The sequence below is a fragment of the Lactuca virosa genome, chromosome 4, assembly GCF_052849685.1.
Source record: "Lactuca virosa cultivar CGN04683 chromosome 4, Lactuca_virosa_CGN04683_v6, whole genome shotgun sequence".
Taxonomy (NCBI): Eukaryota; Viridiplantae; Streptophyta; class Magnoliopsida; order Asterales; family Asteraceae; genus Lactuca; species Lactuca virosa.
In genome coordinates this window covers 158,630,675-158,702,763 of record NC_136429.1, presented here as the reverse complement: position 1 = coordinate 158,702,763, position 72,089 = coordinate 158,630,675, and the positions used below count along the sequence as shown (strand labels likewise).

The 72,089-nt window shown below is 38.5% G+C and overlaps 1 protein-coding gene, 1 long non-coding RNA gene and 1 other non-coding gene across 6 annotated transcripts; 2 read left to right on the top strand and 1 right to left on the bottom strand.

Moving 5' to 3' along the window:
* Window positions 1–25,565: 25,565 nt before the first annotated feature.
* Window positions 25,566–26,009, bottom strand: LOC145105290 (uncharacterized). The gene has a single exon (XM_079042416.1). It carries the CDS (start codon window positions 26,007–26,009, stop codon window positions 25,566–25,568), a length of 444 nt encoding a protein of 147 aa, XP_078898542.1.
* Window positions 26,010–26,969: 960 nt separating this feature from the next.
* On the top strand, window positions 26,970–27,076 carry LOC145110111 (small nucleolar RNA R71). The gene has a single exon (XR_013709492.1). It is a non-coding gene; the product is annotated as a small nucleolar RNA R71 (small nucleolar RNA).
* A 5,922-nt stretch (window positions 27,077–32,998) lies between these two features.
* LOC145107623 (uncharacterized) lies at window positions 32,999–38,038 on the top strand. Of its 4 annotated transcripts, none has more exons than XR_013707913.1 (3): window positions 33,034–35,112; window positions 35,422–35,481; window positions 37,776–38,038. It is a non-coding gene; the product is annotated as an uncharacterized LOC145107623 (long non-coding RNA). The 4 variants fall into 4 exon arrangements; XR_013707911.1 differs by having other exon boundaries at window positions 33,034–35,143; XR_013707912.1 differs by having other exon boundaries at window positions 33,035–35,081.
* The last annotated feature ends 34,051 nt before the right edge of the window (window positions 38,039–72,089 follow it).

Below are 72,089 nucleotides of genomic sequence, written 5' to 3'. Positions count from 1 at the left end.
TCATGATGTTGTGTGAACCATTTGAGGTGTCACACTTGGGGCACTAGGCTCTCAAGCTTCATGGAGTCAAGCAACAACAACAAGGTATGTATTCTATCTATTTTAGTATCCTAGTATCAATGTTTTGGTATGCTAGTTAGGATAATACCTTGGATAATCATATTTGCATGTATAATAGAGAAAACATAGATCCAAGGTATTTAGGGTTGCATGTACACTTAGGAGTGTTAGAATGCTCAAAACCCATCAGAAGGTTCATGAAACACTCTATGATATATGAAGTGGGATTCATTCCTCGCTTGCACATATGGAAGTATACAATTATGTGGCTTACGCTCGTTGTGAAGCGTTCAACGATCTAGAACTTAGAATAGAGATGTGTTATCTCGTTGGAGAACCCATCAAGCATTTTGGATAATTGTTCAACATTCCTTATGAGAACAAAGTATAGGTTACTCGAAGGGTGGTCTTCCAAGAGAGGGAGTTAATATTCAAAAGGGCTAGTAGGAGCCATATTGATCTTGATAAGATTCAAGAGTCAACCAATGAAGAACCTAAAGTTGGACCTAACATTCAGTTTGAGATTGAAAGAGCTATTGAGGAAATTGACATACCTCATTCTCTTTGTTATAGATCTGATAGAGGACGTCATTCACCTAGTTATATAAGGATTTATATTACTGAAGTATATGAGTCACTAGTAGATAAAATCAGAGTATACCAGCTGTCGGAAGCTATGGTAGGCACTAAAGGGTACAACATGAAAGGAGGGCATAGAGAGCGAGATTCAGTCCATGTATGTTAAAACTTGGTAGATCAAGCACTTGGCTTTAACCATTAGGTGTAAGTAGATCTTCAAGAAGTTCCTTATGGAATGAAATAAGCATCTCCCAAGTGGAATCTTTACTTCGATGAAAAAGTTCAAAGAGTTTGAATTTTGAGAAATGAAAATGAGCCATACATATGTCAGAGCTAGTTGGAGTAATTGGAATCTTTGTTTCAATGAGAAAGTTCAAGGAGTTTGAGTTTCTAGAAACATAGATAACCCATATATATGTCAATACTAGTGGGAGAACTGTTATCACCCTTGTGTTGTACATTTATAATGCACGATTCATAGGAAACTATGTTCTTACTTAGCAAGTGTAAAAACTTGGCTTGATATGATAATTGTTTCGCTATGATATTCATGGGAAATACAAAACACGTGCATAATAAGGATATATAGAGATAGATCAAAGTGATTTTTTGGATTAAGCAGAAGTACATGGAATCTTGAGGAAACTCGACATGCAGAACTCAAAAAGGAGTTTGTGCTTAATAAATATGGCATGACATTGAGCAATGCTAATGTACTAGTTCTACTATTGAGCTAAAGAAAATGAGTCGTGTCACACATGCTTCTTTTATGGGATCAATCATATATGCCACGAAATGTACCAGATCTGATGACTCGTATGCCTTGAGTATGACAAGTTGGATTAGATCAATTTGGCAAGAATCAACGAGTCAAGATCAAGAAAACTCCTAAGTTTCCTAGGAGGATAGAGTAAATGATATTGTTAGTATGGAAAAGATCATTGTAAAGGTTACATTGATGCTAAGTTACACACTGATAAAGAAGATTATGTTCACAGTCGAAATTCGAGCTTTTCTGAATGGTGGAGTTTTAGCTTGGAAAAGTACCAGGAAATACACCATAGTGGATTTAACAACGAACTTACAATATATTGTAGTTGGTCAAATTGCAAAGAAGACAGTGTGAATGAAAGAGATTCATTTGTGACATCTTTGTTGAAGTTCAATCATTGATGGTCCTTCTGAAGGTTCTTGTAACTATAAGGGTGAACTTACCTCAAGTATGGATCCCAAGTCAAACAAGCTCACAAGATACATACTCAATAAGTACCATTACATTTGATAGTTGTTCGAATGTAAAGACATCATTGTCAATAATTCAAATCGAAAGATAATACCCACTTCCCGGGTATTAATTTACTCAAACGTTCATAGTAGGTCATACTCTTGGAAGTAAGTAGTGATTCAAGATTGTCGTGAGTATTAGTGGATTGTCCATAATGATTAGGCATAGCATATAGATTGCCCTAACACTCATGAGTACTTAATAGAAATTTAAGTATTGGACCAACCCGCACTTATAGATTACTTCATGGATACAGTCACGAGTAATTCTAAGACGATAATATCTTTTATTCTTCAAACCTAGATACATGTGGAATTTTGCGTTATGATTTTGTTATGCATTCGTCTACTCCAATGCTATCTCAAACCTAGTAATTGAATAATATGACTTTTAGAGAGAGATATTGATTTATTAGTTTATTATGTGATTAATAAATTAATTAGAAATCAAAATAAATAATTTATTAATATATTATGAGAATAATATATTAATTAAAAATAGTGATATTTAATCAGAAATTAATCAAAATTAATTTTGGGATTAATTGGAATAATTAACAGTGGAATAGTGACTTGTGTTGACTGCTTGGGCAATAGTGTATTTCAAATTGATTCGTCTAATGGTTTAGACAAGGCATGCTTGTGGCATTGTCGTCTTGGGCACATTAACAAGAAACGCATCTCCCACCTCCAAAAGGAAGGAGTGTTGGAATCATTTGACCTAAGGCCAGATGATGAAGGTGAATCTTGTCTTTTGGGCAAGATGACAAAATCACCTTTCACTGGATCTTGTGAAAGAGGTGAAGGTTTGTTGGACCTCATGCATAAAAATGTGTGTGGACCATTCAGATCCACCAGAAGAGATGCTAATCGGTTTTATGTAACGTTTACAGATGATTGTAGCAAGTATGGTTAAATCTACTTGATAAAACATAAATCAGAAACCTTTGAAAATTTCAAAGAGTTTAAACATGAAGTCGAGATTCAATTAGGCGGGAAGATAAAGATGCTCCGATCGGATAGAGAAGGAGAGTATATTAGTATCGAGTTCCACGACTACCTCAAGGAATGTGGAATTGTTTCACAATCGAACCTTTTTAGACATGGTTCGTTCCATGATGAGTTGATCCACTCTTCCCATCTCATTCTTGGGGTATGCCTTAAAGACAGCCACCCATATCCTCAATCTTGTCCCTACTAATAAGGTTGCCAAAACACCTCACGGGATGTGGACAGGGAAAGTTCCCTCGTTAGCACATATCAAAGTTTGGTTTTGTGAAGATTTCATTAGACGTGAGACTCATGACAAGCTAGAAGCTAGAAGTGAGAAGTGTATTTTCATTGGTTACCCACAAAAGTCTTTTGGATACTTGTTCTACAAACCTAGTGAAAACATGGTCTTTGTAGCACGAAGAGGAGTCTTTCGTGAGAGAGAGCTCATGTGCAAAGAGGACAGTGGGAGCACAACTAATCTTGAAGAGATTCAAGAGTCAACCAATGAAGGAACCTTAGAAGACACTAGCACTCAACAAGAGGAAGAAATTCCAGTTGACCCACTTGACAATTCATTACCTCTTTGTCGTTCCAGTAGAGTTAGCATGCCACCAACGTTCTATGGTTTCCATATAACAGTAGATGGTGATACGCTTATCAGTGATCAAACACTGGTAAATTTAGATGAGCCTACTAACTATAAGGAAGCAATGGCAGGCCCTGAGTCTTCAAAGTGGAAAGAGGCAATGGACAATGAGATCAAGTCCATGTATGACAACCAAGTTTGGAATTTGGTTAATCAAGAACCTAGTCGATAGACATTTGGTTGTAAATGGATCTTCAAGAAGAAGACCAACATGGATGGAAATGAGCACACATTCAAGGCAATATTGGTTGCGAAGGGCTTTACTCAAACCCTAGGGATTGATTATGATGAGACCTTCTCACCAGTGGCCAACATAAAATCTATTAGGACAATACTCGACATAGCTACCTTTCATGATTATGAAAACTTGACAGATGGATGTTTAAACCGCTTTCCTTAATGGGAAGTTGGCTGAAGATGTTTACATAATCAGCCATAGGGTTTTGTTGATGCTAGGCGTGTTCACGGTCCGGTTTGAAACCGTGAAACCGGCCAAATTGGTCATCGGTTTGGATTGACGGTTTGTATTTTTCTTTATGGTTTGGCTTGTGGCTTCAAACTTTTCAAATCGTAATGAACGGTTTGGCTTGCGGTTTTAAAATTTTCAAACAGTATAAAAACCGGATCGGACCGTATGGTTTATATATATACAAATTATTTTTTATATGTAATTATATTTACTTTTAATATATATTAAATTTTATATAAATATAATAAATGTTTTGGACACGTACTCATTTAATTATCAGGCCAGCCCAATTCTTTTTTTTTTGAAGTGAGAACTGTGAAGGTAAAGCCCAATAAATTCTCGTAAGTCAGTCGCAACTTGCACCTTGCAACGTAAGACAAAAAAAATGTAACCTGTCACAACCCCGAAACCAGACGGCGGAAACGTCCGAGGGCTTGCGTGACTTAACTTGAATATCATCACAATGAATATACATGAATCATAACATAAACATCACCATGCATCAATACATTACAACTGATATTGTTCACATCCAGTACATTGTTTTAAATATTACACATTCATAACATAAATTGTTTGAGAGTTTTCAAAACATAACATCCTAACGTACTTGATATTACCCTTCAGCTTACCTGTTACCTGAGAATACAAGTTATTTTGAAAAACGTCAACATATGAAATGTTGGTGAGTTCATAAGCAGGGTTGTGATAAAAATGATTTGTGTAGTTTGTAAAACCCAGAAAATCCGATATTTTCTGAAAAGACAATAGTTTACCAAAGTGTGAAGATCCATAAGTTGATGCATGAATGATTTCAAAACGTGTATAAAAAGGGAGTTTTGTATTATAGTTATAGAAAAATACAAGCGAGTGATGTTGATTTCCTCGAAAAACCCGATGTTTTCCGAATACATAAAATACAGTTGTTTCTCAAATTGCTATACCGCCACAACGAATGATTTTGATTACTCTTCCTTGATTACTCGGATGGTATTGGATTAATTAATTTTTGTGAGTCGTTATAACCATGCATAATAATGACTAGTTCGTCTTTCTTGGCAACCTATCGTGCGCCGGGATTGATCTTAAGATTTTGTCACCCTAGACTGGCCGAGTCTAACTGTAGCGAACAGCTGAGGTGTGGGGGAGTCACCCCCGTATAGATCTATACACAAACTCTCGCTCTCCTTCCAGGAGACTTTGATTATAACTACAGACTACGAACGACCCTTAGAGGTGTCGCCCGTTATTACTCACTTAATCCAAACAATATTGATTACTATTGATTAACGACCTGAATTTGTTTACTTTGATTACGCATAAGCCTAACAAACGAGGAGAAGAGGAATACAAAGCCCTGCTACTTTCGTGAGTTATTTTAGGCTGTTGGGTATACGAAGGACACGTTGGTCCATTTCGCATTTGATTACTTGGACCTTACTAGCAATGTTAATGGGCCACTAAGGCCCAATAGCACTTAAAAGCCATTGAGGGTCCCTTTAATATGAAATTGGGTCATAGAAGGCCCAATAACATTTATTATTATTATCCATTGGGCCCAAAAATCATGTTAATGGATCACAAAGGCCCAACAACATGTTTGGAACTTTCAAGCCCAAAATTTTGAATGTTTACTTGTTTTAGGTATTGCATATTTGTTGGAAGGTTTGATTGAACGATTGATAATTTCGGATCGGCACGAGGCCGTTCGGTTGTTTTTAACGATTTTTGGAATTATACATATATTCACCTTCATGAGTTGTAGTTTTGTATTTTTTTTTTACTCAAACATCTTAATAGTAAAAGAATTGATTCAAAATATTGGTTTGACCTTTTCAGCCCTTCTTTAATAAAAATGACAATTTTAGTCCCTTATATAAAAAAAGACATTTTAGCCCTTAAACCATTTTTTTTGACACATTTGACCCATAGACTTGTTGAAGTGATATTTTTTTTTTGGCTCAAAACTTATTCTTTGGCAGTTTCAGCCCTTCCAGCAAAGTGTTTTTCGGTTAAAGTCCAAACTTTTTGCAACTTTTACAATTTTAGCCCAAAATCCAAAAACTTTACATTTTTTATCCTTTTTGGAAAAGAAAGCATTTTAACCCTTGAAATAGTTTTGTTTAACTTCTTATCCCCTGTTTTGAAGAATTTACCATTTCAGCCCCTTGAAAATCATGTTTTTCGCAACTTTGGGCATAATGGGCCGAAAAGCCCAAAAATTGGCCCATTAAGCTAATATTTACATTTCAAGTCCTTTGAAGAGCATAATATTCATAAAAACATATATATTAACTGTTTTGACTCTTTTGACCCTTAAGAAAACCGTGAATGGTAATATTAAACCCAACTTTTGTTTATTTGACAATTTAAGTCCAAAAATTGGTTTTATGTTACAATATGTTTATCATAATCTTGGAGGGTAATTTTCTTGACTTGTTTAGTGTAATATATCTTAGTTCATGTTTGTTTTCCTTCTTATGCCATAGATTTCGTGATTTCTTCCCTCTTGTTACATATTTACCACATAAACACTTATAATCACACATACATGCATAAAATCATACATAGCATACACATACACATAGATCTACACATTTTACTTGTATTCTCCCCCATAAAACTTATGAAAACCGAAAAAAGAGGGGTATGAACTCACCTTGAGTTTGTGGGTTCGGTTTTGAAGAAGAATGGAAGAAGTTTGATGCTATTCTCGGCCTAGCAAGCTTCTTGGAGGATCTTTGGCTTAGATGTGTTCTAAGATGCAAGATCACGAGTTTGAATAGATTAGGAGGAGATTTTTGATGAAATTAAGTAGTTAGATCATGGATTTAAGCATCAACTTACCTTAGATGATGACTCTTAGGGAGAATCCTACTTGAAAGCTCTTAAATCTCGAAATTTTTGAAGAAGAAGTAAGAGTGTTCTTTGAGAGTGTTTGAGTGAATTGTGTGTGTGTGTGTGTCTTTCCCTTTGTGTTCTCGGCCGAAGAAGAAAAGAGAGAGGAGAAGAGAGAGTGTGAAGTGATAGGTGCTTGGGAGTATGAGATGTTGCATGGATATCCTTTGTGTAATTGTGAGGTGGCATGTAGGAAAGTCAACTCTTTTTCCCCCCATTTGTGTAGTTGGGCCGAGAGAAGGAGAAGGAAGAAAAGAAATTGGGCCTTCTTGTGCTTAAGTCCATATTTTGGCTCAATTGGATGATTTTTGGTCCAATTGGTCTTTGGAGAGGGTTCATGGCCCAAAATAAGTCAAGAATGAGTTTTTATGGCCTTTTTAAGTTAATTAGATTTGTTATGGCCCATTAGGGTATTTTATTTCATTCTAGGCCCATTATGGCCCAAAATGTTAAAATAAATGAGAGTGGGTCCAATTAGAGTCCATATAGAAGTTCTAAGCCCAAAATACTCAAATTGGAAGCTTATTGGTCCATTAGGCCCAATAAGAAAATCCTAATCCAAAATGGACATAACCGGGATTTCTAGGGTTTCCAATTCTTTGTTGACTATTTGCAGTGCTTGTATAAAGTGTTTGATGGAAGTTTGTTGTTATTGAAAAGCATCATACATGCTTTCACATTTTTGGTTCACAAATGTTATCATTGTTGTTGTTACAAAACATCAAAATTCCTAGTTGTGACATCATCCCCCCGTTAGAGGGAATTTCGTCCCGAAATTCTTTTGAAAGCTAGATTTGAGAATGCGAGAATAAGTGTGGGTACTTCTGCTTCATTTGTTCTTCACGTTCCCATGTAAATTCTGGTCCGCGTCTCGCGTTCCATCGAACATTCACAATCGGAATGCGACTTTGCTTAGTACGCTTCACCTCCCTGTCCATGATTTCGACTGGTTCTTCGATGAACAGGAGATTCTCGTTGATTTCAATTTCTTCAAGTGGAATGACGAGGGTTTCGTCGGATAAACACTTTTTCAAATTGGAAACATGGAACACGGGGTGTACACTGCTGAGTTCAGCGGGTAACTGCAGTCTATAAGCCACTGGACCTATTCGGGCAAGAATCTCGAAGGGTCCAATGTATCGAGGGTTTAGTTTTCCCCGTTTCCCAAAATGAATCACCCCTTTCCAAGGAGAGACCTTTAATAACACCCTATCCCCAACTCTAAATTCCAAGGGCTTTCTCCGCTTATCGGCGTAGCTCTTTTGTCTGTCTCGTGATGATTGCAGTCGGGCCCTGATCTGAATTATCTTCTCGGTCGTTTCGCGTATGATTTCTGGTCCCATTAAGGCATTTTCTGGTGTTTGTCCTTTTGCTAGCTGAGTGTCACCTACCTCAGCTCAACACAACGGTGATCTATATTTACGCCCGTACAATGCCTCGAAAGGAGCAACTTTGATGATTGAGTGATAACTGTTATTGTACGAGAATTCGATCAAAGGCAAGTGGATATCCCACGACTTTCCAAAGTCTATCACACATGCGCGAAGCATATCTTCTAGCGTTTGGATGGTTCGCTCGCTTTGACCATCCGTTTGTGGGTGGTAGGCAGTGCTTATGTCAAGTTGTGTTCCCATAGCTTTCTGAAGTGATTGCCAAAAGCGTGAAGTAAACCTACTATCTCTATCTGAGATGATAGATATTGGCACTCCATGGAGTCTCACGATTTCCTTGATATAGATCCTTGTCAGACGTTCCATCTTGTATGATTCTTTTATTGGCAGGAAATGAGCGGATTTTGTTAATCTGTCAACTACTACCCATATGGTATCCAAACCATCAGTCGACTTGGGTAGTTTGGTCACAAAGTCCATAGTAATCCTTTCCCATTTCCACTCGGGAATTACTGGTTGCTGTAATAATCCCGAGGGCTTCTGATATTCCACCTTTACTTTAGCACATGTGAGGCATTTGCTAACGTAAGTGGCAATCTCTGCCTTCATGTTAGGCCACCAATAATGTTGCTTGATATCCAAGTACATTTTATCTGAACCCGGATGGATGGAGTATCGCGTATTGTGGGCTTCATTCATGACCACTTCTCTGAATCCCCCAAGTTTAGGGACCCAAATGCGGTTCATGAAATAATATGCTCCGTCCTCCTTCACTTCGAGATTCTTTTCCATTCCACGTAACGCTTCGCTCGTTCTGTTTTCTGCCTTCATGGCATCCGACCGGGCTGCTCTGATTTGCGAGGTCAGGTGGGATTGGATGGTTATTGATAGAGTCTTCAAACGACGATTTGAGTAATCCTTCCGACTCAAGGCATCAGCTACTACGTTAGCTTTACCTGGGTGGTACTTGATTTCGCACTCGTAATCGTTCAGCAATTCAACCCATCTTCGTTGCCTCATGTTTAACTCCTTTTGATTTAAGATGTGCTGGAGACTCTTGTGGTCGGTGAAAATGGTGCACTTGGTACCATAAAGGTAGTGCCTGCAAATTTTCAGGGCGAAGACCACAGCTCCTAATTCCAGGTCATGGGTGGTATAATTCACTTCATGTGTCTTTAGTTGTTGGGACGCATAAGCTATCACCTTTCCACGCTGCATGAGTACACAGCCCAAACCCTGATTCGACGCATCACAGTAAACTACAAAGTCTTCTGTTCCTTCCGGTAGTGATAGCACCGGCGCACTGCAGAGTGCTTGCTTCAGAGTTCGGAATGCAGCTTCTTGTTTATCTGTCCATTCAAAAGGTACGCCCTTTTGTGTAAGCGAGGTAAGTGGCTTGGCTGTTTTGGAAAAGTTCTGAATGAATCTCCTGTAGTAGCCTGCGAGGCCTAAAAATTGGCGAATTTCTGTGGGTGTTGTTGGGATCGCCCATCCTTCAATGGCTTTGACCTTAGAAGGATCCACATGTATCCCTTCTTGACTAACAACATGACCTAAAAAGTTCACACTACGGAGCCAAAACTCACACTTAGAGAGTTTTGCGTATAACTTTTCGGTTCGCAGGGTTTCCAGGAATTGTCGGAGATGTCGGCCGTGTTCTTCTTCGCTTCGAGAATAGACGAGGATATCATTGATGAAAACGATGACAAAGTTGTCAAGGAATGGTCGGCAGATTCGATTCATTAGGTCCATGAATGCGGCAGGGGCATTCGTTAGACCGAAGGGCATTACGACAAATTCATAATGTCCATAACGAGTTCGGAAGGCGGTTTTGGGGATATCCTCCTCCCGGACTTTGAGTTTGTGGTATCCAGATCGCAGATCTATCTTAGAGAAGTAACTTGCTCCTTGGAGCTAGTCGAATAGATCGTCGATTCGCGGAAGTGGATAACGGTTTTTGATAGTGAGTTTGTTAAGTTCCCTATAGTCAATACACATCCTAAAGGTACCGTCTTTCTTCTTAACAAAGAGAACCGGAGCTCCCCAAGGTGAGAAGCTGGGTCGGATGAATCCTTTGTCCAAAAGCTCGCTGAGTTGACTGGACAACTCTTGCATCTCCACAGGAGCCAATCTGTAGGGCGATTTGGCGATGGGAGTAGCTCCTGGCACTAGATCGATTCAGAACTCGACTTGTCTTTCTGGGGGTATCCCTGGAAGATCCTCCGGAAAGACATCCGGGAAATCGCAAGCCACAGGGATGTTTCGAATATTGATCTCTTCTTTGGACTTATCCACTATATGAGCTAGAAACGTCAAGTCCTTCTTTCGTAGATACTTCTGTGCCTTAATGCACGAGATAAGACGAAGGTTCGTGCTGGGTTTGTCTCCGTATATAATTAGGGTTTCGTGATTTGGGAGGCGAAGGCGAATGGCCTTCTCGTGACACATAATTTCAGCATGGTGGGGGCTTAACCAATCCATGCCGATAATCACATCAAAACTCCTAATGGAAACAGGCATTAAGTTTATTTGAAATACGTGATGATTTAAGGTCAAGGTACATCCGATGTAGATTTCCCCAGTGGATTCTGTTTTCCCATTAGCCATTTCCACCCGTAAAGGTTTCATTAAGCTTCTGGGGTTGTTGTTTTAACAAGTGTTTGAATTTATTACTCACAAAACTTCGTTCTGCCCCAGTATCAAATAGGATGCATGCATAAGTGTGGTTTAGGAGAAACGTACCGGTAACAACAGCGGGATCCTGAACCGCTTCTCCCTGACCCATAGCTAGCACCCTTCCTGTTCCTCCGTTCCCAGGGTTGTTGATGTTGGGGCAGTTTCGACGGATATGCCCAGTCTTTCCATATCCATAGCAGGTGGGGCTTGATCCTGCATTATTGCCGCTGTTGTTGGTGTTGTTGTTGTTACGGTTGTTGTTGTTGTTGTTGTTTCCTTGTTGTTGGCTCTAGGGAGGATAGGTCCTGCAATACCTTGCCGTGTGACCCTTCCGATTGCAACTGGTACAATGCATCTCCCTGCATTCACCATTATGATGGAGGCTGCACTTGTTGCACTTCGGGATATTCCCAGAATACTGCCTAGGGGCACTTGGATTAGCTGAAGCTGGAGCATGTGGTGTGCAGGGTACTTGGGTGGTTGCAGCATTGACTGTCACTGTTTGTTGTTTCTTTGACGACTCTGAGCCTTGTCGCCCTTTTCTCTTGTTGTTCTTTCCATTCTTGTTGTCGCTCTCCTTCTTGCCTTCAGTTTCCACTGGCTTCTCACCCTTCTTGTTGTTGTGGTCGTACAGTTTCTTAGCCAACCTCTTGGCACTGTCGAATGTTTCAGGATTTGCAGTTATTACATTTCCTTGGATTGGGGAGGTTAATACCCAGATGAATCATTCGATTTTATTTCCCTCTGAAGTGATCATGCTAGGGCACAACAGTGACAGTTCGCTAAACCTTGATACGTATGCATCTATATCAGAATTTCGGACGGTGAGATTCCACAGCTCTTGCTCCATTTTCTGAATTTTGCCTCGCGGGCAGTAGTCAGCCATCAACATTTTTTTCAATTCCGCCCACGGCATAGAGTTGGCTACGGGGAGAGTCATGGCCTCTACATGTCCATTCCACCAAGTGAGAGCTTGGTCAACGAATGTGCATGCGGCGAACTTCACTTTCACCTCTTCGGGGCATTCACATATCTCAAATACTGATTCCACCTTTTCCATCCATCTCTTTAGGGTTATCATTCCACCCGTGCCATTAAAGGTTTGTGGCTTGGCGTTGGTGAAGTCCTTGTAGGAGCATGTCTTGGTAGGTCCTTGATTTATTCCGTTGTTCGAACTTCCAGCCCCTTGTCCATTGACTCCACCATTGTTCCCTTGGTGGATTTGCGCCATGGCCGCAGTAACCGCAGCATATACAACTGCTTGGAATGCAGCTGAGTTGACTTCGGGTGTGGTTGGTCCAGGGTTTCCACGGGTTGGTCGTTGGGGCATCTTTCTGTCATGGAACGGAAAGATGTTGAGTGCCTATGATTTTTGTGAGATTGTGGTCCTATAAACTAGGTGTATTGCATGAACTTAAGTAGTTTCACAAATTATCATACAATCATGGATACATAACACATAGCAGATCACAACATCACAATAGAACACATAAAATTTTTCCATTAATATTATCCGCACTTTGTTACATGAAAATTTGCTCGAAAGAGCATACACATGTGGTGCAAGTTCGGCAGCATAACGACTCTATGAGTAGTATAATCACTTAAACATAGAGTCGATGGTACATAGCATAGATCATATAAGCATAATACTAAGGATAGATATGACTAGTCCTAACACTCTAAGGAGCGCTCGACGGCGGTAGTGAGGTCATATACCGAAGTGTTGTGCCAACAACTGGGCCATCTCAGTCATTTCTCCAATGACTTCATCTCTTTCCTGTCCAGCTTGCACCGCTCGTGCTTCCATGGCGAATAGCTGTTGCCGCAGAGCAGCAATCTCAGCTTCCAGAGAGCGATTCTCCCTCGCGGGATTCCCTGGTGGGGCGGGGTGGTCCTGCTGCATCTCGCTGGTAGGTGATGTGGCAGAATCCTTGCCTGAGTCTTGCTCTTCATCCATGTCATCGTCGGTACCATCAAACTCGTAGTCTGTGTCCGTGTACTCTTCGGGACCCACGCCGTGTGCCCCTCCCTGATCTCCCTCAGGCTCATCCTCGATCATCCCGTGGGCCACTAAGACCTGATGAAACTGAATGCCCTGGTGTTCTCCTTCCATGGTGACTGAGAGGAGGTGTATGAGTAAACTATTATTACTACTAATATGTTTTAGTTATTATGCAATTTGAGTTGATGTTCTTTTCTTGGTAACAAAGGGGTATGTTGTTAGGTTTACCGACCATCGAGGTTTTCCCGGAGCATGTAATAGTTGTACTTCGGAGAAAATGTAGTTGATCAGGCTACATCCACCCCCTTAATACAACTAAGAACAATCCGGACTTAACCAAGATGTCAGTATTATCTTATTTGATTTGGTATTATGTTCTTTTTCCTATATTGCACAAGTAAAGATGTTTCTATCGTTGTGTTTTATTTTGTTTTGTTCAGAGTTGTTTTAGTCCCTCTTTGGTTTATAGTTGCATATCAATGTGTGGTTAGATATGGCAGTTCACTATAAACAGAGCTCTGATACCAACCTGTCACACCCCCGAAACCAGACGGCAGAAACGTCTGAGGGCTCGCGTGACTTAAATTGAATATCATCACAATGAATATACATGAATCATAACATAAACATCACCATGCATCAATACATTACAACTTATATTGTTCACATCCAGTACATTGTTTTAAATATTACACATTCATAACATAAATTGTTTGAGAGTTTTCAAAACATAACATCCTAACGTACTTGATATTACCCTTCAGCTTACCTGTTACCTGAGAATACAAGTTATTTTGAAAAACGTCAACATATGAAATGTTGGTGAGTTCATAAGCAGGGTTGTGATAAAAATGATTTGTGTAGTTTGTAAAACCCAGAAAATCCGATATTTTCTGAAAAGACAATAGTTTACCAAAGTGTGAAGATCCATAAGTTGATGCATGAATGATTTCAAAACGTGTATAAAAAAGGAGTTTTGTATTATAGTTATAGAAAAATACAAGCGAGTGGTGTTGATTTCCTCGAAAAACCCGATGTTTTCCGAATACATAAAATACAGTTGTTTCTCAAATTGCTATACCGCCACAACGAATGATTTTGATTACTCTTCCTTGATTACTCGGATGGTATTGGATTAATTAATTTTTGTGAGTCGTTATAACCATGCATAATAATGACTAGTTCGTCTGTCTTGGCAACCTATCGTGCGCCGGGATTGATCTTAAGATTTTGTCACCCTAGACTGGTCGAGTCTAACTGTAGCGAACATCTGAGGTGTGGGGGAGTCACCTCCGTATAGATCTATACACAAACTCTCGCTCTCCTTCCAGGAGACTTTGATTATAACTACAGACTACGAACGACCCTTAGAGGTGTCGCCCGTTATTACTCACTTAATCCAAACAATATTGATTACTATTGATGAACGACCTGAATTTGTTTACTTTGATTACGCATAAGCCTAACAAACGAGGAGAAGAGGAATACAAAGCCCTGCTACTTTCGTGAGTTATTTTAGGCTGTTGGGTATACGAATGACACGTTGGTCCATTTCTCATTTGATTACTTGGACCTTACTAGCAATGTTAATGGGCCACTAAGGCCCAATAGCACTTAAAAGCCATTGAGGGTCCCTTTAATATGAAATTGGGTCATAGAAGGCCCAATAACATTTATTATTATTATCCCTTGGGCCCAAAAATCATGTTAATGGATCACAAAGGCCCAACAACATGTTTGGAACTTTCAAGCCCAAAGTTTTGAATGTTTACTTGTTTTAGGTATTGCATATTTGTTGGAAGGTTTGATTGAACGATTGATAATTTCGGATCGGCACGAGGCCGTTCGGTTGTTTTTAACGATTTTTGGAATTATACATATATTCACCTTCATGAGTTGTAGTTTTGTATTTTTTTTTTTTGACTCAAACATCTTAATAGTAAAAGAATTGATTCAAAATATTGGTTTGACCTTTCCAGCCCTTCTTTAATAAAAATGACAATTTTAGTCCCTTATATAAAAAAAGACATTTTAGCCCTTAAACCATTTTTTTGACACATTTGACCCATAGACTTGTTCAAGTGATATTTTTTTTTGGCTCAAAACTTATTCTTTGGCAGTTCAGCCCTTCCAGCAAAGTATTTTTCGGTTAAACTCCAAACTTTTTGCAACTTTTACAATTTTAGCCCAAAATCCAAAAACTTTACATTTTTTATCCTTTTTGGAAAAGAAAGCATTTTAACCCTTGAAATAGTTTTGTTTAACTTCTTATCCCTTGTTTTGAAGAATTTACCATTTCAGCCCCTTGAAAATCATGTTTTTCGCAACTTTGGGCTTAATGGGCCGAAAAGCCCAAAAATTAGCCCATTAAGCTAATATTTACATTTCAAGTCCTTTGAAGAGCATAATATTCATAAAAACATATATATTAACTGTTTTGACTCTTTTGACCCTTAAGAAAACCGTGAATGGCAATTTTAAACCCAACTTTTGTTTATTTGACAATTTAAGTCCAAAAATTGGTTTTATGTTACAATATGTTTATCATAATCTTGGAGGGTAATTTTCTTGACTTGTTTAGTGTAATATATCTTAGTTCATGTTTGTTTTCCTTCTTATGCCATAGATTTCGTGATTTCTTCCCTCTTGTTACATATTTACCACATAAACACTTATAATCACACATACATGCATAAAATCATACATAGCATACACATACACATAGATCTACACATTTTACTTGTATTCTCCCCCATAAAACTTATGAAAACCGAAAAAGAGGGGTATGAACTCACCTTGAGTTTGTGGGTTCGGTTTTGAAGAAGAATGGAAGAAGTTTGATGCTATTCTCGGCCTAGCAAGCTTCTTGGAGGATCTTTGGCTTAGATGTGTTCTAAGATGCAAGATCACGAGTTTGAATAGATTAGGAGGATATTTTTGATGAAATTAAGTAGTTAGATCACGGATTTAAGCATCAACTTACCTTAGATGATGACTCTTAGGGAGAATCCTACTTGAAAGCTCTTAAATCTCGAAATTTTTGAAGAAGAAGTAAGAGTGTTCTTTGAGAGTGTTTGAGTGAATTGTGTGTGTGTGTGTCTTTCCCTTTGTGTTCTCGGCCGAAGAAGAAAAGAGAGAGGAGAAGAGAGAGTGTGAAGTGATAGGTGCTTGGGAGTATGAGATGTTGCATGGATATCCTTTGTGTAATTGTGAGGTGACATGTAGGAAAGTCAACTCTTTTCCCCCCATTTGTGTAGTTGGGCCGAGAGAAGGAGAAGGAAGAAAAGAAATTGGGCCTTCTTGTGCTTAATTCCATATTTTGGCCCAATTGGATGATTTTTGGTCCAATTTGTCTTTGGAGAGGGTTCATGGCCCAAAATAAGTCAAGAATGAGTTTTTATGGCCTTTTTAAGTTAATTAGATTTGTTATGGCCCATTAGGGTATTTTATTTCATTCTAGGCCCATTATGGCCCAAAATGTTAAAATAAATGAGAGTGGGTCCAATTAGAGTCCATATAGAAGTTCTAAGCCCAAAATACTCAAATTGGAAGCTTATTGGTCCGTTAGGCCCAATAAGAAAATCCTAATCCAAAATGGACTTAACCGGGATTTCTAGGGTTTCCAATTCTTTGTTGACTGTTTGCAGTGCTAGTATAAAGTGTTTGATGGAAGTTTGTTGTTATTGAATAAGCATCATACATGCTTTCACATTTTTGGTTCACAAATGTTATCATTGTTGTTGTTACAAAGCATCCAAATTCCTAGTTGTGACATAACCTAACCCTAATTCACAATCTCATACTTCAAATTCGTTGGCAGAGAAGCAGCTAAGAGGCGAAAAATGCAAACACGTCGGGTCCCTCCGCAACTCCGCCTTGACACTACCCATACTTGCTCTCTGAATTGGTATGTTCCGAGTTCTGATTGCTTACCGTGTCCCTGATTGCTCATAACAGACGTTGAATCAAGAAAATATTCTTCATTTCTTTCGTTATTCTTAACACACAATTCCTTTAAATTTTGAGGAATATCACAATCAAAATATGAAATGCACTTTAGGTGGACTTATTCTAACAATGAAGTTTCTTGTTTGGAGTTAGTTTTATATCGAGATCGGTTGTTGTAAAAGAATTGTTGGTTCTTGTGTTTTTCCTCAATTCCTCTTAAGTAGTATCTTCTATGATGGTTTGACAATTCCCCAATTCTGGTTCTTGTTGGAATTTCTCTAAAAGTTCATACATGAATGTTTCTTAAGGGTTATGTAGAATGTTGGTGTTTGGGTTAATAGTTTACCTCAAAGGCTTCAAATTCGGAGAGTACGTGAATGGTGTGGCTGAGTTTTGCTAGTTATTTGATGCTATTGGTGAAATTTGATCGATAGTTTCATTTCAGATCCATTTCAAATTTTTGCAGAGGCAAACCACAACCTTCTTTCAGTCAGGTTTGTTTCAGAAAAGACGAAACTACCCACATAATTTTTGGCTCTGTATTTTCAACATTTCTAATGATAAATTCATAATTCCGAATTCTGATTTTTGTCTTGACTTTTCACATACAAAACCTGCACTTCTAGCTTTACAGCAACTTATTCATTCAAATGAAGAAGTTTTGACAGATGCTTGTTGGGCTCTTTCATATCTTTAAGATGTCACAAATGATAAAATCCAAGCTGTGATTGAAGCAAATGTATGTCCCAGATTGTTACAGGAGATGATATGCAAACTTAGGTAACATTTCTTTTGGAATATTTTTTAAAGAAAGTTTTTGCATTTGTTTTTAGATAATAGAAAATTGACATTATATTTGTTGTTGATTTACATTTGTGTGTTGCAGTATATAATCAATCATCAAGCATTTCCTTTGTCTTCTGAACTTGTTGACCAATAATCACAAAAAAAGTATTAAGAAAGAAGCTTGTTGGACTATATCAAACATCACTGCTGGCAAGAAGGAGCAGATTCAGGTAATGATTTATAAATTTTATCCAAAATTAACTCTTTAAGTATTAAACCTTATTTTTTATTGATATATGTACTTTGTGATTTTTATAGACAATCATTGAAGCAAATATCATTGGAAGTGGATAGCATTTTGGAAGTGAGCTTGCTGATAATGTTCTTTGGACAGCTTAGTAGGTTGCGTGTATTAGTCTAATGTTTGATGTAATGAAACAATATTTGATGTTTTTATTTACTGCTTTTTATTTACTATTTTGGCTTAATAGCTTTAATAGTACAGTCTTTTTTACTAAATTAGTCTAATGGACTCGACTAAAATGGGCCTAAAAAGCCCAAACCGTGGAACCAAACCGGAGCCAACCGTTAGTAACGGTTTGGTTTGGTTCAATTTTAAATTTTCAACGGTTCGGCTTCGGTTTATGCTTGACAAAAACCGTTAGTAATGGTTTGGCTTCGGTTTGACCTAAAAACCGAAAAAACCGGACCGTGAACATCCCTAGTTGATGCATAGTTTTCCAATAGAGTGTGTAAGCTTGAGAAATTGATCTATGGATTGAAATAAGCATCTCGCAGCTGGAATCTTTGCTTCCATGAGAAAGTCAAAGAGTTTGGTTTCTCTAGAAGTGAGGATGAGTCATGTGTGTATGTCAAGGCTAGTGGGAGTATAGTAACCTTTCTAATTGTATGTTGATGACATACTACTTATAGGAAACGACGTTCCAACCTTGTAAGAAGTAAAATATTGGCTTGGAAAGTGTTTTTCTATGAAGGATCTGTTGGGTTTTAAGTACTATAACACTCATATGGTGCACATACAACCCTAATGATTTGGATCTAAGTTTCCTCTAGTTATACATGCAACAAAAATTATCCAAAGCATGAAACCTATCTAGCATACAAATATGGTACATGAATCATAAAACTAGTTAGAAGAATACCTCTTATTGTAGCTTGTGGTTGTTGGCCTTTCAAGAGCTTAGCACCTCAAGTGTGATGCCTCAAACAAGTCACAAACACCATGAACAAATGGAGAATAATGATAGAGGTTATGGAGCACACAAAATCGTTCATCTCTTAGAATAATCCACCCTTGGTCGATTTTTGGCTTTAGTGGGTTACATATATAGTGTAGAATTCCAAGAGTTATATGTAACCCTAATTCTTACACTTACGCTTATGATCCATAACTTATTTGGACTAATAATTTATGGACTTTCACATAAGCTTAGCCCATTACAAATTAATCATGGATCATTAGCCCAAACCATATGTCTCACTGATTTACATAATCAGTCCCCGTTAATTTAATTAGTCTCTTTTGATCACTAAATTAATTCTTGATCAATACTAATTAAATAATATGATTTCTCAATTAATATATTATACTTATAATAACCTCTTACTCAAATATCCATCCTATCAAATTGTTCTGATGAAGGCAACCTGAAATGGACTATGCTACTATCGGGTCAAGTACATACCAATTATAGTTATGGGCTTAGACACCTAATCCAACAGTCTCCCACTTGGATAAGTCTAATAACAGTTATTGCAAATACGACTCCAAAATCACTTATTCATCAGATACATACCAATACACTACTCTGAATACCGGCTCTACAGGTCACCTATTCAACAAATAAAGACAAAGGCTTAACTATAGCTCAAAATACCCAAAATACCCTTAAGTCAAACTGGGTCAACCATGGTCAAAGTCAAAGTTAACGGTCAAGGTCCCAAAAGTCAACATTTCTTCCCAGTGGAGTACGCCCAACGTACTCTGATGTTGACCCAAAAGCAGGGCGCTGACCGCGTACGCACAACATACCACCAGGTATGCCCAACATACGCAGCCCAGTCCTAAAACTCCATTAAGAGCTTATTCCATTAACCCCTTACGTCCAAAACTCAGATCCAAGCCCAAAATGATCTCCTAAGTCATAAAGTTTCCAACTTTATGACTTTGCATGGCTATAAAGTGGTTAATGACCAAAACCCTAAGTTCTTAACCCAATAAGACATCACAACTCTTGTATGGAAGGGATGGAAGAGCCAAGATCACATTTGTATGGTTCATAATAGTTCCATAATGGATAAAGTTTCCAACTTTATCCATTAGAATGGTCCCAACAAACAAGATCTAGTCTTTAAGTCTCAAAGGGACCCAAAAGCGCATCTTTTTCAACTTAATCCATTAAGTCCAAGTCTCTAACCTTCAGATCTTAATCAAAATGATGTTTAGATGGATAAAGTTTCCAACTTTATCCATAACAAGGTCACAAACCTTCAAGATCTAAACTTTATGCACTTAAAGTGACCAAAATCTCATAACACTCAAAACTAGCTAGAACTAATGATTTCATCATCAAGATTCAAACTTTATACCTCTAGGAGAAAGATCAAGGTGAACAAAGTCCGGATCTACAAGCTCCAATGCAACCAACACTTCTTCAATGAGTTTCTTCTTCTCCAAGGTGCACCAAGAACACTCCAAAGCACTTAAAAACACATTCTTTTTGCTCACAAGGCTCAATCTAGGGTTAGGGTTTCAAGAGAGGGTGTTGGAGAGGTGGAGGCTGAGAATGGAATGGGTTTGGGGAGGTTAAGGAGCTTAAATAGGGCTCAAAACACGAAAATAGGGTTTAGGCACTGATCGCGTATGCCCAACATACTCAAATTATGCCCAACGTACTCAGGCATATTCAGTATGCCCAACGTACTCAATTTACGCTCAGCATACGCGGCTGACCCAAAAATCATCCGAACTTCAAACGGTCGTAACTTCTTCGTTCCAACTCCGTTTTTGACGTTCTTTATATCCACGTAAAGGTATTGAAGATCTCTACAATATTATCTAAATAGATTGCACTAAAATGAGTAATAAATATTTATAAATGTGTCCAAATACACTTTTACAACTCATTTATTTTTATACTTTAGATATAAAAATACGTATTTATAGAATTTGGTTCAACAGATAAAATTTGATAAAATAATTATGGCTATAAAAGTATTTTGTATTAAAACCTGTAGAACTCACCACTATATTTGTTGACGTATCTTAATGCATATATTCTTAGGCTATTTAGCAGGCTAGAAGTGTTCGCACAGAAGACTCTTCGATATTTTTTATTATACATTTGTAAACGCCGGATTGTTAGGCGTGTGTTGCGATTTAGAAATAGTGATTGTCAATGTAATTTTCATTTCAGTAATAATAGAAGATTATAAATGTACTGTTTAATGTATGTTCAATAACTATGATCACTGATTTACGTTGCGCACCTCGGCGTTTCTGCCGGCGGCCGGGGGTGTGCCACGTTCCTCTTTCCTCTTGGCCTTGGCTGCTCCGCTTACTCAATCGGTATTTCGTCATTGTCATCTGGGGGTATTCCATAAATTCCCCATATGTTTACCACCACCCTCATTGACTCTAAGAAGTGTTGGATTAGTGTCTAAGTCCATAACTATAATTGGTATGTACTTGACCCGAGAGTAGCATGGTCCATTTGGGTTGCATGGCACCGGAACAATCTGAAGGATGGATAATTGAAAAGAGGTTATTTATGGTTTATTATTATATTATAAGTTCTAATATATTAATATGAAATCATATTATTTAATTAGTATTCATCAAGAATTAATTTGGAATTAATTTTGTGATCAAAAGAGACTAATTAAATATATGGGGATTGATTGTGTAAATCATTCATTCTTATAATGTGGGCTTATGATCCATAGTTCTTTGTGTTGGGCTAAACCCATGTGGTGACCCATGGATGATCCATGGAGGTTTAAACCCATGGAGAATGAGGAATATGGAAGGTCATGCACATTAGGGTTTTCATGGTGTAACCCTAGTTAAGCCACACTATATAAGAACCCCTCTAGCTCATGAATCGAACCTAGGGAAGCTTACAAGAGGGCAAGCCGATTTTATGAGTGCAAGTAACCTCCTCTCAAGTTCCTCCATTTTTGGTGGTGTTGTGATTCCATTTGAGGTGCAACACTTGGGGCACTAAATTCTTAAAGGTCCAAGGTTTCCAACTACAACAAAAGGTATGTAATATAACTAGAGTTTTGTAGTAAAGATACTCCATTGTATGCTAGTTAGGATGATGCTTTGGAAAAATAAAAGTTTGCATGTATATTATAGAAAACATAGATCCAAAGCATCTAGGGTTGCATGTACACCATAGCAGTGTTAGAATGCTTAAAACCCTTCAAGAAGTTCATGGTAAGATCGTTGCCTGCAATGCATGTCAATGCACAAACCATACCTGGGATTAAATACAGCATATGATTTCGCCTAGCGGGTCACAAAATGTCCACCCGCAATTAGGCTTCCCACTCTTGAATTAACTGCTTTCCCCCAAAAAAAATTAGCTAGAAAGTAGGGATATTGCAGAAAATGTCTGATGCCTGATGCCAAGATGCTCCATATGTAAAATAAACTGACGCTAGTAACCTTATCGCCATGCTTCTTATGATTAATACTAAAAGTAACAAGGCGATGGATAAGGCTGTGAATTGGTGACCGAATCTGACTCTCTTGAGAGATCCCAAGTTTTAGTTATCATTTGTAATTGTAGACCAAAACTCAGAATTGTTGACCCCTTCAGAATAATCTCTAGTCGCTCCCCATAAGAACATATCAAACTGAGGTGACAAATCTATATGTTGTTTGTATAAACCCATCATCCAAGCCAACTCAACTAAGCGACACTCCCGGTATTGACCTCCAAGCCGGAACACAAGTGCTTTTTCATGTTGAAGATCCGCCGTATTTTCCTCAAAACACATGGTAGCAAAGAATTCGACACATAGCTCCTTATAGACTGGTTGTTCAATGGAAAATAGGTTTCTCCAACCATTGCGAGTAACTGAAATACCATTCCCAACATATAACTTTCTAAGGTATTGGTCGAGTCTTTCCAAGATCATGATGTCATGCAACTTTTCCCAATCAATGGTTAGTGAAATAGAAAATTCCCGATTCTGTAACCATCCCAATCGATTGTTGTAGTTTTTTTAAAACAACGCGTGAAATGTTGTTTGGAAGTTGGTAAAACGGATGGAGGTTGGATAAATCTCCTTGAATTTGTTGTGAAGCTTTCCTTGGTCCCAATGTATTGCAAAAATAAAGAACAAAAACTAGCAGATAAAAAACATAAAATAATTAGGCTGTGAACACATGTTTCACGTCGTGATCTCAGTTCGTCGGCATCTCTATATTGCATCCTGTTTTGTCAATTCAATCCAAATATAAGCATAAGGTTTTGTTTAATGGTAATTCTAAACCTAGTAACCAAACCTGCAATCACAATTTCTCAAGAAAAAATCACGATTTTGACAAATAGAACCCTAAAATCGCACCTTAAGTTCCCAAAATATAGAAATCAGAAATATAAGGGAAATAGAATGGAAGATTCATACCTTAAAGTGGAACTTTTATGAAAATGGGAAGAAATAAGCGGGTGCAGCCAAAAATCAAAGTATGGGGGATCAACAATTAACAGCACACGTCGAGCGTGAAATTTTAGGTTTAGAAAATGAACTCTTCTGGGATTACTGTCCTTTTCTGGTCCCCACTTCATCACGTCGTGACCGATAATGGGTCACATCGTGAAAATGAAAAATAGATATCGGGATTTTTTTGAACCCCACGACGTGACCATATAATGTTCATGTCGTAGGTACTGTGTAATGTCAAAAACCCAAGTTTTTCTTCAAAAAATTATAAAAAGCTTCACCCCAATTCTCATGTGATCCCACACTTGATTTAAAACAAAATATAAATGAGTGATTAATCCTAAAAACAAAAACGAAACAATAAAACTAAAAAGAAAAGGTGCAAACCAAACTTGAGTTTCCTCTCGAAAAGCGCTTCTTTTGATGGAGTCGTAATTCAGACTCCTTCCCGCTCTACGTTGTGACTGTTGGGAGCGAAATCTCATCATTATCATTCATCTCGATTTGTTTCCTTTTGTAAGTTGTAACCCATCTTCTATAAGCTTTCTTCGAGTTTTCTTTCTTTTTCGGGTTATCGCTTGTATCTTGTTTGCACTTGACTCCTTGAGATTTTCCAGCCACCTTGCTCTTCATTTCCTCTTTATCGGGTTCCTTCATGTCCACATCCATTTTTTCAAGTGTGGTTTCTCCTTCTTTTTGCTCCTCTTTCCCATCACTAAGCTCTTCTTCCTCACCGTTTATCTCATTAGATTCCACTCTTGGGGTAGTGAATGCAAATGCTTCAAATTAGGGACGAGCCATAGGCGGGTACCCGCCCTAATTAGATGGAACCGGAACTGGAACCGGTGGTTCTTGAAATGTTGGAACCGGAACCGGTTCTTTCAATTTTGGAACCACTCATGGGTGGGTTCTTTCAATTTTGGAACCACTCATGGAACTGGCGGTACCGGTTCCGATACCGGGTACCCGGTTGCAATTTCCAAACACTTTTAACTAACAAAATTTAGTCCTATTGGGTCCAATGAAGTATTAGTAGGGGAAAATAAGACCAAGTCCCGCTAAAAACAGTCCACTTTAATGTTAAATAAATGTTGATTTTAAAACTTCTTGAAAACAAGGTTTCAAAATAAACATACTAATTTAGCCATTTCCATTTCATGGCGGCCCATTTGATATGAAGCCAATTATGAAATTAGATTGAAAAAATTGAGCTTCCTCTTCTTTTATAAAGCAATGAAGTCATCTTAGTGCTTACTAACAGACGATGTGGGATGCGAATCATCTTTTTTATAGAAGAGAGAAATCATTAACTTTTTATATATTAAACAATATGAGATGACAATTATAAAGAAACGAAATTTGCCTTAAAAAAATATTTGTTAGATATCTTTCTATCTTTTTATATGTATATACACAACAAATCATATATATCTTTTTCCTAATCATTTTCTTACAAATCAAATTTGCAAACTTGGTATATAACAAAGAATCAAAACGTCATTTATGTATTATTTAATTAAAAAGAAAAGGAAATGGATTATATATATATATATATATATATATATATATATATATATATATATATATATATATATATATATATATATATATATATATATATATATATATATCGGTTCCGGCGGGTACCCATCGGTTAGCGGTTCCAAAAAACTAAGAACCCGAACCGGAACCACTTAAGGCGGTTCCAAAACTTTAGGGACCGGAACCGGAACCACTTAAGGCGGTTTCGCTTCTGGAACCGGCGGTTCCGAGGCGGTTCCGGTTCCAAACGCGGGTACCTGGTTTTTTTGCTCACCCCTACTTCAAATACCATGGGAATTGAGGCTTAAGGCTTTGTAAGCTTCACATTTCTTGTGGTTTTAGCTTCTCCCAAGTTTGTAACTCTTTTTCCATTAATTTTTCCAACTCTTCTAGCTCATTATCTTCTTCATTTACCCCGTTCATGAAAAATACATAATTATTTGCTTTCGAATTTTTGGACCTTTCATCAACTCCAAATGTGATCTCTTCCTTCGCCACTCGTAGTGTGATCTTAGACTTGCGAATGTCTACTATGGCTCTTGCGGTATTTACTAATGGACGTCCAAGAATAATAGGTATCTCTTCATCCTCTTAAATATCCACGACAACAAAATCAACTGGACAAACAAATTTTCCAATTTTCACCAATAAATCTTCAATAATGTCCCGAGGGTAAGCAACCGAAAGATATTCCATATGGATTGCCATTCTTGTGTTCTTCAATTCTGGAATGTTAAGCTTTTGGTAGAAAGAATATGACATCAAATTGATACTTACACCAGAATCAGCCAAAGCATACGTCTTTGTTGAGCTTCCAAACTCACATGGCAAAGTGAGGCATCCTGGATCTCCCATCTTTGTCGGAACTCCTTCCATTATAATCGCTAAACATTGTTTATTAATAACAACTTTAGACATCTTCTCTAATTCTTGATGAGTTTTGATAAGGTCTTGAAGAAAGTTTGCATATTCGGACATCTTTTCTATGGCTTCAATGAATGGTATGTTAATCGGAATTCCCTTTAATTGTTCCATAAATATTCCATGCTCTTGTTCCAGAGGTTGTCGCCTAGCTCGAGAAGGATAATGTAATGGTGGTTAATACGATTGAACTGAAGAAGTCTTAATGATGTTCTGCTCAGGACAAAACGTGACAAGATGCTCGTCACGTCGTGAAAACTTGATAGAATATTTTTCTTTTTCGTCCTTTGCTTCCATCGGCTATGGATCGGGTTTCTTTGTGGCTACATAGAGGATCACTAAAGGCATAGAGATAGTGTCTTCTTTAGTAAATATCATCATCACGTGAGGTTGCGGTTTTGGGTCGGCTTTGCTAGGAATTAATCTTTCGTGCATGAGTTTAGTTAATTTCCCTTCTTGAGTTTCGATATTTTCAATGTAGGATTGTTGGTTTCTCGATGTGACATTAGTAGCCACATATGCATGTTCCTACTAGCTTCCATGAACCTATTTAGCATTAACTCGAAATCGGGTTTCTTCTCAGGTGGTGGTTGTTCTTTTTTATAATAGCCTCAACCTGTTTCCATATACTTTTCTTATTTCGACTTCTTGTATTTATCGTAAGGAAACCATTCCTTCTTAGGCTTCATCATATCGGTCACCACTTAAGTAGCAAACTTGAGCCTTTCGATTCCCGTTCTCGTCCAATCCTTTGTTAAATGTGGTCCGCTACAATTGTCACAACCCACTTGTATAGCGTGTATAGATTGACCCATTTTGGTAATCCTCCTATCCATATTATCGATTTTTTCCATCACCGCCGCTAAGTTCTCATTTCCTCCATCCATACTCACTTTGCCTCTTGTAATATCTTCTATCGGGTTGTGGTATTATCACGAATGCTTGGAAATTTCTTCAATGAGAACCTTGTTGGTCGTCGGGTCCTTCTTCGCCATGGGTCCTTGGAAGTCTAGGAGTTTCCTTGTAGTGATGTTGATACCATCATACAAAATGGATATCTCTTGTTGCACATTAAGGTTGTGTTGAGGGCAATTCCTTATCATTCCCGTGTACCTCTCCCAAGCTTCATACAAAGATTCACCATCATGTTGTTGGAAGTTTGAAAAGTTTTTCTTCAACTTGGACACTTTATATGGTGGGCTAAATTGTTGGATGAACTCGGTTCGTAAGTTGGCTCGTTGTGATTGCTCCGGGTGGAAGTGATTTAAGCAAATATTTAGCAACTCCTTTGAATGTAACCGAAAGCATTCGTAACAAAACCGCATCATGTGAAACATTTGTTATGTTGAAGTAATTCGCGATATCCAAAACATCATTGTGTAACGCCCAGATCCCAGGTATGCATTTAAATATTTATTTACTCATTTTTACAAGGCAACTCGACGACTTGGTAGACCTAAACTCGTCGACTAGAGATTGAGAGGGACGCGGGTCTTGATGTCTACTCGCCAAGTTGGGAAGCCCCGACTCGACGAGTAGGACTGCCAAAATGAAACCCTAATTTTAAGGGTTTGGCCCCCTATTTAAAGAACATAACACCCCTTGTGGCCTCCCTCATCGTCCTCCATTGTCCAGAAAACCCTAATCAGTGAGCTTGAGCTTTGTGTGAGTCTGTGAACCATTTTTGAGTGAATTGTTGTGATTTGAAGCTTGTGAGAAGAAGAAAAAGCTAAAGGACTCCAAGAGAAGGTTCTAGATCCATGAGCAACATCACTTTTCCTTCACTTTCTGGAAATCAAGTCTATACCTTGGCCATTTGTTTTCTAGATCTTCTTATGGGGTAGTTTAGGGCTTTTGGAGTACATTTTGGAAACCATTCATGAATGCAAGCATGATTTGATGTACCAATTGCAGATCTAGAGTCTTTGAGGGACCTCATGGCATAAATGTGCCAACTTTATGGCAATGGGAGTCCCATGCACCATAGGAGTTACCTTTTTGGACCTTGTGAGCTAAAAACCCCATGTATGCACATAAAGTTGGAAACTTTACGTGACATAAGGACCTTAGGGGTCCAGATCTATGCTTTGGAGGCAATGAACCCAACTGAAATCGACTGAATAGATTAAGATCATGGGGGACTCGACGAGTTGTTCATGCAACTCGGCGAGTCGGGTCGTGGTTCCCCAATTCTTCTGTTAATGAGTGAACCCGTTGAGTCTAGGAGATGACTCAGTAAGCTGGACATAGTTTTGGACTTGGGGGTTGAAGAACTCGACGAGTCCAAGGAGGGACTCAACAAGTTGATTCGGGTTGTCCCGATTTTATGACAGACAGAACTCGACGAGTTTGTGAAGGGACTCGCCGAGTTGACTCAGTTGACCACGAGTCTGAGTAGTACAGGAACTCGCCGAGTTGGGGGACAACTCGTCGAGCTGGGTTGACTGGGAGTCGACCTTGACTTTGACTTTGACCAGGACGTTGACTTTAACCAGGGGTAAAATGGTCATTTTACCCTAAAGAAGAGTTACTAGATTTGTGATTAAGTGTTATTGTGAAATTGATAGACGGGGAGTCATTGGAGCAACCATCAGAGATTCCTCACATGAGATTTCACAGCTAGCATTCGAGGTGAGTTTTCTCTAGTAGGAACGGGTCTACGGCCACAATGCTGGCCCGTTTAGATGTTAGTAGTTCCGGGCTACGATCCGATGCCGGGCAGGGCCCGATGTAGGTTGTATGCTTTCCGGATTATGATCCGATGCCGGGGCGGTCCCAAGGAACGTTTATGTATGCTTGATGTCTTTGTGATTCTTGCATGTTATGTGTTATGTATTCCGGGCTTCGGTCCGATGTCTGGGCAAGCCCGATGCATGTTTAGCTTATATGTTATATGTTATATGTTCTGGACTCCAGTCCGATGTCGGGGCAAGCCCGATGAATGTTTATATGCTTATTTTTATATGCTTACGTTTACATGCTTATGATATATGCTTATGTATATGAGATGTTGTATGCCGGGGCAAGCCCGATGCCGGGCGAGGCCTGATGCCATACGTGGTCTGATGTCGGGGCAAGCCCGATGCCGGGTAAGCCAATGTCGGGATTTGTCCCGATGCAGCTGGGCGGAGTCCCAAAGTTATGTTATTTGTTATGTGTATGTTATGTGGTAGTTTGGGGAGCTCACCAAGCTTCGTGCTTACGGTTTTCAGTTTTGGTTTCAGGTACATCCATTAGTAAAGGGAAGGGCTCGGGATGATCGCATGACACACACCACAACTTTAGCTTGGGATTTTTACTCTGATATGTTATATGTGATTTTGGAGATATGATAATGGTTTTGACATGATGTTTTGGGATTGTCACGACTTATGATTTTTATTCATTAAACAGTAACTTATGGTTTATTCAATGATTTAAAACGAAATTTTTAGACTGTATTTTTGGGATGTTACACATTGATATGTTTGTAGGAGTCCTCATGGTCTTTCCTGTAGAATGGAATCTCCTTGAGCATAGAAATGATATGTTCATTGAGCTCGAAGTTTATCGCGGATGGAATTTTGTGTGGTACAAGACCCGACACGTGTCCATCACGCATCCGCCTATTGTATTCTTCCATGGTCATTGTGGCTATGTCCCCCATCGTTTTGTCGAGTTTTTTATTTCTTCTTCTGAATTGCTCTCGGTTTCTAGTTCGTATCTGGTGCCTTTCTTGTCGGGAGTCTTCTCGAAAGTTTGTACCTTATCTGATTGAGACTTGCTACTAGATTCACCGACCTTTTTATCTTTCTTTTTGTAGAACACGGATTCCAGATCTTCAAGTGGAGGCGCGATCTTGAAAGTAGATCCCCTGGTCATATCTCACTGAAAGCAAAACAAAAGAAAAACATAAAAACGAACTAAAACAAAAAACTGAAAAAGTCAGTTGTCACGTCGTGACAGGAAGACCGTCACGTCGTGAGTTATGAGAAAACAGAAAAATGAAATTTAACAGAACAATAAATTTTTTCCGTTTTTACCCCACAAAAAGGATCGAATAACTAAAAGTAATTTATCTAAAAAGTAAAATAAGTCGTTCCCCGGTAACTACGCCAAAAACTTGATGTGCACAGATTATACCTACCGATTTTAAATTTATAACCTAACAAAACTTAACTAACTAATACACGTAGGCAATGTACCTAGTCGGATTATAGAATAAAAAAGTAAGTCAGGTATCGATCACAGGGAACGATATTTAGCTAATAAAATAACTACTAAAAGTTAAACTAAGAAAAACAACTAAAAGTGGGGGGTTTTACTGATTTTGCAAGACCAACAACTTAAATCAAACAACTCGCAATTAAACAACTAAAACACGAAAAGGAAACAATTTAAATTCAAGGTTAAAGATTACTTTCGTTTAGTTCCGAATCCTTCCTTTTCCTATGGTTGCTTTCTAGTGGAATAATTATATTGGTTACCATATTATTATATAACTAGTTATTATGTTCAAATTCCTATTCTTTAATTACCAATTTATGAATTACCATGTAATGTTCAAAAACAAGTAGACACAAAATTGATATAGAGATAAATTTGGCTATGCATGATAACTCTATGAGTTACCTATCTGAGATCAAGACACGTAAACCAAGCACAAGTTATGGATTAATTATGCATAAAAATTTTTGAGTTACCTATCTCCAACCTTGAACTCTAAAACGATTTCTAATCTTCCAAGGACGTTCCAGAGGGTTTTTGTCACAAGTTTATTGCAACTCTCTAGCCAGAAGTCTCTAAATTCGATCTAATGCTCGATGTTTGTAGATTCCATAAAATTGGTCGTCACGTCGTGACCATATAGGTGTCACGACATGAAAATCACATATATCCTTATGCGCCAAGGATATTGTGTATGTCCGTATAAGATTCTTCTGATGACACGTGGTCGCATCGTGATCAAGAGATGGTCACGTCGTGAAGATGATTTTCATTTTGGGACCGAGAATCTTCTGAATGCCACGTCGTGACATGTTGTTGCCCACATCGTGGGAAATGTATAATGCTCGATTTCTTCTTCCTTAAGCTCCTACTTTTCAAATCCAGTTCTCCAAGTATCTAGCTTTCGTCAATTTCTGCTCATTTTCCTCGAGAATCTCCTTTTTGGCTGCAAAATACAATTTAACATTATAAGTCCAAATATCTTTGCATTTCACAAAAATATAGCTTAAATGTATTAAAATAATACCTAAATAAGTATATAAATATGGCAATATCACATATCGTGTGTCTAAAATGGTGGTGAAAATGTTGTGTATATAGAACAAATTCTATAATCGACCCTTAAAGACACATTTGTAACCGATAAAAAATTAAACACAAATATTGAAACTGGAATTTGTGTTTAGTTTTATGTTTAATGCATTTTAAAAACCAGAAAATATTAAATTTTCATTTACAAAATATTTTGGTTTTTTTGGAAACGAAAAATTTATTGAAGAAGAAACGAACCCACGACTAGCAAGTAACTAGCGAGGGAACGGAGGCTACAAAACGATAACAAAACAGAAATTGGGAATGTACGGTGCTATAGGGCGTGGAAAAGAGAGTGATTCCAGTCCACCCACTTACAAATATCTCCATTTCCTCTACATTTTATCCAAAAATACACCATAGATTTCACATTTTATGCACCAAGCGTCGAGCTGATAAAAATATCATTGAACACCCATTCATTCCGATTCTTCCACAAGTTCCATACTAAGCTATAGAAAATAGAAAGGAACCGTTTCCTCATTCTCGAACATCTGCCCCAAGTTTTCGCGAATCTGATCAGGTCAATAATATTATTAAAGTATTTGTGTTGTATGCCACACCATGTGAAGACTTTCTCTCGAGTCTCGAACAACATTTGCAAATGGACAAATCATCAGAAGATGATCCACACATTCAATTCCATTAATACATGTCCCACAACTTATATAAGATATGTATATCCCCCTTGACCTTAAAGCCACCGCAGATGGGATTTGGTGTTGCAGTGCGCGCCACATGAAACAATTGACTTTTAACGATATTATCTTGTTCCATGTGAAACTTGGGAGAACACTATTAGTGTGTGACCGGTAAGAAAAAGAAAACCTAAACAATTGTTGTTAATATGTTATACAACAAATTTTGTAATCGAATCTTAATGACATAATTATAACCGGCAAAAAATCAAACATAAATATTGAAACCAAATTAATTTGTGTTTAATTTTATCTTTAGCGTGTTTTAAAAATATACTAATTTTTCATTTAGGAAAAAAAGATATTCCGGTAAATATCTAAAAAAAACTCGTTAATTTTTTTGGTCGACCGATGGTGTATTCGTGTTTGCAGTACTAGAGAGAGCATTGGTGCTATAAATTTTACAAGGCTAAGAGCATCCATAATATATGCTTTTTGTAGTTTTTTTAAAAGCTTTTTTTTTCATGAAATCGGAAAAGCTATTGTCGTAACATTTTAAATATTAGTTTTTTCATAGAGCTTCTTATTTAACAAGCTCTTACCAATAGCTTAAACAACTCACTTAAATAATCCATAAGAAGTTATTTGAAAAAATCTATCTATTGTAGATTTGTAGATATATCAATGAGTTTTTTTTTTAGCTTTCTTTTACTAAAGAGTTCCATTAAAAAAAATTCTTCTATTATGGATGTCGTAATTAGTCTTTCTACTTAAATATCCACTTCCTTTTTACTCTATGACATATGTTGGATGACACAAAAACCTAATAAACTTCTTTACCTAAATCATTCAGCTACCACACATAAATAATTAACTTATCGTTTAATGTAAGTGCGTTTGAGATGTATAATATACGAAAACAAAAGTATCAAAGTATCATAGATGAAAAACAAAAGTGTACAACCGATTATCTACTACATAATGAATCGAGTTCAAAACATTTTGTTCAAAGATGAGAAAACTTTATTTTTGGAGAATAGGTAAACCGTTTTCCAAAAATCATATATATCTTCTAAAGTCAAATCATCATCTTCTCATAAATATCTTCCACCACATGAAATGAAAACAAAATATAACAAAAAACATCATGTTCAACAATCGTGAAATTATGGACTAAAAGAATAATAAAATCACCAAATTGATCCCATATAAAGCCTTGTTTGATAACCCTCTTACTGGTCCAGTAAGAGGTGAGCTCTGACTCGGTCCGAGTCAGTACGTTTAATACGACCACTTCATGCTTCTTACCCGGTCCATGTGCATCTGATTCAGTCGTCCATAAAATAAAGTTGACCGGAAAAACAACCTCATTTGCCCTTATTTTAAAAACGGCTCCTCCTCCTTCTTGTTGCCTTAGACGACGATAACTCCTCCCACCTCTTACATATCTTCCAACGATGGCGAATCCTCCCACATCCGATCTGCTCCTTCACGCCTCTATCCAACGCCGCCTCACCTAGTCACCTGACCCCTCCGGCCTCCTTCCAACAAGACTCACATACCCTTTTCCCTGATTCCTTCTTCCCCGCCGAACCTTCAAGGTACCATCTGAGCGACACACACATCTAACGCCCTCCTCCACCAACGTCTCCCTCCCTCGCCAACGTCTCCCTCCTCCGCCAGTGCCACCCTCCTCCGCTACCCTTTGTAGCATCGACACACCAAAATCGGGGTGCGTGCTTGTTAGTTCATCTGTAATTGAGGTGTGTGTCGATGTCTAACATCCAAACATGATTAAAATTAACTATTTTTTCTGCTTGTGTGTTTATTTGTGAATAGAGCATGTGGACTCCCTTTCGTTGTTTCCCTTTATCATATATTTTCGAAAATTGAATTTCCAACTTCAAATTTTGTGTTCTTTAATTAAAAAAGTATATATGTAATCTCAGTTTTTGCGCTTAAGTTTTTAAATATATAAATGTGCAGACCTTTGTTGGTTACCTTTTCTTTTTGTCATAGAGAGTGTCGAACTCTGTCTCTATGGGTTTGATAATTTTGGATGCATGTCTGTTCTTAGTGGTGCATCTTGTTTTGATTAACAGACTTAGGGGCTATTTGATAGTTATTGACTAGGTAAGATCTGACTGAGTTACAACCTGACTGGTCAGAAGCTCCGACTACATCCCGAAACCATGTTGTTTGATTACGCATTTGACTAACTGTGAAAAATGACAATTTCACCCTTCTGTATGGTTTTGTGTTTTTTTTTTGTTTTGTGCCGAATAAAATTTATCGGTTTGAGAAAAAAAAAGTTATCGATAATCGTATATTGTACAAATATTATAAATTGGACAAATATTGTAAATAGTAACAGAATGCTATAAGAAACAGATCAAAGTAGAATGCTATTACAAACAAATCAAAGAAAATACAATGGTTTAATAAAAATAAACACAATTACAATGTTGTAATAACATGACAGCCTCCATCAAAATCTCTGATATCATACCCATTAGACCAACATTTCCACAACCATATACAAAGTCTATCTACCTACTCACCTGCAATTACAAAAATAAACAAAATAAAGCACAATTTAATCAAAATCAAAAACCAATTTTATATCAAAAAAACCGAATTCTTAAAATCTTTTCATCAAACAAATGGTGCACCACCAAGAACTGTCATATATTCAAACACCAGTTTGATAACAAGAAATCAAATTCTAAGGCCTTGTTTGATAACCCTCTTACTGGGTCCAGTAAGAAGTGGGCTCTGACTCGGTCCAAGTCAGTACGTTTGATACGACCACTTCATGCTTCTTACTTGGTCCATGTGCATCTGATACGGTCCTCCATAAAATAAAGCTGACTGGAAAAACAACATCATTTGCCCTTATTTTAAAAACGGATCCTCCTCCTTCTTGTTGCCTTAGACGACGAGAACTCCTCCCACCTCTTACATTTCTTCCAACGATGGCGAATCCTCTCACATCCGATCTGCTCCTTCACGCCTCTGTCCAAATCCGCCTCACCTAGTTACCTGACCTCCGGCCTCCTTCCAACGGTAGACTCACATACCCTTTTCCCTGATTCCTTCTTCCCCGTCGAACCTTCAAGGTACCATCTAAGCGACACACACATCTAACGCCCTCCTCCACCAACGTCTCCCTCCCTCGCCAACGTCTCCCTCCTCCACCAGTGCCACCCTCCTCCGCTACCCTTATTAGCATCAACACACCAAAATCGAGGTGCGTGCTTGTGTGTTCATCTAAAATTGAGGTGTGTGCTTGTGTGTTCATCTGTAATTGAGGTGTGTGTTTGTGTGTTCATCTATATTTGATGATGTCTAACATCCAAAGATGATTAAAATTACCTATTTTTGCTGCTTGTGTGTTTATTTTTGAATAGAGCATGTGGACTCCCTTTTGTTGTTTCCCTTTATCATATATTTCCGAAAATTGAATTTCCAACTTCAAATTTTGTATTCTTTAATTAAAAAAATATATATATAATCTCAGTTTTTGCGCTTAAGTTTTTAAATATATAAATGTGCAGACCTTTGTTGCTTACCTTTTCTTTTTGTCATAGGGAGTGTCGAACTCTGTCTCTGTGGCTTTGATAATTTTGGATGCATGTCTGTTCTTAGTGGTGCGTCTTCTTTTGATTAACAGACTTAGAATTTGATTTCTTGTTATCAAACTGGTTTTTGAATATATGACAGTTCTTGGTGGTGCACCATTTGTTTGATGAAAAGATTTTAAGAAATCGGTTTTTTTGATATGAAATTGGTTTTTGATTTTGATTAAATTGTGCTTTATTTTGTTTATTTTTGTAAGGAAAAACCGTAAAAAAACCCAACCTATTATCATCTCATGCTCGAAAAAACCATTATGTTATTTTTTTGTATGATAAAACCATTGTATTTGTTGATTATGCTTAAAATAAAACCTTGTAACCGGAAAAGCCTTGATAGCCGGTTACCTAAAATTTGTGACATCACAAAAACCCAACCTATTATTCTCTAATGCTCGAAAAAACCATTATGTTATTTTTGTACAAAAAAATCATTTTATTTTCTAATTTTGTACAATAAAACCCCTTTATGTTTTGATTTTTACAACAAAACATTTTATTTACCCCTTTATGTCCCATATTTTTTCCTTTTGAGGAATGGTATTTTGATAAATATCGCATTTATCGTTACGGTTGCACACTGTCCAATAAGAGAAGTTTTTAAGAAGGAAAAATATAGTTAGCTTCCTTGATTTCTAATTTTGTTATGTTTTATACTCATCATGTATCTCTTTTCCACCAGTGGTGTTAAGTTCTTATAAACAACTGATCATTATATTGTAGTGTTGTGTTATTTGTAACTTCTACTTCATATATAAAATCAATGAGAAATTTAGAAGTTATCATGGTATCAAGTGTTTCCTAGGCAATCCCTCTTATAAAATATATCACATAAAATATATCACTTCACTCCTTGGCAATTTTCTCTCTCGTGTTGACATGTCTTCATGTAATCCTTGTAGTACACCCTCATGATCTAAACCCAAGCTCTCCATAGTTGGAAACCATGTCTTTGATCCTACTCTCTATCAAAGTCATGTTGGAGCTCTCCAGTATCCGACATTCACTCCTCGGATATTGCTTATGCGGTTCAACAAATATGTCTCTTTATGCATGATCCTCGTGAACATAATTTTCTTGCTCTAAAATGTATACTTCCGTACCTTTAGGGGACTTTGTCTCTTGGTCTTCATCTTTGTCCTCAGACATGCCGCTCTACTTTTGTAGTTTGTATCTTTGTTGGTGACAATCATGTTTCTTGGTCCTCCAAAAGGCAACACATCATGTAGAGGTCTAGTGCCGAAACTGAGTACAGGGGGTAGCCAATGTTGTAGTTAAAGTTGTTTGATTTCACAATATTCTCGAGTTGTTATGTCTATTATCTCGTACTACTGTTGATTTTTGTGACAATGCAAGTTTTATGCACCTAACTACAAACCCAAGTACATCACAAAATTACCAAACATGTGAAATCGATTTATATTTTGTTAGGGAACATGTTGCTATTGGTCATATACACGTACTTCATGTTTCTTCTACTCACCCGTTTGCTGATATTTTTACTAAAGGATTACCTACATAATTATTTTTGGACTTTCAGGACAATTTAAGCATTTATGAACCTCCCGCTCAAATTGAGGGGAAGTGTTAAACTATTATTTATTGGATAGTTTAGGTCTTTTTATCATGATATAGTGTAGAGTTCTTTATGTAATTGTACAATATTGGTTGTAACATTTATAGCAAAGGAATACATCAGAAACCCTAACATGGTTATTTTCACAAACCAAACACACAATTTTTTTATTATGACAACTTCAGTGTTGTATACTTGAAATCAATTCTTGTGTAGTGTTGTATACTTGAAATTAATTCTTGCGCAACATCGACGCATGAAATACATATTATATTGACATTCGCTTTGTTCAGGATCAAGTATCTTTGGGGTTAGTTTGTATTTTTCATAACCTGTAATTTATTTTTAAGTGGAATTAATCAATTAAAAGTTTACCTATTATATTTTATCAAGAGAAAAATACATGGCATAAAAGGGAAGATAATTAATCATTGTACAAAATCATAACATAAAAGGGTTTTATTGTACAACATCAAAAAATAAAATGGTTTTTTTGTACAAAAAATAATATAATGGTTTTTCCGAACATTAGAGGATAATAGGTTGGGTTTTTATGATGTCACAAATGTTATGTAACCGGCTATCAAGGGTTTTCCGGTTACAAAGCATTATTTTAGGCATGATCAACAAATAAAATGGTTTTATCATACATAAAAATAATATAATGGTTTTTTCGAGCATTACAGGATAATATGTTGGGTTTTTCTAAGATTTCCTCTTTTTGTAATTGCAGGTGAGTAGGTAGATAGACTTTGTATATGGTGGTGGAAATGTTGGTCTAATGGTATGATATCAGAGATGATGGAGGTTGTCATGTTATTACAACATTGTAATTGTGTTTATTTTTATTAAACCATTGTATTTTATTTGATTTGTTTGTAATAGCATTCTACTTTGATTTGTTTCTTATAGCATTCTGTTTCTATTTACAATATTTGTCCAATTTATAATATTTGTACAATATAAGATTATCAATAACTTTTTTTCTTTCTCAAACCGATAGATTTTATTCGGAACAAAACAAAACAAAAAAAAAACACAAAACCATACAGAAGGGTAAAATTGTCATTTTTTACAGTCAGTCAAATGCGTAATCAAACAACATGGTTTCGGTCGGAGGTAGATGTAGTCAGAGCTTCTGACCCAGTCAAGCTCTAACTCAGTCAGATCTTACCCAGTCAACAACTATCAAACAACCCCTAACTCTTTAAAGAAAACCAACATCTCCACTATCATCATGGACTTGAAACTGAACTTAAACCATTAATATGTTAATACACTCTTCATTTGTATGAATATGAGAATATTTGGAAACTATTTCATTTCTTACACTTATGTCGTCAAACTTCTCTACTTGACCTAATAAATTGTTGGATGTGAAATTTGATTGACACCATATCTTCAACATGATATTTTATTTATATTAAGTATTGTGTTCACACAGACTTTTAATTTAGTTGATTATGGTTGTCCTTATTGTAATTGGATATTTTTGTTGATCTTTTTTTTAGTGTTCAATGAGCTTTGTTGTAAGAACCTAAAATTTAGCGAAATTTGACTTTTAGTCAAATATGGACCAAAAGGGCAAAATGGTCAATTATAGGAAACAAATGAGATTATAAAGTTGTAACTTCATAAAAATGGCCAATAAGAGTTTAAGTTACTAAGATGATGTTAGATGAGTAAGTTCAAGAGAAAAAAATGCATGAGAAGATACATTTTTGACCAAAAGGGTAAAATGGGAATTTTATGCTTTTTGGGACTACTTTGTAACTTATAGATGAAGACATGTATTAATTCAATGAGATATGACTTAACAAAAGTGTAGATTCTGTTCCCACCTTTTGTGTGGGTATAAAGAACACCGAAAATGGGTAAGAAACGAAGAAGATATGAAGATTAGAAATTGGGACAAAAATGTCCCAAAGCCGGAATGGAATCAGCCCAATGGGATGCTGTCAGTCCGGAACCGTGGCGCGGTGAGTAGTGTACGACGGGACCCTAAATGTTCTTCGTAAGAAAGAAAAGCAACATACTTTACCCCGCGGTACGATATATTGGTGCCATGGCGTGGTGGCCAAAGTATGTTGCTAGGGGAGGAAGAGTAGCATGGCACTTCAAGTAGAACGCCTTGGCGTGGCAAGCATATGCACGTCCGCTAACTGAGGTCAAATGGTCGTCGTGACGAGGTGAATTAGCAACCATGCCGCGGTTAAGCAACAGAACATAAGGTTGTTAAGCCTTCATTCTCGTCATTTTGCACCCCAAACACCCCCATAGCCAAGCTCTGGCGATTTTAAGGATGGTGAAGGATCAAGAGGCGTTTTTGGGTGCATATAGATTGGATTAGAGAAGAGAAGCTCATGAGGTAATCATTTTAACCATTGTTAAGCTAGTTAGGGCTAATAGTGATTTTTATGAATTGAGCTAGCTATCTTAGATTAGAGTAAGAAAACTTGTTAGTAGTGTTAAAGAAGGTATTTAGATGCCTTAAACAAGCTTGTATGTGATACCCATGGGTGGGATCAACTCAATAAGAGTTATGTGACATCCCCATTTTCACGGCCAGAAAAGACCGATTTTGTTTATGCTTTATAAAAATCAGAGTACCTCTTTTAATAAAAATGTTGCGGAATTTGTTCCCAGAAAAACATGATAAATACGTTATCAAAGCATTTCCGAAGAAATGTATTTTTATCCATTTTAAAACATTTGGGATGTCATCGTCAATACATAAACATAAGCATAAACAGAACTTACATTCATTTACACTAGTGATCTACATCTCTTTTAAATCCCTCAGTGTAAAGTAGCTTCATATCGACACCTGTGATACAAATAAGCTTGAGTGGGTCAGGTTGGGAAACCTGGTGAGTACATAGGGTTTTCAATCCACAATAAGATAATTATTATGTTAAACATCAAACAATCAACTCAATTACCCATCCCCATTATCTTCTTTACTCTTAATGATCAACCCTAAGATTCAGCTATTCCTCGTTCATTCATTCCTAAGGAGTATCCTAAGGAATCGGCACTAAGTCTGCATAGTCGCCAAGGTTTATCTCGTTTATTGACAGTATCGTTTTCGAGAGTCCACTCGTAATACCTGTCAATGGGTTTTTAGAGTACACCGGGTGAACACATCGTTCACAACACCTACAGGTTGCGAGCCTGCTAGTGTTCCACTAGACTATCTAGAATAGTCCGTGGTTGTCATCCATACTCTGCTAGATGACGGGGCCATCGCTTAGGTCATCGTTTGGCTCATCGTTTTGGCTCATCGTTTTGGCTCATCGCTTTGGCTCATCGCTTCGCACCATATTTTGTCACTCATATATCATCGCTCATCATTCATCTCATCTTTCATCACTCATCATTTTTCTCATTTTTCATCGCTCATCATTTATCTCACCTCTAATCTACCCATGTTTTACCCAACACATTTTGTAGATATAAAATACATACAGTTTAAATCATTTAAAACATGTATAAAACGTTTCATCCAGCATAGACAACAAGTATTCAGACAGTATACACACATAACACGTAATTTATATAAAATACTTCATATCTATGTGTAAGATGAAAGTAACTATGCACTCACTTGATAAGGTGGTGACTCGGTACTCGGACAACGCTTCGTTACTTAAAACCGTTTTCCCTCGTCAAAACCTAGTATCATTACCACTAGGGTTTAGTCTAATATTCATTGAGACTAATTAATAGTCTAATTATTATTACTATTATATAAGCGTTAAACAATACTTTCCAACCACTATGTACAGACAGGGGCAGACATAAAACACCGGAGGGCAGAACCATTTTAGCATATATCACTTCTGAAATCCAACAACCCTATGCGGCCCTTTAAACCAGATTCCCCGTACCGCGAGTAGTTAAAAAGATATTATAACGACACTTATATAACTCATAATAATAGCCAAAATAATTATTATAAGGTCCTAATAACGTTACTATAATTAATTAAAAGCTATATTAAAAATAACGTAGGCGTAGCTCACTTACAGCGGGTTTCTCTTGAAAACCGGGCTTCACTTGGAGCAGCGTTCCCGAGCCGAAAGGCTCTTTTTCTCGGGGCTTCGGGAGCCTCGAGGCTTCCTTTGGGTGCTAGGGGGGTTCCCTAGGGTTTAGGGGGGTTGGAATGGGTTAGAGAGAGAAAGTAGTGAGAGAGAGAAAGCAGTGAGAGAGAGAAGTGAGAAAGGTGTGAAAAACTCAGAACTCTCGCACCCTTTTTATAGCCTGCGAGGCCTCGCACTACGCTGGGCGTAGCCGAGGTATGCTGGGCGTAATGGTCGCATTGTACAACACGCGTGACAAGGCTGTTGGGGCGACATGGCCTGCTCCGAGACCATGCATTTCCGAGAACGTGAGGCGTCCAATCTGCGTACGCGAGGCGTAGTGCGAACGCTGGGCATCCGAAGACCTACGCGGGGCGTAGCGAGGCCAGGTGTCCGGATCCGAAGGCCAGACCGTGATCAGCAAGCGACGGCCCTGATCGAGCCACGTCATCACCCCCTCGTAGATTTCACAATTTTCCTTCCCGACTTCCAAAATTCATAACTTTCGCATACGAGCTCCGTTTTCGACGTTCTTTATATCCACGCGTAGGCGGGACCGTACTCTACAACTTTCGTTTAGACTTCGTTGGCTATTTTTGACTTTATTTTAAAAGTTATATTTTTAACAGGTCGTGACAGGGTTGGTCCGTTAAAAATCCATAACTTCTTCATCCGAAATCCGTTTTCGTTTGTCTTTTTATCGTTACGCTACTATTAACGAGATCTTCGATTCTCGTTTAGGTTGTGTCGGCTAAAAACCGCTTGATCTAATATTCAAACTTCAGGCTGTACACTGCTAAGCTGAAACTTCGAAAAATCATAACTTCCTCATACGAAGTCAGATTTGGGCGTTCTTTTTATGCATGCTCTCGGTTTAACGTATTCTATGACTTTCGTTTAGATCGCTAAGGCTAAAAGTCGCTCTATCGTAAATTCACTATTTACGTCTCCCGGTGCCGTGCCGATTCTGTTGCGGAACTTCGACAGGTCATAACTCCTTCGTTATAACTCGGATTTCGGCGTTCTTTATATGTACATAACTCTTGAGACATATTCTGTAACTTGGTTAAGATTATTTATTCTAAATAATCTTTTGTCGAAAAGTCGTTTCGACCCCTATTATCTCTAAATTGACTAGCTCGGATCTACGGGCGTTACAAGTTAGGGTTTGAAACCCTAACTAGTGGTTATAATGCATTAGATGTTATATTATGATGAATTAGGTAGTATGGGATGCCTAATTCATTAATTGGATTGGATAGAGAGATAGAGAATGAAAAGTTACATTAACGATCCATTAAGTGGTCATTTTAACCTTAAGAGTCATTAATCTTTTCGTAATCTAAGACAAGTATTAAGATGCTTGTGTATGTGCATGTTTAGGCCTAAGATCAAAGAATATGGTGTTGGATTAAGGTGCCTAAGGTCCTAACTAAATTGGTATAATGTTGATAAATAAAAGTAAATTCCTTTTTGGGTTTCCCTCATAACCAAGAAATTGCTTTGATTGATTATTGGACAGAGATAAATGATTTATTAAGTTATTACTCTCACTCTCTCGTTAAGTTATTTTGTTCATTTTATGTATATATGTATGTATGTTTATGTATGTTAGAGTCATGTACCTTATCATGACAAAGAGGAATGAAAGATAGGGTTATATAAATTATAACCCTATGTAATATTATGTAAATGTGGTTATACATGTAAGACATGTATCTGAGCATGTATGTATAACCAAGGTATGTGTAAGTGGGTAAAAGAAGAATAAGGGTATTATGAGTAATACCCTTAAGAGTATATAAAGATAGAATATGATTATATGAAATATAATCCTATGCATGATTAGATATAAGAAGGGGTATTTGTTGATGCCCAAGAGATAGCAAAGAGTGATAGAAGAGGATTATATGCAATACGGTCATAAGAGTAAGAATACATGTCTAGACATAAAGGGTATTGTGTAGAGTACCAATATGTTATTCGATGTAGATAAATATTAAGTACTTAATGAGTTAAGTACTAGAAGATAAAGATTAGAAAATCTCTTAATGAGATATAGAGATAGATTTCCCATGGACTAGTGTTATGTGATGAGTCACATAACAAAGATATAGATGTTATATAGATGTTCCTTTGGGGACAAGAGATAGAGGTTCTTCAAATCCCTACATCTATTCCAATGAAGCCAGTTGTCTCAACTTCAACAACAAAAACAACAACATTAACAAATCCTTCTCAAGATGATGTGGATTTTTTGAAAGTTCCAAAGAAAGGAATTTCTATCAATGAAAGAGGAGCAGGTTTGAGTTCAATAATGGTCAAGATAACTCCAACTGTAAATCCAAAAGATAAAGGGAAAAACATTCAAACTAAACCCTCGAAAGAAGAGAAGAAAAGGCTGTAACAACTCGAAATTGAAAGACAAAGGCAAATCAACAGTATACTCAATCAAAGAGTGAATGATCCACCTGGTCTAAACAAAGGAGATCCCAACAATACATGGTGTTATGAAACAATTTAGATTGCAGTACTCGATAAGGAGGATGAGTTCTTAAAGAGACCAAAGAAGAGCTTTGATATCGAAAATTCTAACTTCAATCAGCTTGATTTCCCAATCAATCATCTGATGTTCGCTTTTACTCAATTCAAATTAGTTGAGAATTTCAAAGACAAAGAAGAATTCAAGAGATTGAAGATTTTCTTTCATGCAGTCTTGGGAAAAAGCAAAGAAGAGGTTTGGTCGTTAGTAAAGATTGTGAGGGTTATGTTAATTGTGCCTGATGTTTGGTTCGAAGGACCGATATAGAGTTTCGTTATTCTCTTGCGAGGGTGAATAATGTGGCATTCGATTTCACTATTGCAGACTTTCCTCTGATGAATCTGAACGATCTTATCACGGTTTTGAAGATATTATGCAATGTGGATGCTTCACAAGTCGCTGAAGAGAATCGAAATGCATTTATTATTGGATATGCTCATATCAAGGTCTTTCTTGATTGCTGCTACGATTATTTGGAAATAACAGATATAGATCTTGCCAGCAAAATCAACAAAACTGCAAAGCTACCACAGTCTTTAATGAAAGGGAAATTGAATATAAATAAATTTAAAGATGGTGGAATTATCCACAAACCGTTTGGAGTTGTTTTTCAAGGGAAGAACAAGAAGGGGAAGTTGACAAAATTCCTTTTCCAAACAAATGATATTGAGAGATACACAAAGTCTCATTTTTCGAATATTCTACTCTGTATCAACAATTGCAAGAAGAATGATAATGAAGACAATGCGGAGGTTCGAAAAAACATTCTTTGGTATATGGAGATCAGGAAGGAGTTGCTACAGGCAATGAAGACACTTTGTTGAATTTTAGACTATTATCATAAAGGGGGAGAATGTAGAGTGGAAAGTAGTTATGAGTAGTCGAAAGCTGTGACTTTACCAGAAACCAGTAACAAAAGAGGTTCAGTGGTGAATTGTGGAAGAGGATTGTAAGTACCTGCATTGTTTAGTTATTTTATGCTCTGTTTCGGATGTATATTAATACTTAGAAATCTGTGTTTTTAACCTTCTCCTTTTATGTTTAATAGTAGAAGGTTAACATGTTGCATTATTTGATCATTGTTAAAAACATAGGTTGCATATTTTGGAAAAAATATCGAGTAATACATATTAATTTCTTTTTGATTTACTATTATGTCATTGTTTTGTTCTGATACACTTACTTTATTTCTCCCAAATGACAATGATATTAGGAACAGGGGCAAAATTGTCCAAAATGAGCTAAATATAAAAAACGTTTTGAATGTTGAGCTAATACACTATGATCATCATATAAGTTACGCATATTTTTATTTAACTTTAAGCGCATCATTTGGTTTTGTTGAGTTTACTACATAACTGGTTATATTTTGTTTGAGTTTTCATTTTTTTTTTGTATTTGGTTGCTTTCTGGATAAAGGAAATATGACACCATAAGTATTTTTCTTTTTCATGTTAGTCGTTTTTTCTGCCCTATGTACATAGGTTTTCGAGTTCTTTTATTATGTCGACTATATTTTTGTACTTTTGCATTTGTCATATTTATATCACTCATTTTATATCACTCAAGAATACCTATACAATCTTCTTTTTGTTTATACTACAGTAGTATTAGTATTATTAGTATAGATGTTTATATGTTTAGATTCTCTACTTTTCAAAATTATTATTATTATTGTTATTATATAAACAATCTATAATACTTGCTTGTAAAATAATTTGAAAATGTTTGTTCACATTAAACACCCTTAGAAAATAACCAAAACATAAAACTTAAAATATACTTTACACCTTTTTAAAATTAGGGTCCAATGTTGATAGCCTTGCTCATTATTTAACCAAATTCTACTTATTGCTGATATATTGATGACATTCTCCGGTGTTTGTTGGTTTATGTAATTGAGTTATATGTTTTAGTTTTTTCTCATCTGTTTCACCTACATGATAATAATTAAAAATCTTTCTTTTACAACTTCTCCTTTGTTGTTTATTAATTTAAGGTTAACATGTTGTGTTATGTCGTCATCCTTTAAAACATAGTTTGTATATGGTGGAAAAAAATATATTTGTTACATAAATAGCAACATCCATCAAATGTTGTTGCATAAAAAAGTAACTACCTGTACATATATTCTACATATCTGCTTATTCAACCATGCTTATATTTTTTATTTTTTATTTTGTTTTATTACAAATGCAGGCAACCATTGACGAAGATGCAATCTGTTTATCGTTTGGTTAGCGATTTACGCCCTAATATAACAAACAGGTGGAGAGTGCATGTAATTGTTGCCCGTAAATGGACAATATACAACCCTATCAGCAATCGGCTCATATCTTTTGACCTAGTCTTATCGGATGAAAATGTAAGTTTTCTTCTTTGTATCAACATAAATTACTATTTGTTTAAACTTTCTGTTTTCTCTAACTCTTTGTTATTGTTAGAATTGTTCCATCCATGCAACCATTCCTCATACATTGATACACTCATTTAATAACAAAATCAAAGAAGGAGGTGTCTACAGGATACATAACTTTGAAGTTCTTCAATACGATGGTTTTTATCGGCCACTACAGAAGGATATATATGTTAAGTTCAGGCCTGCTACGTTAGTTTCAGATTCTCACCTTCCATTATCGTTGTTCCAACGATATTCTTTCAATTTCATTCCTTTCTACAAGCTTTCTTCATGCGTTAATGATTCTAAATATTTATCAGGTTAACATTGAATACTTTCTTTTTCTTATTCAAAGATATATGTGTTTCTAACATATAACTGTTTGTAGACGTTATTGGACGTGTTTGTGAGTGGGGTTTTATAGAAAAAATAGTTTGAAAAGGTCTTGTGTATGATTCAGACATACGTAAAATAGTCATATCCGATGAAACGTATGTTCTATAAAAAAATTATTTCTGATCATTTAGTTTATAAGATTGTATATTAATTATATTGTATTTTAAAAATAACATGCATGGGTATGAAAGTTAGTGTCACATTATGGGGAAAACATGCTACACAGTACAACGATGAAGTCATAAGAAGCTATAATGATAATGTAGTTGTCATTCTCACTTCTTGCAAAGTTTCTCTTTTCAAAGGTTTATTCTTTTTAACAAAATAATATTACTTAAAAAAATTTGTATATTTAATATGGCTATTTGTTTCTATAAGGTGTTCCAACGGTACATACAACGGCTTCATCTCAAATGTATTTCAACCTTCCGATGAAGGAGATTGAGTTTTTCAATCTTATGTAATTACTTATATATTTTCATGAAATTTAAGCATAATATAACATGTTGATCAATTTATCTTACACGTCATGTTGTTGTTTTATAGTGTATCACAAACGGTACGCTTTATTTCAGAGCAAAATAAATTTGAGGACTTCGTTATGACTAGCTTATCTGATGTTTATAGTTACTTACAAGATAATGTTTTTGAGGTATTATATTATACATATCTATAACTAAACTTCCATGTGATTTGCGAATTCACTTTGTTTTTTTTTCTTTGTAAAGGGAACACAATATACTATTGAGGGAATCATCGTCGATATAGATATGTTTAATGATTAGAAATTTGTCCAATGTGGAACATGTCGTAAGAAGGTTACTATGCGTGATGGTCGCTATTTTTGTTTAAGTTATCAAAAAAATGTTGATAACCCTCGTCAACCGTAAGTATTTTTTATTCAAATAGTTTTTTATATGTTGTTCTTATCAACATTTTTTATATAGGTATAAACTGGTTGTACGAATATTTGATAAAGGAGAAGAGATGATGTGTGTTGTTTTCAATGAAGCTGCTACTTCTCTTATTAGTTTTATTGTTGATGAATTGGTTATATATATATATATATATATATATATATATATATATATATATATATATATATATATATATATATATATATGTGTGTGTGTGTGTGTGTGTGTGTGTTGTGTGGTGGTGGTGGGGGGGGGGGGTTATGTATATTAATATGTTTGTCATGTTTTCTTAGGGTGCCGGTGATCCTAATTGGGTGAAAGATTTTCTTCTCGAAAGCTTATGTGGTCGTAAGGTCATTTTTACTATTAAGGTTGAAAAATTCAATATGTCACCAAACTACGTGCGTCGTTTTACTGTAACTAAATACTACAGTGACGAAAAGCATAATGATAAGGGATATAAGATTTCTCCCACGATTGAGAAAAGTACAGTGGTTACAAAAAATGATGAAGATCATTATATAGTCGAAGATGAATATGAAAGGTTGTCTAAAATCACTTAATATGAATGGGAGCTCTCAGACCAAGCGTTATGGGGACCATGTATTGATTTGATACCATCAATAATCTCAACAGTGGTAATTATTATTTCATATTGTGGTAAGTTATGTAAAAGCTATAGTTTATATGTATTAAACTTGATTTGTCTTAATATACATAGGATGCTTGTGATACTAAACAAAATTATGGTCTTCCAAAATGTATATCTTATGTCAATGATGCAGAAGCAGAAGAAGACGAAAGTGAGAATGTATGAGTTAATTTATTTTACTTATATAAAGTTAGATTATGTTTATTTGGTATGTTTGTTATTAATGTGATCGTTGTTTGCAATTAGGTTGGTCATGATAATATTGAAGATCATATTCGTAACACGCCTATCTATATCTCTATTTACAAGATGGTAAAGAGATTCAAGTAAGTTACATCATATTTTTTAAATTTTTTATTTTTCTTACGATATGGAAATAATTTTTTTTCAATTGTTATTGTTAGCTATTTTGTTACATAAAGTTTACTTCTCATGATTATTATTGTCGTGTTGGTATTTTTTACAATAAGACGTCTTTTGATGATGTTGAAGTTGATTCTTCTGAAAAATCGTATATCAGATCCTCAATAACACCAAAGAAGCGTCGTCGGCTTCCACACTTGTGTGACGAGTCTACCGATGATGATATACCTAATTGAGTTTAAAGTAATTAAATAATTGATTTCACTTTTTCTGTTTTTAACTTAATTTCATTTAATTGTGTTTTAATCGATTGCTATTCTTTTTATTTAATTGTATTTTAATGCATTTTTCATCAATATGTTATTTATTTGGTATCTTTGTCATTGTATTGTAAAGTGCATGGTAACAAATTACATAATGATGATATAGAACAAAGTTAAATATTAGTAAAATAATAATTCTTTTTTACTAAACCCGTCAACCGTCCACCAGACGGGTATTAAACTAGTTTAAATGGATAAGAAAAAAAAAAACGAAATATTTTTTTCTTATATATATTAGAGATAACCGAAAAAATAATTCTTCTAGTTTTCAAAAATTTCTTTTAAGTTTTAAAAAGTTTCAATTTGTAAAAATATTCTTATTTATAAGTTTTATTGTGGATTTTATTCATATTTTTAACTGTGTTAGTTAAAATTTGTTAAGCGAGATAAAATGTTTGCCTTGCAATCTACCAATATGTATTTCCTTTTAATTTTTGTTATCATTTTGTTATTATTTCCTTTTAATTTTTGTTATCATTTTGTTATTATTAAATAGGTCTATCAAAATTTAACTCAGATTACCAATCACCCCGCTTCTTCAATACCCTCATTCTTGCCTCAATTTCGGTGGTATTCTCCGACGACAAAGAAACATGGAACTACGTTTTCACAAGTGCACTTATGCTTACTTTTTTCATTTTAATATTTGAACCCAAGACTAGCCAAAACCATGTCTAATTTACATACCCGCAATAAAAAGAAAGAATAAATTCCATAAACCTAGATGGTGTTTCTCTCTTTAACACAACCAAAGTTATACATCAAAAACCCACAATCCCAAAGAAAGAAAGAATAAATATTATAGAAATAGGATAATATTAATCTAATTTAAAGATCTTCACTTCAAGGCATGATCATGACATTTCAAAGGTCCCATGCCAAAATCAAATTGAGGTCTCATAATTTTTTGTAATGTTATTAATTAATTCTCCACCATTAAATTTAAAACGTAAAGTTGACAACAAACATCTTATAATTCTCCATCTGAGCACCATATAAGGATCTTTACTAATTACTAATAAGTTCAAAAGGCTATAAGAAATTTTCCAAAACAAGATAAACAACTAATGCATTATTTTTTTTATACACCGATCTTCTAGCATTTTAGAAACAAATTCATCTACTATACTTTCATAATCAATGTTTTCAAGAAACTTATTCTTGATTGAAATCAAAGCCAAAGTGTTTAATCCCCATTGAGACATGGTAGGTCGCAAATAAGATTTTATAAACTTTAGTTTTGAAAAGTTTCTTTCTGCTAATGCAACTGTAACAGGGACAATCAAAATTATGTATGTTAGACTTAGATAACAAACTGGATAAGTGTTTATTATTGTTAAATAAATCATCACCATAGGTGCCTGAGATATAGTCATTTTGTAAAAATTTTCAAGTTTTTTATAGTTCGCCTTTAGTTCATCAGTATTAGTGACTTTAACTTTTATGTTATGAATAAGAAAACAAAAATGTCTTCATATTGCTTGATTATTCAAACCTCCGCTCTGATGAACCAATATATGATCATTTATATACACAAAATACCGAATCTTGAATGATTATTGAGATGAAAGTTCATGTACTAGTTTCGATGACTCAATATCACTATCGTCTGTAATAACTTTTCTTTAACGAAAAGATCATAACACCAACATAATCTCACAATCCTTCAATTTTTTTTATTATTCAACACTTCAAAAACTTCAAACTTGTTGATCTATTGTTTTTTTATCTCCGTATTCCCTCTAAATTACATATGTGATTTGTGTGTGGGTGTGTTTACTAAAATGGTCGACACTTTTTATAGTGACAAAATATGTATAAACATGAATACAAAAAGTTATTGAAAATTGATAACTATTGTAATAATTTTCATTAATTTATGGAATGTAAAATGATATAGATTTCAAATCAATATGGTTTGAGATAACATATGATTTTGAATTACCTCATTTATAGTATAGAATATAATATAGAATAGATATGGCTAGAAATGTATAAATGATGGTGTATAAATGATGGTGTTAACGTATCCCTTTAGGTATACGCCAAATATAACGGAACCATTAAAGACAACTTGGTCAATGGCCATCACCTGTTTAACACCGAGGTCGGGCCCTCGGCCTCGCGGCCCCGGACTCATCCATTGGTGCTCAACCAACAAAGTCGGCACCAGGACAAAACAACCTCACGACATGGTCCGCTGGGGACTATGCATGTAACATCCGAGTTCTGAGGTATTAAAAATATTAATTTAATTTTAATTGCAATTGGAAGAGGCTCACGACGTGAGCCATAGTGGTCACGTCGTGAGTAGGACCCTTGACTGTTTGACCTGTGTTCTCGGACCTCACGACGTGAGGCATAAGACCTCACGACGTGAGTCATGCCTGATGATCCTAAACCCTAAAAATCGGGTATAAAACAAAATGAGGAGGCTAGGGTCGTCCATCCTCAGCCTCCTTCACTCCCAAGTCACTGAAAAAACCCTAGATTCGGCCTTCTTGAGCCCTTGAGCCATGGTTGGTGTTATATACGTGCTTGTAACACCCCGACTCCCAGGTATAAATTTTAAAGTTTTATATTCATTGTTAGAGACCTACTCGACGAGTTGGCTGCCCCAACTCGTCGTGTAGAATCGGTTTTGGCCGCGTGGTTTATGGAACCTACTCGATGAGTTGGTGGCCCCAACTCAACGAGTAGAGGTTGTGCATGAAAACCCTAATTTTTAGAGTTTGCACCCTATTTAAAGGACCTTAAGTCTTTTCCCCAGCCACCCTTGCCACTTTTAACGTCCAGAAGCAAACCGTAATAGATATAACCCTATTTTTGAGTGTGTGAGAGGCTAAGTGTGTATTTTTGGTGCATTCCTTGAAGAGGCTTGAAGATTTAGAGTCTTGGAACGGGAAGAAGCTTGTAGATCCAGTATCTACATCGTGTTGGCATCTAGTAGAAGGTAAAAAGTCTTTACCTTGGCTTTCCATTTCCTAGATCTCTTTGTATGTTAGTATATGGGCATTTTGGTGCAAAAAGGGGGTCATGCTCGGGTTTGAGCTTGTCATGAGAACGTGGTTTCAGATCTGGACTCCCCTAGGCCCTCACGAATATAAAGTTCTCGACTTTATCTATCCCTAGCCCATTTCCATGACCTAAACCTCTTCCTAAGGCTAGTTATGAGTGTTTTAGCTTCTTGGAGCCTTGCATGCACGTAAAGTTTGCAACTTTACGTGATAACTACACCCTAGGAGCCTAGATCTACAGTTTGGAGTTTTGGTTTCGCTTAAAAGCGTCTGAATGAAAAATGGACTATAGGAACTCGATAAGTTGGATGAGGGTTTCCCGTTTTCTGGATTCTGCATGAACTTGGCGAGTTAGAGAGGTAACTCGACGAGTTGGTTAGGGTTTACCCGTCTTTTGGTCACTGCATGAACTCGACGAGTTGGGTGGAAACTCAGCGAGTTGACTTGATTTTTCGGTCTCTGAGTTCTGAAGGAACTCGATGAGTCACTAGATGCACTCGATGAGTTGGGTCAACAAGGACTGTTGACCTTGATTGTTGACTGTTGACTTTGACCAGGGTTTACCAAGTTTGACTTCAAGGGTATATTGGTAATTTGGGTTTTATAGAATTGGTTCCATACTAATTGTAGGTGTTTGAGTTTGGAGCTGTATTTGGGGAGTTTGACATTATCATCCAAAGCTACTTGTGAGGTGAGTTTTCCTCACTATGCTCAAGGGTCTAACGCACCAAGGCCGTCCCTTTGGATTGTTATCCTATTTTGTTACTGTTATGATCTGTTAGATCGGTATCCTAGTAGATAGGATGTTTCTATGTGATTATGATCTGTTAGATCGGTAATCTGGTAGACAGGATGTTCCTATGATTAGTGTTCTATAGATCAGCTTGACTGTCTGTAGACTGTTATGTGATTATTGATATGTATGCACATGTTTGATTGGTGGTTGAGGCATCTGCTTTATGCATGAGCCAACATACCTAGGCATTCCAACCCGATGGTTGTGGGCCGAGAGTATTCTATCCCGAGGATGATTGGACTCACAGTATGTGGGTATTCCAACCCGATGGTTGTGGGCCGAGGGTATACCATCCCGAGGATGATTGGACCCATAGTATGTTGGCATTCCAACCTGATGGTTGAGGGTATGGGGCATTACAACCCTCCGGGAGAGTCAAGACTGGAGCCTCTCCCTCAACCATCATGGGACTGGAAGCGGTCCTCATGTAGAGAGGACGGGTGATAGCCTACGCATCGCGGCAGTTGAAGCCACATGAGACGAGATACCCCACACACGATTTGGAGTTGGGAGCGGTGGTATTCGCTCTCAGGATTTGGAGACACTATTTCTATGGGGTCCGCTGTACCATATACACGAACCACAAGAGTTTGAGACACATCATGGAACAGCCGAACCTGAACATGAGGCAGTGCGGGTGGCTGGACGTAGTCAAGGATTTAGACTGCGAGATCCTTTACCATCCGAGTAAAGCAAACATTGTGGCAGACGCCTTGAGCCGCAAGCTGGCTGGATCTTCTATTCCAGCGACATGTATGAGGATATCATTGGATTCTCCACATGTGAGTTTGATCAGGGAAGCTCGAGCTAAGGGTGTACGGCAGGAATATTGGAAGCTTGAGCGGATTAGAAGCGAGATCACCCGATTTGTGCCGGACAGTCGAGGGTTATTGACCCGTTGCGGGCGGGTTTGGGTTCCCATGTCTGGTGGGGTCAGACAGATTGTATTGGAGGAGGCTCATAAGTCTCGTTTCTCTATTCACCCGGGGCCACCAAGATGTACCGGGATCTGAGTTTGAGTTACTGGTGTCCGTGTATAAAGCGAGAGATCGCTTGGTACGTTGAGAAGTGCCTGACCTGCAGGATGGTCAAGGCCGAGCACCAGAGGCCGCATGGCAAGCTGCATCCTCTAGAGATTCCCATGTGGAAATAGGAGCAGATCATGATGGACTTCATCATTAAATTGCCGAGAACGACAAAGGGTTTCGACGCTATATGGGTCATCGTGGATCGATTGACCAAGAGTGCCCATTTTCTACCCATTCGGGAGAGCTCATCGGCCGAGAAGCTGACCGATGTGTATATACACGAGATTGTCACTCGCCATGGGGTTCCGGTCTCTATCGTTTCAGACCGTGATGTTCGGTTCACCTCCTGTTTCTGGCAGAAGTTCCACGAGGTACTGAGCACACGGCTGCATTTCAGTACCGCATACCATCCGCAGACAGACGGCCAAAGCGAGCAGACCATTCAGACCCTCGAGGATATGTTGAGGGCCTGCGTTATTGACTTTGGTGGGAGCTGGGACTCCTACCTACCCCTTGCAGAGTTTTCCTACAACAACAGCTATCACTCCAGCATTGGTGCTCCACCTTATGAGTTGTTGTATGAATGGAGATGTCGCACCCCAGTCTGTTGGGGCGAGGTTGGTCACATGGTGATGGGTCGGACCGAGGTAGTCCTACAGACTACCGAGATGATTTAACAGATCAGACAGCGGTTGCAGACCGCACAGAGTCGGCAGAAGATTTACGCCGACCGACGCCGATCTGAGTTGGAGTTTCAGGTCGGTGACATGGTACTCCTAAAGGTCTCACCCTGGAAGGGTGTGATTCGCTTCAGGAAGAGGGGGAAGTTGGGTCCCCGATACATAGGGCCATTCAGGATCATTGTCAGGGTTGGCAAAGTGGCGTATAGACTGGATCTCCCGGAGGAGCTTAGTCAGATCCACAGCTCTTTCCATGTTTCACAGTTACGAAAGTGCATATTAGATGAGGAGGCAGTGGTGTCATTGGATGATATACAGGTCGACGAGTGCCTGAATTACGTGGAGAGGCCAGTGGCCATTCTGGAGAGCAAAGTGAAGGTTCTACAGAACAAGGAAGTACCTTTTGTAAAGGTACAATGGGAGCATCAGAGAGGATCCGAGTGGACTTGGGAGCCGGAGGCAGAGATGCAGGAGCATTATCCGGAGTTGTTCACCGCAACAGACTTTGAGGACGAATTTGTAGTTCAAATGGGGGAGAATTTTAACACCTCGACTTCCAGGTATAAATTTTACAGCTTTATATTCAGATTTAAAGGTCTACTCGACGAGTTGGATGCCCCAACTCGTCGTGTAGAAACAGATATGGCTGCGTGACTTAAGGGACCTACTCGACGAGTTGGAGGACCCAACTCGACGAGTTGGAGCTGGAATGTGAAACCCTAATTTCCAGGGTTTTGCACCCTATTTAAAGGCTCATTAGCCACCCTCTGCCTCTCTTATCGCCTCCATTGACCTCAGAAAACCCTAGTCGTGTATTACTCCCCATTTTGTGTGTGTAAGAGCTTGGATGGTGGTTTTAGTGCAAGGAACTTGAAGACTCAAGAGCGTGGATCAAGGAGAAGCTTGTAGATCCAATACCTACTCCATTTTGGCTTCCATTTGAAGGTAACAAGTTGTTACCTTGATCATTCTAGTGTTAGATCTCCTCATTCATGGGTTTAAAGCCATTTCTAGCATTTTTATGGGCCATTTCTGGTATTAAGCATGATCTGAAGTTGTAGCTACAGATCTGGACTCCTCTAAGCCCTCATAGTAATAAAGTTATCGAATTTAGCATGCCTTGGCCCTTGTCTTTGGCTTAAACCTCTTCCTTAGCTTGGTTGTGGCGTTTAAGAACTTGCATGCACGTAAAGCTTGCAACTTTACGTGGTAACCATGCCCTAGGAGGCTAGATCTACAATTTGGAGCCTTGGTCTTGCTTAAAAGCGTCTAAATAAGAAAAGGACTGAAGGGACTCGACGTGTTGCATGTTAAACTTGACGAGTCGGATCAAGATTGCCTCTTTATTGGTTCTACATGAACTCGGCGAATCAGTGAGATTACTCGACGAGTTAGTTAGGGTTTCTCCGACATTCTGGACATTGCATGGACTCGACAAGTTGTCTGGAAACTCGGCGAATCGACTAGGGTTTTCACGATTCTTTGAGTTTTGAAGGAACTCGACGAGTCAGTAAGCTGCACTCGACGAGTTGGGTCAACATAGACTGTTGACCTTGACTGTTGACTTTGACTTTGACTAAGGGTTGACCAGTTGGACTTCTGGGGGTAGTTTGGTAATTTGGGAATTTATGGAAGTGGACCATTGGTGATTATAGGTGTTGTTGTTTGGAGCCGTGTTACGGGAGTTTGATATTTCAGTTCCGATCGACATTGTGAGGTGAGTTTTCCTCACTATACTCAAGGGTCTAAGGCACCAAGGCCGACCCTTTGGATTGTTATCCTGTGGTGTTACTGCTATGATCTGTTAGATCGGTATCCTAGTAGATAGGATGTTTCTATGTGATTATGATCTGTTAGATCGGTATCCTAGTAGATAGGATGTTGCTGTGCTTAGTGATCTGTAGATCGGTTGACTGTCTGTAGACTGTTATGTCGTTATTTGATATATGTGCACATGTTTGATTGGTGGTTGAGGCATCTGCTTGAGCATGAGCCAACAGACCTGGGCATTCCAACCTAATGGTTGTGGGCCGAGAGTATTCCATCCCGAGGATGATTGGACTCTTAGTATGTGGGCATTCCAACCCGATGGTTGTGGACCAAGGGTATACCATCCCGAGGATGATTGGACCCATAATATGTTGGCATTCCAACCCGATGGTTGAGGGCCTGGGGCATTCCAACCCAATGTTTAATTGGGCCCATAGTATGTCGTTATTGTATATGTGTTATATGTTGTGTGGGTATTTTAGGGGAACTCACTAAGCTTCAGGGTTACAGTTGTTGATTTTGTTTTAGGTACTTCAGATGATCGCGGCAAGGCGAAGGCGTGATCGTGCACCTCCTCATGTTTTTATGATTTGATTTCTGGGATACTCTGACATGAAACTATTTTGAAAACAATTTGTAATAATTAATTGGTTTTGAATGATTTAAAAAGTTTTAAATTGGCTTGAATTTTAAGGATGTTACATCAGGTGCAATCGTTATGGAGTGATTCATACAACTCTGGAATTCAACCTCACTTTCATTTATGGACTCAGAAAAGAATGGCAAAACATTTGTTTGATGATCAAGACACAAGAGAATTTTGATAAATATTTGTTATCGAATTTATACAATATTCTAAAAATGCATGAATCAGAAGTAATGGAAATTGCTGAAGAGAACAAGTTGAACTATGGTGGTCTAATGGCATTGGTGTTGGAAAAAAATGTTAAGGAAGATGAGTCTAAGGGAGATACGAAAGAAGATGAGGAAGGGTTTCTACAAAATTTTGATGACGAAGTCGTTGCATATTACTCAAACAATAGGGTGAAGAAGTTTTTAAAGAAACTTATGAGTGGAAATTTTAAAAACAGCTTTGAAAAGAAACTAATGTCGAATGTTAGTGGAAATCTGAAAGTGGTGACGAAAGTTGAGAAGAAAGATGAAGTGAATACTGAAAGGAGATTCAGGCTACAACTTTAATTATTGTAATGGCCACAATAAATTGGCTAAGGGTTACATGTTGAGAAAGAAGGAAGAAAAGAAAGAGAAAGTGAAAGATGAAGCCTATTATGCGAAAAGGCTTGAGGAAGTTCGTGGTCAGACTAAGAATATTTCGCTAATGGATAAAGGAGGTGATGAGAGTGATGGGACTTATCAAATTTTTCTGATGATGAAGAAATGCATCATCCTACTCATGGTGTGTTATTTGCAAAGTATGAAGAAGGTGAATCTTGTGAGAAGAGCTTGTTTGGGAAAGTTAATGAAGACTGTGCTGAGGAATCAGAGAAGAATGAGGAAGTTGAGAGAAGTGACGAAGAGGATGTGAAGACCACTGGGAGATGTTTCGTTTCGATGACTCCAAAATCTCCAATGACTGCTAAGGTGTGTGATCTTTTCATCTCACTTAATATTCCTTTGAATTCTTATCATATTGTTTTATGTGAATATTAAAAAACTTGCTCTTACTTGAATGATACTCTTATTTCGATGAGTAGTGAAGCAGAGAAATCTAAGGCATCCCTTTATGAAGCTCGTCATAGACTGGAAGAGAAGAAAACTAAGATAAAGAGTTTAGAGCTTTATATAATGAATATTATGTGTGATATGGATCGTTTTAGGATGGATAATAAAATGTTAATCAAACAACGTAACATCTACTATAACACAACAAAATCCTTGTATGGAAAGTTGACTGATCTTTATCATTCTGCTGACATTTGTGTTGAACAACATAGGAAGTTGCTTCCCTTCATTACTTTCAAACAAGAGTTAGTTGATGAGACTACTTTCGATTATGAGAGTAAAGTAGTTGACTATGCCACCATTCCTAATGATTCATATCCTTATTGTGTTGTTAACACAAATGATTGTTTAAATGTTGATGAACTTGTTAAAATTGTGAATGAGACTTTGACCAAAAGCGAAAAAATCAAGATTTTAAACAAGACTGAGAAATCGACACAAAGTACTCAACAAAATTTTGTTGATATCGAAGATAATTCTGACAATATCAGTGAAACTGAGGAAGAGGAATGTGTTGATTGCTAGAAATAGTCGGTCATTAATGTCACTTCGTTAGCTAAGGACAAATATGTTGTTAACTCAAATGCGAAGTTAAACAATGAGCCATCTTCGACAACAAAGACTTGTGATTTTCAAAAAGAAAATGTTATTGGAGAGGACATAACAAACAATGAAAGTGACAGTGATGATGATTCTTGTAAGATGGAAATTCCTCGAATTATGGAAACACAAGTGTATGGTGATACAGAGGAATTCTAAAAAATTTTGAATGAAAAAAGGAAACATTATTTGGAAAAAAAATACAGTTCTTTTTCCATCATGCATTAAAGGTCTTCCAAATCAATTTTTTATAACAAAAGGAAATGCTGATAATTTTGATCCAAAAATCCATGAATTGTTGAAAGAGGATAATGCAAATGTGTCTGATGAAGGTTTTTACTCAAATCAGAATATGGAAGAAAACAAGTTAAATAAAAGATCTCATGTTTTTCAATGAAAAAAGAGACAAAAAATATTTGTCCAACGAAAATCAAAAGAAATCAGACAAAGTTTGGGTTGTGAAATCTGATAAATCCAAAAACGAAAGCAAAATTGAAGAAAACTATGAGAAATTTTACCTAATGATTCTAGTAATCAAAATGCAAGAGCTCATGATTTCAAAAAGAAGGAAAAATCAGTTTCACATAAAGTTTCTTTCAAAGGTCAAAATGAAAATTTTCAAAAACAAAATCAAAAAGTTGAGAAATCTGATTTGACAAATGAAATTTCCAAGAAGAAAGTACGAAACAAGGTGTATTGGAAGATGCAAGAGGAAAAACGCAAGGCAAAGTTTTTGAGATACAAGTGTAACACCGTAATTTTTCAAACAATTTTTCACATTTTCAAAAACATACTTTCATTCATAAATATTATAAAAATGTCATTGTATCACATATCAATCCATAGAAACACAACCCCAAGATCATAATGTATAAAACTCCTCATGTGTGTACTGATCATGCCGGCGCCTTCCCGCGATCCTCACTGGTACCTGAAACACATAACACAACACTGTAAGCATAAATGCTTAGTGAGTTCCCCAAAATACCACATACAACACATACGCCACTCGAGGCTACAGTACGACCCTCCGGTCGATGTGTCTCAGCAGAACCCTCCAGTCCCGTAGCTCGTTGGACCCTTCGGTCCATTCTGTATCGTTGGACCCTTCGGTTCAGTCTGTATCGTTGGACCCTTCGGTCCGGTCTATATCGTTGGACCCTTCGGTCCGATCTATACAACACTTAGCATACATATAACACAATGCACATAATCTCATATATACACATAGCATACAAGACCCTCCGGTCTACACATAAATACCACTCTAGGTAATGTATAGTGAGAAGACTCACCTCGGGTATCTCGGATGATCTCTCACACGAATATACTGATCTACCACCCGCCTAATCACATACACAATATCCTCAAATAAATAATGGCTCTCAAAGGTTAGATTAAATCCCCTTCTACAATCCATCAGAAGGGTAAAAGACCATTTTACCCTTCCTTGACCCAAAAGTCCAAATGTTGACCATAACCCTAAAAGTCAACAAAAGTCAACGGTCAAACTTTGACCCGACTCGTCGAGTGCACATGGGCGACTCGGCGAGTCCATGCGGGTCCTCTGAATCCTTCTAGCCTCTCTTGGCTCGTTGAGTCATCCTTCCACTCGACGGGTTCCTCCTGTCATGAATCGCGGGGCAACCCCGACTCGACTCGTCGAGTCCTTTATGGACTCGACGAGTTCCTCCCATGAAAACACTCAAACGATCTTTTGAGGTGAGATCTGCTTCACCAACCAGTAGATCTAACCTTCTAACACTCGAAAGTCACGTAAAGGTTCAAACTTTATGTTCATGCAATGCTTATAAGACCAAAAATGGAGAAATAACCTTTAAAATGGGGTTCTACTCTCAAGGCTCACATGAAACCTCATAAAGCTGGAAGCTTGGGACCTTTTGGACCTCTCAAGGTCCAGATCTATCATCTATACCCAAAGGGACCTCATATGCTTCACAATCTAACTCAAAATTGTGCAAAGGAAACCCTAGATTCAAGGAATCTATCAAATACACGAAATGGGAAGGAACTTGTACCTCAAAACGTGAATCTCAGTATGAACAACACATATCCAAGCTCCAAAAGCGATCAAGCTTGGATTTTCCCACTCTTTCTTGCAAGATCACACCAAAGGATGAAGAATTAGCCTCTAAATTTCTCTCTAAGCTCTCTTTGCTCTCTAGGGTTTTCACAGGGGAGTAGTGGCCGCAAATGACGGCCATAAGGGCCTTTAAATAGGGCTCAGGCCCTGAGATTTAGGGTTTCACTTAACAGCGCGGACTCGCCGAGTCCACTCATCGACTCGTCGAGTCTGGTCATTAATCCAGACAAGAACTCGCGATCCTACTCGGCGAGTCTGAGCGTCTACTCGCCAAGTCCCTCCATAAAACTCAAGATAAATAATTAAAATAAGATACCTAGGAATCCGGATGTTACAATTCTCCCCCACTAGAATCATACTTCGCCCACGAAGTCTCATTCTACAAACAGCTTTGGGTGTACTTCCGCATCTCCGCCTCCGGCTCCCAAGTCAGCTCGGACCCTCTCCGATGTTGCCACTGGACCTGAACCAGGGACACCTCCTTGTTCCTCAGAACCTTGATCTTCCGACCCCGAATCGCGATTGGCCTCTCAGCATAATTCCGGCTCGCATCCACCTGAATATCCTCCAGCGGCACCACCGCCGACTCATCGGATAGACACTTCCTCAACTGAGACACGTGGAAGGTATCATGAATCTGGCTCAACTCCGCAGGTAGCTCCAACCGATACGCTACCCTGCCCACCCTCGCGGTCACCCTGAACGGCCCAATGTACCGGGGCCCCAGCTTGCCTCTCTTCCTGAATCGAATCACTCCTTTCCAAGGAGACACCTTCAGGACTACGAAGTCTCCCACCTGGAACTCCAGCTCGGATCGTCGCCTATCCGCATAACTCTTCTGGCGGCTCTGAGCTGTCAACAACCTCTGTCTAACCTGCTGTATCTGCTCGGTCGTCTGAAGCACTATCTCAGTGCTGCCCATCACGCGCTGTCCTACCTCTCCCCAGCAAATGGGAGTCCGACACCTCCTCCCATACAACAACTCGAAGGGAGGCATACCAATATTCGAATGGTGGCTGTTGTTATAGGAAAACTCAGCCAATGGTAGGTATGTGCCCCAGCTTCCTCCGAAGTCCAACACACATGCTCGAAGCATGTCCTCGAGCGTCTGAATCGTCCGCTCACTCTATCCGTCCGTCTGTGGGTGGTAAGCGGTACTGAAATGCAGCCTCATGCCCAACTCCTCATGGAACTTCTTCCAGAACTTGGAAGTGAAACGTACATCCCGATCTGACACAATCGAGATCGGCACTCCATGCCGCGATACCACCTCCCTCACATACAACTCTGCCAACCTCTCAACAGAAGAGCTCTCACTGATAGCAAGAAAATGCACGCTCTTCGTCAGCCGGTCGACAATCACCCAAATAGCATCGACACCTCTTGCGGTCCTTGGCAACTTGGTGATAAAATCCATGGAAATCTGTTCCCACTTCCACTGGGGAACCTCAAGTGGCTGCAACTTGCCGTGCGGATGCTGGTGCTCGGCCTTAACCCTGCGATAGGTCAAGCACCTCTCAACAAACCATGCAACATCCCTCTTCATACAGGGCCACCAATAATCTTTCTTCAGGTCCAAATACATCTTAGTGGCCCCGGGATGAATCGAGAACCTCGATCTGTACGCCTGCTCCATCAAGGTGGTACGTGTCCCGCCTGCATATGGCACCCAAATCAGACCCTGAAAGGTCATAATCCCTCGGCTATCGGTGACGAACTCAAATACATGCCCAATCACCCGCTCTCTCTTGCGGTTCTCCGGTCTCACAGCGTCTGCCTGGGCCTCCCAAATGGTGTCCAACACCTGAGTCATCACCGTCAACCGCATACAAATGTCTCGAATCATGGCACTCTCCGCCCTACGGCTCAGGGCATCAGCTACAACATTAGCTTTTCCCGGGTGGTACAGGATCTCACAATCGTAATCCTTTACCACATCCAACCATCTCCTCTGGCGCATATTCAGGTTGGGTTGATCCATCAGATACTTCAAGCTCTTGTGATCCGTGTATATGGTACACCGAACCCCATACAAATAGTGACGCCAGATCTTGAGGGCGAACACCACAGTCCCCAACTCCAGATCGTGAGTAGGATACCTCGTCTCATGAGGCTTCAGCTGTCTCGATGCGTATGCTATCACATGCCCTCTCTGCATCAGCACCGCACCCAATCCCGATATCGACGCGTCACAATATACCACAAAATCGTCCATCCCCTCCGGGAGGGCTAACACTGGGGCTTCGCATAATCTCTGGCGAAGTGTCTCGAATGAGGCCTGCTGCTCCGGGCCCCAACTGAAAGCCACGCCCTTCCGGGTCAACCTGGTGAGAGGAACAGCAATCTTGGAGAAATCTTTCATAAATCTCCTATAATAGTCGGCCAACCCCAGAAAACTCCTGATCTCGGTGGGGGATCTTGGCACCTCCCAGCTCATCACCGCCTCAATCTTGGCCGGATCGACCAATATCCCATTCTGGTTAACGAGATGCCCCAGGAACTGGACCTCTCGTAACCAGAAATCACACTTGGAGAATTTGGCGTAAAGCCTCTCCGATCTCAGAACTCCGAGGACCTCCCTCAAATGCTCCTCATGCTTCTCTCTGGATCTCGAATACACCAATATATCATCAATGAACACGATCACCGAACGATCCAACATCGGTCTGCACACCCTGTTCATGAGATCCATGAACGCCGCCGGTGCATTGGTGAGCCCGAAAGGCATCACCACGAACTCGTAATGCCTATAACGAGTCCTGAACGCCGTCTTCTGGATATCCTCATCACGCACTCTCATCTGATGATATCTCGACCTCAGATCAATCTTGGAAAACCAAGACGCTCCCTGCAACTGATCGAACAAATCATCGATCCTCGGTAAGGGGTAACGGTTCTTAACTGTTAGCTTGTTCAACTCCCGGTAATCAATACACATTCGGTGTGAACCATCCTTTTTCTTGAAAAAAAGGATCGGCGCTCCCCAAGGTGAGCTACTCGGTCTGATAAATCCTTTCCCCAACAGCTCCTGAAGCTGTGAGGATAACTCCTGCATCTCTGGTGGCGCAAGGCGATAGGCGCCGCTCCCGGAACCAAATCGATGCGAAACTCCACCTGCCTCTCAGGAGGCACATCCGACAACTCCTCGGGGAAAACATCCGGGAACTCTCGCACTATTGGCACATCATCAACAGAACTAGGCCTTTCCGCTGCTACTCGTGTGTCCATCACGTAGGCCACAAACCCACTACAGCCCTGCTGTTGACTCTGCCTCGCTCTAGCAGCCGAACAGAATGCTGACCCTGAACGGGTACCCTCGCCGTACACCATAAGAACTCCCCCACTAGGGTCTCGTATCGTCACCAACTGTCGCCCGCAGTCTATAACAGCCCCGAAACGGCTCAACCAATCCATGCCCACTATGACACCCACCTCTCCCATCGCAATCGGGACCAAATCAATCGGAAACTCAACGCCGAAGATCTCGAGTACACATCCTCGAATCACATCAGTGGCATACACCGCTCTCTCGTCAGCTATGGAAACTCGTAGAGGTCGACTCAACGCCTCCCGCTGGTTACTGAGGTGCTGACTAAACGCTAATGACACAAATGACCGACTCGCACCCAAGTCAAATAACACCAAAGCAGCTACAGAACTCACAAGAAAAGTACCTACGCATATCATAATATAAGCACAATATCTCATACTCAGCATAAATAAATGAAAGAATACATACCAACCACGACATCGAGCACTGCGCGGACCTCCTCCGCTGTCAACTGGAAGGCTCTCCCGCGAGCCTTTGGTGCCTCGGCCTTCGCTGGCCGGATCTCAGTAGCTCGAGCAGTAGGTGCAGATCCCTGCGCTGATCCCTGCACTAGCTGTGGGCACTCGGCCTTCCGATGGCCGGTCTGGTTGCAATGAAAGCAAACCGTGAACCCCTTGGGGCAATCCCTCGCATAATGCCCCTCCTTTCCGCACTTGTAACACACCCCAGCTCTGCACACTCCCTCGTGGCTCTTGACGCACTTCCCACAAGTGCGGCCCTTCGGACCCCTAGATCTCGAATCAGCGGGCTTTGCCCGCTTGGCTACCGGCTGAGACTGTGCCGGCCTCCGATCCCTCCCCTGAGACTCCGCCTCCTCCCTGGCCTGAGTCTCTAGCTCGATCTCCCTTTTCCGAGTATTTGCCTGAAGTTCGGCAAATGTCTGGTATGTCGAGTTCGCCACGAACTCGCGAATATCTCTCCTCAGAACGCTCAGATATCGGCTCATGCGTGTCTGCTCGGTAGACACCTGCTCAGGGCAAAACATCGCCCTCTCATGAAACTTCCGGGTAATCACAGTAACAGAATCAGTACCCTGCTTGAGGGTCAAAAACTCCTGAGCCAGTCGTTCCCTCTCCACAGGGGGAACGTACTCATCACGAAACATAGTGGTGAACCTCTCCCAGGTCACCACAGTAAGCTCAGCGGGGGTGAAATCTGCCGATACAAACTTCCACCAGTCCTTCGCCCCCAAGTGAAGCTGGTTCAGCGCGAACCGTACTCTCAAATGCTTCGGACACGAGCATGTATAGAAACACACCTCAATATCAGCAATCCATCTCATCGCAGCGATCAGATCCTGCGTCCCATAAAACTCTGGTGGCTTCGTGTTGCTGAACTCTTGGTACAGCAACGAGTCACCTCCCTGTGGCCTGGCAGCAGCGACGACTGTGGTGGCCGCAGCAACAGCAGCATCAGTAAGAGCGGCGTACCGCTCATCAAAAGTCTTGATCAACGTGGTCTTGATAGACCCGAACATCTCTGGTATCTCAGCTCGGATGGCCGCAACCACCTCCTCATGAATCAATCGGCGGATCTCCTCATCACTGACACTGCTGCTCTCAGGTGTCTGGTGTGTCCCCACCATGATGTCTCTCTGAAATACAACATAAAATATCAGAGACCCGCTCGAGTATACTCGCACTCGATAACTCAACCCTACTTGTTCCCTAGTACCCAAAAGATTCTTACCTGGACTGCGCACTGATCCGGTGTTTTCAGTAGTACGGGCCCTATACTACCGTCCACACCGCATCAGTATTCACCCCAAGTCCTCCTCCTTGGATCCCAGATCTCAAGTACTCTACATCTCGCTAGCATAGGCTACCCTTCGGTAGACTCCTCATCAGCTACTCGCTGCTACCTACTCACTCTCAAGCATCTCATAGTAGCAGTAATCTCCTAGGCTAAGGCATCACAGATCAGGCCACTCTAGTCCTAATATGAATACCTAGCCTATTCTAGCTTGCATAACATATCATATCATATCTCATAACACATAATGTAAGGGTATTTTGGGAAATCACCGTTCGGGCGCTGGCTGACCGTACACACTGCTCTGTTCTGCTCGTCTCAAAGCCTTTTACTCTTTTTAGAAAAATGGTTTTATTGCAAAAAATTCCTCAAATCCTCAGTTTGAGTTCAGATACGCCCGAAGGTGCGTCCGAATCCCTCAAACCAAGGCTCTGATACCAACTTGTAACACCGTAATTTTTCAAACAATTTTTCACATTTTCAAAAACATACTTTCATTCATAAATATTATAAAAATGTCATTGTATCACATATCAATCCATAGAAACACAACCCCAAGATCATAATGTATAAAACTCCTCATGTGTGTACTGATCATGCCGGCGCCTTCCCGCGATCCTCACTGGTACCTGAAACACATAACACAACACTGTAAGCATAAATTCTTAGTGAGTTCCCCAAAATACCACATACAACACATACACCACTCGAGGCTACAGTACGACCCTCCGGTCGATGTGGCTCAGCGGAACCCTCCAGTCCCGTAGCTCGTTGGACCCTTCGGTCCGGTCTGTATCGTTGGACCCTTCGGTCCGGTCTATATCGTTGGACCCTCCGGTCCAGTCTATACAACACTTAGCATACATATAACACAATGCACATAATCTCATATATACACATAGCATACAAGACCCTCCGGTCTACACATAAATACCACTCTAGGTAATGTATAGTGAGAAGACTCACCTCGGGTATCTCGGATGATCTCTCACACGAATATACTGATCTAGCCCCCGCCTAATCACATATACAATATCCTCAAATAAATAATGGCTCTCAAAGGCTAGATTAAATCCCCTTCTACAATCCTTCAGAAGGGTACAAGACCATTTTACCCTTCTTTGACCCAAAAGTCCAAATGTTGACCAGAACCCTAAAAGTCAACGGTCAAACTTTGACCCGACTCGTCGAGTGCACATGGGCGACTCGGCGAGTCCATGCGGGTCCTCTGAATCCTTGTAGCCTGTCTTGGCTCGTCGAGTCATCCTTCCACTTGACGGGTTCTTCCTGTCACGAATCGCGGGGCAACCCCGACTCGACTCGTCGAGTCCCTTATGGACTCGGCGAGTTCCTCCCATGAAAACACTCAAACGATCTGTTGAGGTGAGATCTGCTTCACCAACCAGTAGATCTAACCTTCTAACACTCGAAAGTCACGTAAAGGTTCAAACTTTACGTTCATGCAATGCTTATAAGACCAAAAATGGAGAAATAACCTTTAAAATGGGGTTCTACTCTCAAGGCTCACATGAAACCTCATAAAGCTGGAAGCTTGGGACCTTTTGGACCTCTCAAGGTCCAGATCTATCATCTATACCCAAAGGGACCTCATATGCTTCACAATCTAACTCAAAATTGTGCAAAGGAAACCCTAGATTCAAGGAATCTATCAAATACACGAAATGGGAAGGAACTTGTACCTCAAAACGTGAATCTCAGTATGAACAACACAGATCCAAGCTCCACAATCGATCTAGCTTGGATTTTCCCACTCCTTCTTGCAAGATCACACCAAAGGATGAAGAATTAGCCTCCAAATTGCTCTATATGCTCTCTTTGCTCTCTAGGGTTTTCACAGGGGAGTAGTGGCCGCAAATGACGGCCATAAGAGCCTTTAAATAGGGCTCATGCCCTGAGATTTAGGGTTTCACTTTACAGCGCGGACTCGCCGAGTCCACTCATCGACTCGTCGAGTCCGGTCATTAATCCAGACAAGAACTCGCGATCCTACTCGGCGAGTCTGAGCGTCTACTCGCCGAGTCCCTCCATAAAACTCAAGATAAATAATTAAAATAAGATACCTAGGAATCCGGATGTTACAACAAGAATAAACAAAACTCTGAAAATAAGTTTTCACAAACATCACAAATTCATACTTCGAAAGAGTTTTATCAAAGTGATTTGATAAAGGTCAAAAAGAATGTTGGCAATAAAAGTGATTTTTCGCCAAAAGCGAAAGTTGATCTAAAAGCGAATGAGAAAAAGGGTGTGAAAATTTCAAATCCAACTCAACAGAATGTTCAAGAAAGTTTTCATCAAAATTATGTCAAGAAAAATGTTCAAAAGACGAATGGTTTTCAAAATAATGGAGTTCAATCACAAAATCATTTTCAAAACAATGGACAAAGGAATTTTTCTCAAAATCGAAAAGTTTTTCAAAAAGGATTCTCATTTTGGTTTTCAAAATAGATACTAAAATCACTTTCAACAACGACCACGAAAACCATCATCACAAATGCATTTTTCAAAAATGATAAATTTTGCAAAGAGATATGTACCATTCAAACCCGATGGTCCAAAATTTCTAAAGTCTGATTTGAAGCAAAAGTCGAAAGTATCCTTTGTCAAAGGCAAAAATGACACGAAAAATCTTAATCATTGGTTGGAAGCAAAAGTCGAAAGTATTCTTGAAGAATTTGTATCTTGTTTTTCAACTTTTTCGACTTTGAAGATTCATAATCAAAAGACACAACATTTTTCTTCACAAATTTGACATTGCACATTTGAATCACATCCTTTGGAGTTTGATACATTTGAACATCTTGAATTTTGGGTTTCCTTTAAAGCACCATTCCTTCAAATGAATCACAAGAACATGACGAATCATCGGTTTGAGTCCCAATTGAGCAAAACACGTTCATAATTTCTGGAGAATCAGTTTGCGATTCACCATTTGAAACACTTGACTTGCCCTCAACAAAAGCATCTGGAGTCACATTTTTCTCTGAAACGTGAAGAACATCATCATCATCATCATGAAGAGCAAGAACACCAAGAACATCATATTTTTCTTTTTCTTTCCTTTCCACCTCTAAATTCCGTTGTTTAATTTCCCAATCTAAATGATCTTTGATAATATGAAATTTCTCCATCAATCTCTTATTATCTCGTAAACAACAACGATAAAGATCACAAGATGCGTCATAAAATATCTCTCTATCAACAAAAAGATTATACATCTTAGTAGCATTCTTCAAATAAGATGCACCAAATAGTTCCCAATAATTTCCCATATCAACATAATAAATCAGAGTTGTAACTTTTAATCCAAGTGCTTTAATGGATGATAACAACAAATCTATAGAATCCATTAAATCTTCAACACAAAATCGAAATTTGAAGAGAGAGAAAACGAATCTGAAAATGAATTTTAGAGAGAGAAAGTAGATCTGAATTGAATTTTTGAATAAGAAACAAGATTTGAACAATGTTCTAGAGAGAGAAAATCGAATATGAATGAATCAAAGAATTGAATTCGATTTCTAGAATAAGAATTACTTCCAAAAACAGAATACTTACAACACTGAAGATCGACATAACATTCACGAGATCAAATTGTCGTTTAGGATCGTTCTCTTGAAAAAGTTGCTTAATGTAGCACCCCAGTTTTCATGTATTTTCAAATTCATCCCCTGGGTTGTAATTAGGTCATTTTTAGTCCTTGGGGAAGAAAGGTGTTGGCCCTTTTTGGATGAAGGTGTTGAAGTCAAAGCAGTCCGAGTGTTCGATGGCGTTTCGGAGCCAAGTGTAGAATCGTAATTTGTTAGTTTGGGCCTTTATGAATTTTGGGTTCTCTTTCGGGAATCTTTAAGACTATGATGAGGTGCTAGAAGTGTAGGGCTCGTCGTCACCTTTTCGTGGATATAAAGAACGTCGAAAACAGAGTTGAAACGAAGAAGTTATGGTCGTTCGAAGTTGGAAAGGATCTGGGAACCGAGCTCACGACATGAGCAGTTGGAGCTCATGACGTGAGAAGCGATTAAACATGAATGTTGATTTAAACTATGCTCACGACGTGAGCATTAATGGCTTATTACGTGAGTAACGTTGTAGCCCAAGCCCACGATCTTTTAGGGTTTCCATCGTATTTAAACCCCATAAGCTCCATTTTAGGGTTCCAAACCAGCCTTCCTCACCCCTAAACTCAGTAAAACCCTAACCCTAGCCTCTCCTTGTTTCTTGAACTTTTGGTGGAGTTTTTGAGATGTAAAGAAGAAGAGTAAGAGCATCAAGTCCATCATTTCTGCATTCAAGCCTCACAATCATCCATTTTAACACCTTCTGGACCTATTGTGAGTTTCAAGTTCATTGCTTTATGTGTCCATAAGCCTAGATCTAGATTTTTGGTGATTATTTCTCTAGATCCAATTTGGTGTGGTTATTGGAATCCATAAAGTTGCCAACTTTATGGATCTTCAGGGTCCCTTGAATGTGATAATTGCTAGATCTTTAGTTTGGTAGAGTTTTATGACTCTTGCATAAGATTTGATGTCATATTTATTCATTTGTGCCCTATTTGATGTTGGGACATGTATTGGACATGCATGTCTAAAAAGATTCGATTTTAATGGTCCTTGGGGTCAAGGAAGGCCCTCTAGATTGTCCCATGTTAAGGCTTAATGGATTAGGAGCTTAATGCTCATATTTAGTCAGATCTGGACTCACGGCGTGAGGGATAAGACCTCACGACGTCAGAGCGTGTTCGAGGAATTTTCTGGACAAAAGTCACGACCTCACGACGTGAGAACCTCCTGTGCAATTTTCAACTCTTTGATTATTGGCTAGCTTGGTCTTGGACTTATACTTTGGTTTGGGCTCATAATGGACTAAGGATTTTTAGGGTAATGGATTTCTAGTCGGGGTTGCCTTGCTGGGCTTTCCATAATGGGCCTTAAATGGTGAATTGGGCCTTAATGGGCCCAATGGAGTTGGGCCTTGTTTGGGCCCAAAGGGCTTGGTTAGTTAGACCATTTACGGGATTAGTGCTTGGTGGTTTTTGAAGGGTTTTGAGCACTATAACAATCCTATGGTGCACATACAACCCTAGATGCTTTGGATCTAAGTTTTCTCAAGTTATACATGCAATTTCATTTCATCCAAAGCATACACCCTAGCTAGCATGCAATTGGAGATATACAACATAAAAACTAGTTAGATGAATACCTCTTTGTTGTAGCTTGTAGTTCTTGGCCTTTGAAGAGCTAAGTACCTAAAATGTGATACCTCTAATAAATCACAAACACCAAATGCAAAAGGAGGCTTACGAGAGAGAGGTTAGGAAGCACAAATCAGCTAGGGTTTCACCTTGGAATACATGTGGCCGATTTTAGAGTGCTAGGGGTTACTTTTATAGTGTGGAATTCCTACGGTTTCATATATGTAAACCCTAATTCACCATGACTCTTCACATTTGATGGCCCTTTGGACTAAACCTTCATGGACTCTCACATAAGTTTAGTCGATGCCTAATCAACATGGATCATTAGCCCAAACTATAAGTATTACTGATTTACCAAATCAGTCCCTGCAAATTTAATCAGTCTCTTTTGATCACTAAATTAATTCCAAATTAATTATTGATCAATACCAATTGAATAATATGATTTATCAATTAATATATTATTCATATAATATATTAATAAATCACAAATAACCTCTATCTCAAATATCCATCCTATCAAATTGCTCCGGTGAAGGCAACCCAAAAGGACCATGCTACTATCGGGTCAAGTACATACCAATTATAGTAATGGGCTTAAACACCTAATCCAACAGTCTCCCACTTGGATAAGTCTAATAACTATAACTGCCAATGCGACTTCAAAATCCGATTAGCAATCGTAGCTCTCAAAAGCCGCTTTCCAACTCTGATCAAGTCAATGACTCGCCCTTTAGATAAGGGATCATATAGTCCTCTATTCTTCAAGATATCGTGTGGACAAAGACATGAAATAAAGTCATACTCATTGTCCAACAGTTTGTTTCCCGATTTCTGATTTTTTTGACATAGAACTTAATTGAACACATCAATTGAGTCCTGACCGGGCCCGACACATAAGTCAAAACAAAATCATCGAGGGGCCCAAGATATCGCTTTTAATCCTCTTAGGATAAAAGGAACAGATAAACTTCGACTTATATGCTTGTACTAATTACTTGTTAAATTGTACACAACAACACGTTTTATAACATCAAGTTACTGATGCGTTTTCGTATTATCAATGCACAACCAACTCATAATCAAAAACTCATATATCTTAGTTTGAAGACTATACGATATTATCGTCTCACAATCACTCGTGATGAATTCCATGAAGTGATTCATGTGAGTGTGGGTTTAATCCAATACTCAAATTCTTATTTCAAGAGTACTCATGAATGTTGTAGCAAACGTTTGCTATGTCTAAACACCTTAGACAATCTACAAGCCAATTCATGACAGTCTAACCTCATAGCTTACTTCCAAAGTATGATTGACTGTGAATGGTTTGAA

Bases quoted from the DNA above. Each gene is read 5' to 3' on its own strand.
- LOC145105290 (XM_079042416.1), bottom strand. From the start codon at position 26,009: ATGGAACAATTAAAGGGAATTCCGATTAACATACCATTCATTGAAGCC.